The 65,801-nt window shown below is 44.3% G+C and overlaps 2 protein-coding genes across 10 annotated transcripts; one reads left to right on the top strand and one right to left on the bottom strand.

The window, feature by feature from the left end:
- The first annotated feature begins 6,445 nt into the window (after positions 1–6,445).
- Positions 6,446–28,682, top strand: C4H10orf71 (chromosome 4 C10orf71 homolog). 9 transcript variants are annotated; one of them, XR_012650121.1, is made up of 6 exons: positions 6,446–6,733; positions 10,947–11,009; positions 17,609–17,778; positions 19,690–25,230; positions 27,106–27,196; positions 28,287–28,682. XR_012650121.1 is itself a non-coding variant. In XM_075025994.1 (5 exons), the coding sequence occupies exon 5, from the start codon at positions 19,869–19,871 to the stop codon at positions 24,516–24,518; it is 4,650 nt and encodes a 1,549-aa protein (XP_074882095.1). In that variant the 5' UTR covers positions 6,446–6,733; positions 10,947–11,009; positions 17,609–17,778; positions 18,657–19,289; positions 19,690–19,868; the 3' UTR covers positions 24,519–28,682. The 9 variants fall into 9 exon arrangements, 6 of the variants coding, with proteins under 6 accessions (XP_074882095.1, XP_074882094.1, XP_074882096.1 ...); XR_012650119.1 differs by having other exon boundaries at positions 27,106–28,682; XR_012650120.1 differs by lacking the exon at positions 27,106–27,196.
- Positions 28,683–41,023: 12,341 nt separating this feature from the next.
- On the bottom strand, positions 41,024–58,804 carry DRGX (dorsal root ganglia homeobox). Its single transcript, XM_075026925.1, has 6 exons — positions 58,771–58,804; positions 55,775–55,872; positions 55,411–55,512; positions 52,601–52,773; positions 52,150–52,262; positions 41,024–41,289 (listed from the first exon to the last, which is right to left on the bottom strand). Exons 1-6 carry the CDS (start codon positions 58,802–58,804, stop codon positions 41,024–41,026), a joined length of 786 nt encoding a protein of 261 aa, XP_074883026.1.
- Between the last annotated feature and the right edge of the window lie 6,997 nt (positions 58,805–65,801).

Below are 65,801 nucleotides of genomic sequence, written 5' to 3' on the forward strand. Positions count from 1 at the left end.
AATATAATACTAACAATAATGACAATAAAATATTATAATAATAATTTTAATGAAAAGGAATATAACAAAAAAAAAAGAAGAAAAAAAAAAAGCCCAAGAAAAGACAAGTGATGCACAGTGCAATTGCTCACCACCCGCTGACTGATGCCCAAGCAGCGATCCACCCGTCCCAGGCAACCCCCTGCCAGTTTATATACTGAGCATGATGTTCTATGGTATGGAATATCCCTTTGGCTAGTTCGGGTCAGCTGTGCTGGCTGTGCTCCCTCCCAGCTTCTTGTACACCTGCTTGCTGGCGGAGCACAAGAAACTGAAAAAGCCTTAACTTAGGATAAGCGCTACTTAGAAACACCTAAAACATCAGTGTGTTATCAACATTATTCTCACACTAAATCCAAACCACACTGCACCAGCTATTAAGAATAAAATTAATCCTGTCCCAGCCAAAACCAGGACAGTACCCCAGTATTTTCTGAACACAATCTGCAGTGCTATGAGTTTTTGAGAGAATGCAGGTATGTTTTGAAACTTCAGTGACTGCCGAGGAATAAAATTCTTGTATTTTCTTCTGCTGTGCTTCACTTTTTCCTCTTCTTGGCCCACAGCAAGTGTGTTCTGCAAACCACAAAATAAAAACTGATGTAATTCAGGTAAACTCATTAGCCTATAGCAAGTTTTAATGTTTTACCTTTTCACTCCTCTCCACCCAGAGATAAGCCTACATTTGAACCGCAGCTACCTCTGCAGTACCAGCTGTACTGCAGCATAACACAATTTCCCTTTGTAAAACATTGGTATTCCCCAACATCTGTGGGGACTCAGCCCTGCAAACCTATCTCTCAGTTGCAAAGGAACCTGGCACAGGACAGGGCCAGTGGTTCTGTGGAAACTTCCATGGAAGTTCGCCCAATGTGTTGTGTAAAATGCAAAGGATTGCATGAAATCTGGATGGAGGTGTAGGAGGCTGGAACAAAAATCATACTGGCTAGTTCACCTTGTCTGTGGTGGGGCAATAGACCGCAAAGGACTCCAAGAGCAGCCATGTGACACCTCTGGGTTGACTAGACTTCTAGCTGCTTGGGTTCTCATATGATCCCCTAAAAATAGCACCTTATGCTTTCCATCGTTGCTGTCCAGCTATTTTAATTAGCCTATGGTCTCCGTTTTTTGCTTTGTGATTTGTAGATAGGAAATATTTACACTAGGCCAGTAACTCCACATTCCTCCAACCTCTTTTCTTAAATGAGATGGATAATAGCTATGTTTATAAAATACCTAATGCCTTTGTCCTAATATCTCTAAATGTCACTTGCTGCTACATAACGTTTTTAGAGAGAAGTAATTCTTACATCACTCAGACTATTTACAGGCATTTTTTTCCCTCATCTGATCTGTCACAAGTGTGCTTATTTCTTAACCTTTAGGTGAAAGACTGATTCATTGCATGTCCTCGGACAGGCTGAACGTCTCCTGCAAATTGCAAAGTGCTGTCAGTTCCTGCCTATTTCACTGATAATTCCTGATGGGAAGGGAAAGATATCCAAGGTAAATCAGTGCCCAGAGGGCAGATAGGTACCTAACGTGTTTTTTGGCTATTTTAGATAGTGCAATCAAACCCTTTCGAAAATTGGCCTGGGTAGAACAGTGCTTTGCAGGATTAAACCTTTACTTGCAAAAATAATTTAGCCACCTTCTGGTGTTTAGCATTTCCTGTAGTAAGTTTCTTTTCTGCCACATCTGTCTTCCACTCTTGGCAGAGTGTTTAAGAGTGAAACAGTTATACAAAAGCATCTTTTTGCGGTTTTGCAGATATGATCAATGCATGTGAGGCGGCTGTCTTACTGGCAAAAGCAAGAATTTGCTCCTGTCTGAAGAGTCAGTTTGATTTGGGGGAAATAAGTAGGATGTGGTTATGACTGACATCCTTGCCAAAACTGTCACTGAGGCTGTGTCTTTAGGGTCCTTCTAGCCTACGTTCTGTCCCCAAAAGCCATAAGAGGGCTGCTGAGCCCCAATCTGGTGCCACAGCTGGGCACCTCCCAGAGATTTAGGATGAGTGTTTGGGGTGGGAATCCAGACGAGTCATCTCTTGAGTCAGCTGAGCCTGGGTGGTATTGATGGGGCAGCAACAGGGAGAGCAGTTCAAGCTGTAGAAATTCTTTTAAAATTAAATTTAAGGTCATATTCACAAATGAACAAAAAGATGGTGGAACCAATGTCTGCCAGTGATCACAAATGCAGTCAAAGCTGAAATGTAGCGAAGTTTGTTGGTTTCATGAGAAATCAGATTTTAGAGGACAATCATAGCATTTTGTTTGTTGGAAAATAATATCTTTTACTATTTTCTGAGGGCAGGATGAAAATAATTTTGATATTGTATTGTATTAAACACCATACTGTAAAATTCTGAAAGGTGAGATCAAGGAAATATTTCTTTTTGATTGAACCATGCTGAAATTTCTTCCAGAGCTTCCTTTTGCAGAGGATTTTTACTTCTCCAGGCTTCATTCAAAGCTGTAATAAGGACAAATAGAGAAAGCTCCAGGCCCTTCAAAAATTAGAAATTTTCTCCTTGTCAGAGCTCTGGGAGTCCCTGGATTTGGGACCAATAAACTCCAGCTACTGACAAGGTTTGAGCCCTAAGGAGTAGCCCTGGAGAGAGGCTGTGGATGAGTCCTGCACCTGCCTCATTGCACGAATTCTGCACTAGGGGTGGATAAGCAGCTCTTCCAGCAAGGTGGAGAAGTGGTTCCATGGGAAGAGGCCGCAGCACTGGTACTGGTTCTCAGGTGCTGGGGACCCTTCTCTCCTCACCTACATCTGCGCAAGCCGGGTTTTTCAGTACAGAGCTTGGTTCAAACGTAGATGTGTAAGGGGCTGAACTCAGAAGAGGCTACAGGCAGAACGGAATATGATAGAGATCTACTTGTCATTTCCCCTGGTACCAGGTGCAGCACAGCCTGCGTTGCCTAACAGGAGGTGCTGAGCAAAAATTGCAGCCTTGATCTTGTTCCCCTTTGGGTGAGAAAATACCTATAGCAATAACTGAGACATCTTCCTCCCTTAGGACCCTCAGGTCTCTGCTGCCTCCTGGAGACAGGAAACGGGGGGGGGGGGGGGGGGGGACGACGGTCTGACCAGAGTTTTGCACAAAATCTAGCTGCAGGAGGAAGCAGTGATGCTTTCACATTTAGTAGAAAATGTGCAGATCCTCAGGGAAGTCCAACACCTCCTAGAGGAGAATGCAAAACTGGAGACCTCAACTCATTTTCAGTCATTCTCTTTCCTTCAGCTAGGTGTGAAATGTGAAGATTGCAAGAGGAGGAACAAGTGGAGCACCTCCTCCCCAGAAGCTGGGAGCATTTCCATCATCAAAGGAAGTGTGCCTTCAGATCATTTTGAGCATGGAAGAAAGGGGTTTGGGTCCAGGTTGCTGACATGCTGCAGGAATGGGATAGAACTGGTGGCCACCTCCCCATCCAGACAGGTCTCATGGAGGCGGAGCCCCCTTGCTGGAAAACAAGCTGGGGGGGCTTGGGTTGTCCCAAGGAGGCAGGTAGAGCAGCATCTGGTTTGCACCATGACTCCTTGCTTAGCATGATATTGCTGCTGCACTCCTGGGCACATCCAGAAGCAGACATGCAGGTGCTATAAACAGAGAAATGCAGGTCTTGCAAGACTTCAGGTGGGGCACAGCAATATCTCCCTGCAAGTGTGGGGCTCAACATGCAAAGCAGATGAAGGTGTTGTCCTGCTGTGGGACATGTTCTAGTCCTTGGTTCACTGCTTTTGTTCAGCTGATATGACCCTGGGGCTGCTCTGTCCAGCCGATGCTCTGTACCCATCTGTCTGGTGTCCAGAGATCAAGTTATTGCACTCACCGTGATAAGTCAACAAATCATTCAGTCTGTGGCTGCCAGGTAAGAACTGAACCTGTGTTGCTCTGCTGGACAAAAAGTGCTGTAAACAAACAATTGAAAACTCAATATAGTCATATTGCTCTCATGGGTTATTAAATAGACCCCTTGCTCATTAATGCCAAGAGAATTATAAACCATTTACTTTCTACAACCAAAGCAGTTTGATGCTTCCATTTTCCTAGTCTAGAGTGGCATGTTTTCATTTCTGTTTATCATCAGTTCCACTTTTTGGTTTCCATGTACCAGGGACTTTTTGCATGTGATTGGTCCATTGACCCCTCGGGGTCTGCACACTGCTTCTCTGGGATTTGCGGCTAAGGTAACAAAGGAAAAAACTGTCTCTCTCAGTAGGGCAGAACTCCATTTATTTCCCTGGAGAAAGTGTTAAGGGATGGGATACAAGTTGGAAAAGGCTGAAACTACTGCTCTTGCATAAGGGTCTCATGTCTGTATTCTCAGCCTTGCCAAGCACACAAAGTTTCAAGTGTGTGTATGAAATATGGAATTCATTATACATACATTCATTTTCCATTGACATATTTGTGCAAATTGCATACTCTTTTCATATAGATTTAGAATTTTGGTCCAAATTGCTGTCTACAAAATTTCAGTGTGATCTGTTATTGCTCTACGCTCTCTGAAAGGAAGCAGCAGGAATTTTTGCTCTTTAAATTTCCTGGGAGCAGGATAACAACATCTAAATGCCACTGGGTTGTGTTTGCTGTGCATTATTCAGTAATTTTCCCCAGAAGTGGTTTTATTTTAATGACAGGCCATCTGATCCCAGAGTCTCATCTGAGCACTGAATTTGCAAATATATGTATTTATTATCATCATATTTGAATAAGCATAATGCCTATACCAAGATTTGAGTCCTTTCAAAGCTGTAGTCTGTAAAGCACATTCATCATGATGAATAGCGTTAACCCCAGCTTCTTTCATGTGAGAGGCCTGTTTTGGATTTTCCAAGCAATCAGCCACCCTTCCTGCACTAGCAGTTACAGTTCCATGGGGGTCTTTCTCGTTGCAATTCAGCCTCTAAGCAGTTCACAAGTTCATGGGCTTACAGAAAGCAGGGCTATACCTGCCTCTTTTCATTGACAGCAGGGATGGATTTATTTTTAGCACAAGTATTCCAGAAATACATTCCACCCCTCTTTAGAAATATGTGGGAGAGACAGACACACATATACAGACAGTTTTGCCTACATTAGTGGCAGTGGGTGCCTGAAAACTACTTTTCCACTGTCTGTCATCCCAAACTTTTTTTTTTTTTCAGTGTGCACCAGTTCTCTCCGATGTCTCAGTTCGTAGGTGCCATGACTCATGATGCACCAGATCTTTGTGCATAAGTGCTCTTATGGGTGCAGAGTGTGGGTAGCTGTCGGAAGTGTGTAGTTTGGGGCCAGAACTTAGCAGAAGCACCCTGATGTTTGGCAAGACCAACATTCAGGTTGGGATGAGTTAGGAGGAGCACCTGAGCACCAAAAGCCCAGACCAGGATTTTAGGAGAGTGGGCTTTGCAAAATCTTCCTGCTGGGATCTAAGGTGAATGATATACCTCTCCCAGGTAGGGAATTCAAAGCTGAAGGTTGCTTTGGAGAAGGCAGGTCACTGTCTCTCCAAGGACTGGTAAACTTAGGCCTCTCTTGGATCGCAGGGAGGATTAGTTCATCACAAGCCTCCTGGTGCTTGAAGATTCTCAGGCAGCAGATACCACATGGTTGTTGCCTTGCTTATGCTGTAGCAATGTAATTAGCAACTCTTTTTAACATGCAAGTGAATACTGGGCTCACGTGGAGCCCTGCTCTTCCATGGAAGCAGGAGTTGGGCTGTAATTGCAGGAGATTCTGCTCTTCCTTTTGCTGCAGGCTGTGGCTCAAGTCCAGCGTGATGCTGAGCCCCAAGAGTGCCCCATGACTTCAGTAAGGAGCTCTGTGCACTCAGCATGGCACAGGATGCAATCCATTGTTTACATCTGCAACACAGAAACTTAGCTTGTTGACTTCATGGCATATTTCCCCTATTATTCAACATCCTATTGCAGTTCGCCAAATGAAATCCAATGCTGGCATGTGCCTCCCAGGAGGGCGGCTGGTCTTGTTTGCTTTGGAAGGACGGTGGAATGGGGTCCTTACTCCAAGAACACTGGATACATTTGTCCAGCCTTGATGATGAAATGAGCTATTTATGAAAAAGCACCATAGGACAGTAATGTGTCACTCATGCGCATACTTCTTACACAGTATTTTTAATGGTGACCTTAATAAACATTTTGACTCCCACCTGTAGATACAAAAATGCAGTGCTTTACAGTTTGAATCACTGGCAGTAGGGAGCCAATCACACAGCATTACTTTCTGTATTAGTTATCTCTGAAGAATTACCAATGGCGAATCTGAATGTAAAAATAGCTGATGACTGTTTGTTTCATCTGTCTGTTACTTGACACCGCATGGTTATTCCAATACGTATGTTTGCCTCTTCCCCACCATGATCTCCGTTTGGTTTCCCCTTGCCTGATAACTATTTAAATACATTTTACTAACTTTGGATTCCTTGCTCACTTCACTTCACCTGGCTGGGCAGGTCTGCGAGGGCTCAAGGGTTAGCTCCTCCACTTTTACTATTTTATTTATTTTTCAGTGCTTGTTTCTGTTAAGATAACCATGTTCAGAAGGAGAGTCTGAAACACATAAATAATGGGACGTGCTAATAGTAAGCAGGCTGCTGTAAAATGTGCTGGGGCTTTTACTTAAGGGAAGAAAGCGCAGCACTGCACTGTCCCTGATCAGGAAGCTGGAGCACAGAAGGTAAGGGGGAAGTGTATGGGTGTTTTTAAAGCAGGGAAATGAAGAATGGTGGTGTCTGAGTGTGTGAATGTGCATGCACTCAAGGATCAGTTGTGTACTTGATCAGATAAGAGATTTTAAACAGCATTTATATCTTTTTTTTTCAGTGATTAGAGGTGGAAAGTCCTTTCATGTTGTCCAGCTTTTTTCTGCTCTGAAAAATGCAGGATTGTCTCTGAAAGTCTGTGTGTGGAAAGAGACATACATATAGATTTGTATGCAGTGATTACTTTTTATGACACATAATTGTTTGGTAAAGCATTATGATGTTTTTAAAAGACCACTAAATTGCTACAAAGGTCCATTTAATTGTCCTCTGCACTGTGCTGTAAGAAACTTTAAGCAAATATACATTGATTTTATTTTCCAGATGATTTCCTGCCTACAGATAAGATACTCTTAAAAATTTTAGTGATTTGTATAGGGGTTTGAAGGCATTTTTATTTCCTTTTTTTGGAACAAATAGGAAGAGAATATTTTAAATATTTTATAGAGTAATTAGTATGCTACGGAGCCTGAAAAAGTAAAATAGTTCAAATACCTAGGCAGTGCTAAGAGGCCACTATAAATGACTGTGACTATGACTTGTATCCAATTTTAATCAGTGGAAAATTTCTTAAATGGCATAAGCTTTTCTGAGTCCAGTTGTTGCAGAACTTCTTAATCTGCCATCCCAAGGAACTGCATTTTATTAGCCTAGCTGCAGAACTCAGCAGCAAAGTAAGAACAGAAATAATTAAAATTGAGCTTGAGAAGCAAAACTGCTTGTGCTTTTTTAAATGGCCTGTGAACAGGCAATCTGATTAAATCTGAATAGGGAAAAGTGTTCCAGCAGTGAACCAAAGTGACTGGTTCACACTGACTTTGTACAGTATCAGCTAGAGGGTTCCTCACTAGTCCTCTACCATTGCTGGGAGGGAGACTGTGGAGAAGGAAAAGTGAGAAGAGATAAGAAGGAGAAATAAGCTTTCTGGACACAACCAAAGCCCATGGATCTTTTCCTTCACTTATGCAAGGAAATGACCATGTAAAAAGCAAATACCCTCAGTTAAATGCTTGAAGGATAAGGCCTGTGGAAAATACTAACAAATAAAAGATTCCCAGTATATTGGAGCCCCAAAAGAACTGAATTTCTCCATCCTTCCATGCTTGTCACTAGGACGGTATTTATGTACCTATTCACAACTTAGTTATCAAAACAGTTGTAACAGGCATTCACCAGTGAACTTGAAGGTCACAGCTGGGTAGAGGTATGCAGGTATAATTGCATCCCTGCACCGCAAACCAAAAGCACATGGAAATTTCACTCTGTAGCCTCTTATTCCTACCTGCCTCTCTGAATGTTTGTCTTGTTTGTGCTTGCATTACTAAACCTGTGCAAAAGGCCCATGAAAATGTAAATCCCTCGAACACCAGGAAACAAGCCAACTACCCTATGAGCCAGGTTGGGAGAAAATACCACTCATCTGTATCAGTTTTTCCTTTCTTTAGTCTAGCTGAGTTTACACACACAGAAAGTTGCTGGCAGAGGCAAATTCTGCAAGTGGTTTTTTAGCTGCAGGCGTTTTGCTGTACTGGCTTGCCTGCAGCCGGGGTGCCAGGTCACACAGAGCTTTGTCTACTATAAGCGATTGGGTGAGTCCATGCTTTTAGAGCTAGCCTATGTTGCTTGAGGTAGTGTCACATTTTGGGACCAGCAGTTTTCGAGCCAGCTGACAGGTGTGTGGGGAAAGGGAACATAGTGGGGGCTGCATGTGTGATAGGGGAACTTTACCCTTGAGGAAAGGTTGTCAATCTTCAATCAAGCCTGCATATGGTTTTGGGTGAGTCAGTAATTGCTTATACATACATATCTATAGGTGTCTATATACATTTGTGTGTGTATTAAGCTTGGTGTTTTGTGACTATGTTGCTGCTCGCCAGGTTTTTATGGCTTTCAAGTGTGTATGGTCAGATAGACTGCCACTGAGACCCCTGTCCCTTGGCAGCCACAGAGAGAGAAACTGAGGCAGCGTTGAAGCCATAAGAGGACAATGCTTTGCCAGAAATAAGGTTTCCCTCTCTCTTGGGTTGCCCTGCCAAATGATCCTATTTGGACAGGCTTAGAAAGCAAATATTTAATTATAGTCCTAAGTTTCTTTATCATCCATCTCCTGTGCTTGCAAATAATGATATATAACAAGGCATTAGCTAGTAATGATTAATCTAAATCATCTGGTAACAGTCAGACCAATCTTCTTATGAGTCAAGCAGGTCAAATAGTGATGCATCTTTATTTTCAGTCTCTCACACAGCTACATCCCAGTAGTTTCAGGGATGCTTTCCATGTTACTTACACACTATGTCTAAGGCTGTTTTGGGAACTGTGATAGGGCTATGACAGTCAGGTACATGAAGGCCACCTAGCTCATAATTTCCACTTGGAAAAGATAGAGATGAAAATCCCTGCAATTTTTTGAAAAGTCTCTAAAAGAGATGCATGTTGTTACCATTTGGCTACACCTTAACAAGCAGAGTCAGCAAATAGCAGTATCTCGCAGTTTACAGCTACTGTAGATCCTCAGTCTCAGATGTGCCTCTATCACCTTTACCTGCATCAGACATAAACTGTCATACCTTAAGGCCAGCTTGGCTTGCCCTGTCAGCTTTATTATAGACCCTTGTACAATCCTGCACACTTCTGATGGCTTCTGTTCTGTTGAGATGTATTTCAGGTGTGTTCCTGTCCCCATCTTTTGTACGTATCAAAGCACAGGGCTCCATTGTGCGGAAGTTGGAGCAAATGTCCAGGACTGTCTGGGATGTTGGTGAAGAAGCAGCAACATACTTAGAGGGAACTGGGCCATGCAAGCCACATCCAGAGTTTGTGCTGGGACAGTGGGGCAGCATTCCTGATCATGATGTTGCTGTTCACTGAGACTCTTTGTTTTGACTGATCTGCTTTGAAGTAGTGACATTAGGACTTAGTCTGTTTCTCCAAAACTGAGAAATTATTCTTTCACCAGGCTTCTGAATTGAATGAAGCCATAGACAAGTAGCTAGAATCATCACTTGGGGTGTAGGGGAGAATTGAGGAAGAGGCCTGGGGGAAGAAGTGGTCGGTGACAGCACTGGGCTGTGGGTGATGCTATTGCTTGCCTCCAGGGTTCTTCAGAGGGTCTAGGTGGTCTGGAAAAGCACTGTGATGACAGCATCACTGAGGTTGCTGAGGGACTGATTCAGCCAGAGTCACCAGTCTATCTCTTAGGGAACAGGTGTGGATTCTGCTTAAAACTCTTGTTATTTTCCTTTCTGTCTTTTGCATGTATTCTTTACAGAATAATCACAAGAAATGCTTTAGCATGTGCATTACCTGTAAAAGAATGAGGAATTGCCTTGGGGATACGTCATTAAATCATAACAATGAATCAATCTCTGCATAGGAAGAGGGAGTCTGCATTTCCCAGGGGGTGGGGGTGGGGGGAACCTCCTGTTGCACAATGAAGAGAGAAAAACAACTCCTGTTGCACAATGAAGAGAGAACTGGAAGGAGCTTCCATCTTGCTCAGGACAAGACCACTGTCTGGCTTTTGCCTCTCAAAAGGAGGAAAATACTATGGCCTCCAGAGAGAATACCTGGGGGCAAGGGTGGGTGGGCTCTCCCCTGCCCTCTCCAAGTCCTCCCATAGGTGGATAGCTCTCCCATGGCCATCTTCCAGACAGCAGGCAGGAGTAAGGCAAGACACAGATTTTGTCCTCAGCTGGAATGGCTCTGTTATAATCACAAATGGTTGAGGAGCAGTTTGTCATCAGAGGAAAGATGTTATATGAATGGATGGCTGTGTGCTTGAGTCGTATGCTCTGGTATGTATATAAGTGTGTATTTCCCTCCCCACCATACTGCTGGCTCAAGAACTGAGCTCCGTTGACTGCACTTGAAAGCTATAGCAAGTTGTAAGTGAGAAATAGCTCTAGTCCTGCAGTCTGAGCCAGAAAACTTTGAAAACCAAAGCCTCTACCTTCTCTTCCTCCCTCTGGTACATATACCTATTTGTCTTTGGAGACATAAGACAAGTGTTTCAGGATATTGCATGTCCCTAAATCCCATGGAATTCATTGGGTGAGAAAACAACTTAGAACTTGAAACAATTTTGAATCTAGCACGTACAAATGGCTTGAATTCTTTTCTTTATAGAAAACAGATTCAGCAAAATCCTTGTCCAAACCTTGGAAATATCCAGAAGATATTAAGGAGCAGGTGAGACTACCAGTAAAAGAATAATACTTCTTTTCTGCAAACTTGTTATTTCCTGAGACTGTATCCTGTGTGAGTGGGTGTGGGTCAAATTCTCCTTGTCAAGAAACATAAATGGTCTAAGTGTAAACTTGACAGTGCAGATGATATCGGTGTGCTGGGGCTGATGAGGAGCACAGTGTAAGTAAGTGGGGGATGGTTTCAGATTCCCAAGCTGGAAAGAGAAGTGAGGCATGGCTGGTTGACAGTTGCAGATTTCCTTGTGTAGGTCACAGAGGAGAATACACCTGCTTCCCTCTTGTGTCTAACATATACTTGCTGTTACCATTATAATTTTTCCATGACAGGGGCTGGGGACTGTCTGGCATGCTCCTTTACAAGGCATCCAAGCCATTACATTTGCTTTCTTGACCATGTATTTTTCTTCCCTTCCCCCTTTGTCATCTCCTGGCTCTAGGCATTGTGATGCTGTGGTACTCTACAACTTTCCCTCTACTGTGGGAAAATCTCCTTTCTCCCACTCAGGAAATGAAAAGTCAGAAGCTTTCATCCTCTAAGCCTTGCTTGAGACTAAATGAAAGGAGATGAATACCTGTCTCATCAGCCAAAATCCTGTCAGTGCTCAATGAGGGGGCTGCACCAATGCAACATCAGTTGTCACCTTGAACTAGTGAGGAAGGCTTGAGTGTTCATGATCTCAGAGGGATATAGGTATCAAGCACCTGAGGCAGAGCTAAGATCTTTGCAGTAAGTCCATCACCTGCAAATCTGGATGGATTTCACTATACAATATTATGCCAAGCTACAGCAGCATACTTAGTTGAAGGGTTTTTTTTTTTGCAGACGCTCATTGTAAAGTACCATGTCTATGAAGGGCAGTGGGAAGGTACATTTTTGCCTTAACTGACAAAGGTTAAGCTCTTATTGTGTGATTCAGAAAACAAAGATTTGGTTCCCTGCCCTGCCACAGATGCCCTGTTTGTTCTTGGGCAAATCAGTCAGTTGAAGCTGGGCCTTAGCTACTGACCTGTAAATGAGACAGAAATCCTGCTTGCAGTGGGAGAGTTTGTAAGGATAAATAGCCACGAGGTGTTCATGTACCATATTACTGGGGAGCTGTATAAATATCTCAGTGTATAATGACTGACCTAGTTACAGACAGTGGCCTTTTCCAGTCAGACATTTAATGCCAAGAAATGCACTGTTTGGGTTCAGTTGCTTAAATGTCACTTGTCTGTGATGACTTCAGGTCATGAGAAGAGCACCATCCCTTTGCCTTGTGATTCTTGTAGACTTGTGCTGTTTGTCCAGTGCTGCACCTGCCCTTTGCCTGTGTTAGTCATGTGCCTTTGACTTCCTCCATCGTGTCTGCTTGTTATTGACTCTTCAAAGGCAGTGGATAGGGCTCAGGTAATGAAAGGACTGAACAAGAGTTGCAAGAAAGCCTCAGCCCAGATAAAACCCTTTCCGAGAGACATCTCGTTCTTCCAGACTTGACAGGCCTCTTGGCAGGACGGGGCATTTGGAGGACATTGGGAAAGGCAGTCCGGAGACCAGCTGGAAATAACTGTTGGGTCTTTGCCATTGAACGAGAAAGGGAAAGGTTGAGAGACTTGCCATGATTCTCCATAGCTGTTGCAAGCAGTCTCTATTCCTCCCATTTTTTTTCACATGAGGTCTTCATCTCCCAGTGCTTGAAGCTTTGTGGTCTGACCTGAAGAGGTAAGCGTTCCAGCTGGGGCCTGGAAGAGGTTCACATCCTTTGGGGAAAGGACACAGAGCAGGATATATAACACACAGTCATTAGCTAGACACACTCCTTCCTTGCATTCATGCTTCCACCAGGTTGTACTGACCTTCCTTGAGCTGTGAGTCTGATGAGTCTCCAGTTCCAGCTCCCATGGCAACAGATGCACTAGCTTCAGTAGAGCTCACTGGGAGAAAAAGACTTCAGCTGTCTTTTCTGGAAAAAAAAAAAAAGTTTGATTAAACAAATAAAATCACAATCATATTCATTTTAATGACATTTCCCCTAGAAAGACAATTGGAAATTAATTTTTTTTTTATCATTTGGAATATTTACTTAGGGAAATTTCAAAACAAGATCACACTCTCTGTTGCAATACCATCAGAGTATTGTTTGATGTGGAAAATAAAATGAAAAGTTTCACTTACTATTAAATAGCATACACCCTCTCTGACTTAAGGACAGTAAGAATATACTATTTTAACTATTATGGTATATACTACATGCTGCTTCTCATGGCCTATAGTGTAAAAATAGCGAAATAATCTGAAATGAAAATATTTTTTAAAAAATTCTGAATGAAACTTTGAAATTTCTAATTTAATTTTTCTCCAGAATCTTTATTCCATGTGAAATTTCAAAAACAATCTAAATGAGAACATCCTCCCATCACACACACACACACACAAACACATTTCCAAAAGATGATATTGTCCACAGGATGGCAATTCAGATTGGCAGACAGCTCTGCTGGTCCGGTCTGGGACTGCACAACATCTACCACACCACTCTTAGGTCTAGGTATTCTAGTTAATATTGCAGAAAAGAGAAAAATTACTTTATTCCAAATGCACTGCTATTCTCAGTGGTGAGTGATACAGGTTAGAAAATCAGAATTGTCCAGAGGACATGATTTGGTGGCATAGCAATGTGGTATTGGTTCCAAATCCTTTTCCTTCACATGTTGGTCTGAATGCCACGTGGGGGTGAGGTTTGGCTCTTCAGAGATGTTGGATTTCACTTTACTGTGGTTACAGTTACTTATGTAGCCTTCTGGATAACGCACCAGTGTTAGCTTAGGAGTAGATGTATTTAAAGTCACCAATTCTGTTCTCAGTTATTCTACTGACGTCAGTAAAATTACTCTAGATTTATATCAGTGTAACTGAGAACAGAAGTTGGCCCAAAGTCAAGAACAGTCTCTCCTCTGGCCCAGGACAAGCTGTTCGAGACACAATTGCTGGGCCAAATCCTCAAGAAGAATGGACCCAGTCTACACTGGTTTGGTGCAGACACATGGTTCCTTCACCTTGCTTTCCAGTGCAATGATCAAAGATCTGATGTTGGAATAGCTGAGGTCACCTTGTTCTACGCTAGTCAGTTCTGTCAATATTTGGGATCTTCACCCTAAGCTGGACAGATCCAGTTCTCCACCCTCCAGCAGCTGGAGCACGTATTTGTATTTGAGCGAAGTGGTTCCCCTTTCCCCAAGCAGGAGAATTCACTTTGGCTGCCCTTTATGACCACAAAGTATAGATGAAAGAGATCTTGCTGGATGAGGGAAATGGGGGCTTGTGCTAATAGCTCTTGTCTTAAGAGCATCTTAATCCAGAAGTTGCCTTTCTTGACAGTTCAGAGAAATGTGGCTGGAGCACCGCTGTCTCTCTTGCCAGGTTGTGATCCTCCCCCCAGTCCATGTGCCCCAAGGGCTGCTCAGAGATGCAGTGTGGCTGGAGCAGCCCAGGCAGCAGGACAGATCAGAGAGAGCATTTGGCTCCCATGCAGCCCCATATGACCAGCCCACACACCCTTGGCAGTCCAAGCAGCCCAGTACAAGGGATGTTTGGGTATTCTACACCAGACTACAGGGATTCTTCATTTCTCCCAGACATCCTTCTGGCTCCTTGTCTCTGACAGGGACTCACAGGGTGACCTTTAACTCCCTGACACCCTTTTGTCTATTTTCCTAAATACGCAATGAAGACAGCAGTACTGTGATCATTGACCAACAGCAGTACACTCAGTAGTCTTTCACAAACTGATCACTGCTGCCATGCAGTATTTTCTGGCGATATCCAAGAGAGCTCACTGAGCCAGCCCCGCTCAGGCTAGCGACAAGCTACCATCAGCTAGGAGCGTTGTCTTAGCCTGATGACACATAGCTGAACAGGCCTGTTCCCATCCAGCCCTCTCATCTGACTATGAGCAACAGTGTGTGCCATGAACAAACATGCACCTGTACAAAAAAGTCATCAATTCATTAGGGATTCTCCTATTTCCCATGGTAAGAAGGACTAACTATTCATTGTCATGATGACCCCTTGGAAGCCCAAAGCAGTGGCATGTGTGCAAGTAGAGCATGCCACTGCATAAACCTCAGCCAGCAGTCACCATAGGGCTCTGAGTTTTGAGCTGGAGCTCTGGATGGATACCATATAGAGAGCACCACATGAAGAAACCAGCTTACAAAGATTAAAAAAATAAATAAATAAACCTTCCCTCCGTCTCCCTTCTCTTCCCATCCTCAAGGGGAATGCAGTGCTGCTGACTTCAAACTGCTATGCAGCTCCCAAGGGCTCTGCCAAAATGCCACTGCAATGTCTCATGGCACAACATTTCAGCCCAATACCAGCCCAAGGGGAGTGGGGGAACCAACTGGCCCTTTATGTATTGCAGCAGCAGTGATGTCACACACTCCCGCGAAGTTTGCTTGTTTGCCCAGCTCCTGTCTAGTGAAAAAAGTTGACATTCAGTCTGTGCCAGCCCAGGAATAGTCTCTGTAATTTAACCTCCTCATCACAACTTGTTAGGCACTTAAGAGAGCCACTGAAAAAAGCCTCCTATTTAAAAGAAAGGGGAGGTTGGTCTCTGATTAAGCTCCCTGAAATCTGTACATTCATGCAAGCTTTTCCAGTAGCTAGTATCAGATGATGCCTACTGCAAACACCTCACATGTTTCTCAGCATTTCCCAGGCAGTTCCAGATGCGCAGCATTGCTTTCCTCTGTCTTGAAAATAGACTAAATTCAGACATCCTTAAATGTTTGAACCAGCTGAAACCTGACCTCAGCTCAAACACTGCACCTTGCTTGCTGGCTGCCATGTTTGTCCAAAAAGGTAAAGAAATGGGACTTTACCATGTTATTAAACCAGCCATGAACAGCTGCTTTGTCCAAGTTCAGAAGTTGTCATCATATCTATACAAGGGATAGCTAGATCAGTACAGTGCTGCTGTTTCCATCCAGTCCCAGTAGTGATCTGCAGTTTGAACACTTGGTGTAGATACAGCTTTTCCAGCTTGAAACATTACACTGCCCAAGTACCAGTATTATGGCCAGGTAAGAAAAGGATCTTCACAAGGGTTTCAGAGACAGTAACAGTGGCTATTCTTTTTTTTAATCAGTGGTGCTGGGTTGTTTTTGTAACAGTGACACCATCTAGGAAAATAATTGCTGAGATTACATCATGATCTCCATGTTTATTGTTACCCTACTCACTTTTCAGCAAATGTTCTCAGTTTACAAGGGACAAGATGTTTCTGCAGACCACTGTCCATGAGATCTGAAAGCCAAGCTTCCTCCTGGTTCAGGCACCACCACCAATAAATAGTGATAAACATTGTGCTGCTGGAATTTAGTCAACAGCCCCATTGATGAATGAGCCAGAACAAAATCACAATCTCCCACGGCTGTGTTGGCTTTGCAGAGTTAAGACTATCACAGAAGCAGTAAAATTGTAATTTAACCTCTGAGCAAAGAGATAACTGAGTACACATCTCTGCAAAGAGGATGCTCTTTTACATTTAGATGCAACCAGACATAGCATTGGGGTTTTTTTCTTTGCTTTTACTTTTTTTTTAATCAGACATCTTAAATGGACCACAAAAAGCTCTGATTGGTACAGGCTTGTCCCTAAGCTAACACTGATAGCTGTCCTTCCTCAGGTAAGGTTTAGGAGATCATCCCAGCGGCTGAGCCCTTGTTGCCACTTTTGCCAATGTGTTTTGAATACCGCAGGCTGTCACAAAAGTTTCCTTAGAGCAGACCCTTGCTTCAGGAAATCTGCTGTATCTACACCTATGTGCATTACCTCAGGGCCAGGCAGTTCTTGTAGGAAATGGATATATTCTTGCAAAGATTAAGCAAACTAGCCTGAACCTTGAGGGTCTCTACAGCAAAAGGACAGCAGCAATGCATGTTCACAATAGCTGAGCTTTCCTTTAGCATCTCCTGACTCTGGTTCGTGCATGGAAGCAAAAAGTTATTTTGTTTACTGTCCTTCACCATGCCAGCTGTCCACCCTTCTTCTCCTTTACAAGAGGGGTAGTGAAAAGGCTGGACTTTTAAACCTCAGCTGCATTAGTTCCCAGTCCATCAGATTGGCATCTGTCTATACTTGTTGGCAGTAGGAAGTCATATACAGGGGGAGTGGAGGCACACATTTTCCTCTGCAGTCCCTGTGAAAGGGTGGCACAGCAGGGAGATAGTCAGCAGCAGGGAAGAAGTCATCTGGCACAACCCCTCATTTTAACCTGGAGATGTCACCCAGCCTTTGCAATGGGCAGACTGCCAGGAAACCATTGCTCACTCAGCTGTTAGTCCCTGCTGAGACTGCCAGAGAGTGCTGGAGTCTGTGATAGTTGTTTGCTAGAAACCTGACTGCACTCCGCAAGCTACCAAATCCTAAAGGTATCTGGTTATTATCACTCTGGGATGGATACCTGTCTCTTTTGGTAAGAAATCCTGTAAATGACTCCTAAAATGGTTCTAAAATGTGAAGGAACAAATAAATGAATGAATACAGCATGAGACAACCTTCAGATCATGCAAACAAATGTCTTTGTTTTCATATTGCAGAGTTCACTTAAGATCAAAAAATGCTGAAGGTCAGAAACATCCAGCGACACTACTTCGGTGGAATCTACATTACTGGACTATTTCTACCTCCTCACTAAAGATGGTCAGAAATGAAGCCAATACAAGCATGAGAGGGAGTTCTAAAGATGAGAAGCAAAATTACATGGCAGGTATGTACCTGTACTTCCCGCTCATATAACTGTTAAGAATCAAACCCGAGTGGGATGGCCTTTCATTTGTCTTCTCTTTTTTTCTTGCTGCATTATACACAGAAATGTATGTGCAGTGGGGGGAGTGAGACTCACTTTTGAAAAACCTTTGTACAAAGCAAAATGGAGAAGCTCTATTAAGCTCATTTTATTTCTGGTGTAAATCTATTGTAGTTCTGCATAAGTCATTGGAATTGTATGGCTGGAAGGACAGAATCGAGATTCACTATGATACTTTGAGTCTAGAAATAGGTTGGCTGAGGGTTTTTTTAAAATAGAGAAGGAAGATGAAGAGTCTTTTCATTTGAAGAAACAACTGAGCCTGAGTAATCCAGCTGATTAAGCCCAGTTCCTCTGACTTTTCATACTTTGACCAGCACTGAGTCACCATAGGGAAAAAACGTGCCCTTTCCAAGAGTATCACTGAGATGGGCCAAAGTGGAATCATGGATTTGGACAGCTGGAGGGGCTGAAATCTGGATTTCATTGCTCAGTTCTACAGTGGATCCAACCTTGAGATGGAGGCAGCTTCCACTTGTACAGAAGCTAGAAGCTGCTGTAGATGTGAACTGTGGTGTTTCAGCTCATCACAAGTTCATGATGCCCTTGCACTAGGAAATGGAGAGACAGATGAGACTTTCCTTAAGGAGTAGGTTTTAGTTGACTCTTGAATATGCTTTTAAACTGAGTGTCCCTGCAGTTTAGTCAATACCCTGCTCAAGCCCTTGAATGTGAGAATAAGTAGCTAAAGAGTTTACAGAGTAAACTTTAAAGAGTTTTAGTGTATAGATTTCAAGTACAGCTGAAAGGTCTGTTTTGCTTTTATTTGTTTCATCCAGAGATTCCCCCATCCTGTCTTCAGACTGATGTGGAGATAAACAAAAAGCACAACGCTGTGGGCCCTGACTGTGCATCGTAATCAGGGATAAATGGAAGGCTGTGATATTTTATAAGTGTGTTGAATGGGTTACCTTTTGCTCTCAGCGCTTCTGGAACTGAAGCCAAATGCTCCCTGTGCTCCTTTAGTGGCTCTGCTGGAGTCCCCTAGGCACTCCTGCCTTCTGCTGGCTAAGCCGATATTAGCAGCCTCTTCAGTTTCAACACCAATCCAACGGCATCTGGATACGGGTGGCTAAAGGATTTTACCCCACCAATATATGCTTGGAACATGCTAATGCACAGTAAATCCTCTTTACCTGTGGTGCCATTCTGCTTTCATAAACAATGGTTCTGCTCAGGGTAATTGTCACAGCGAAGCTCCAGCCTGATACAACCGGGCTCATCTCTATAGACTTCATTTTCTGCAGTCATGAGCTAACACATGAGTGAGAATAGAATCTTCTGTAATAACTTTATTTTTCACAAAATATTTTAACTTATAGTTATGATGTCTTGCCAAGTAAGTTTTATGAACCTTTCTTTCATTTTGAACATAGTGTCCAATGATGTACCCAGCGACATTCTTTTTTTAAGTAAGTTTTGTCCCTTTTTATTACCAATTCTTTCTGGCAAAAAAATGGCTAACCTTCTTAGCTAAATACATGCACAGCACTTGGAAGTGTTTATGGTTGGAGGTATGGAAAGGGAAGTACTTGAAATTTGGCTTTTATATCCTTGTTTAAGAGCCCAAGTAAAGAATCTGAGGTGAAACCACTTTTTTTAATGGCACTTTCCAGAAATCAAACTATCTACCATGAACTACTTGAATTGACCAAAATAACAATTATTTTTCATGTTGTTTATTGTGTTGCTAGCATCTTGTTTAGAATACATATAGGAACAAATTAGGCAGTGACGGATATATCTGGAAAATGCTCTCTGTCTGATGGTGTTAATATAGAAAAATGATAATTTATAATTTTGGCTTTGCAGAGAAGAAGGTTTCCTTCAGCTATTCCATAAGATGAATCCATGTGCAGCAGCACCTTCTGGAGGAATCACTTTGTGCTTGTGAATTGCAAACAGCTGGAACCACCCCACACAGTCATCTGCCTATTTGACGCTTGAAATAATTAATCCTTTGGATAATTCATTCATGACTCCCATGAACAATGCAGGGAAATAAGAAACATACAGAAGGACATAGTGACTCCTCAAGTATTGGGAGTCTCCTGGATGACACAGACAGAGAGGTGAGCAGCCTCACAGACCGGGCTTTCAAAAGTTTGTGTGTGGCAGAACTTGAAGACTCTTACAATGAACCAGATCTTGCCATTTCACCTGACTTTGCCCTCCAGTTCTCTGCTAAATTTCACCCAGCGACTTTAAACCATGCCATCAAGAAAAGCAACGTCTGTAACAATCTAACAACAAGAAACAATGAACATACAATATGGGCTTCCACATTCCAGCAGTTACCAAATTGTGCTCCGGAGGAGAAAAGGATTGCTAAAAATAACTCCTTTGCCACAGAAAGGAAAAAGCTGAATTTGCCAGTCCCTGGTCCAAGGAGCAATAAACATGTTTCAAAAGTGTCCTCGTTGATTAAGACATTTGATAAGACTGCAGACCAAGGGTCAGGAGGTTCCCTGATAGCCATTAAGCAGCCCATTAAGAATAGCTTTCAAAAATGTAAATTAAATCATGGAAATGATATGGCTTGCTGGGATGACACAGACATTTTAAGCATCCACAAGGAACTTTCTGAATTTTCTGAGGCTGGTCAAAGTAGCCACTGTCTCAGTGGCAAACACGAGCCACAGAAAAGACCTAATAAAATAGACCTGAGTTATTGCGGCTCTGCTGGTTATTATCCTGTGCTGATTGAGATGTCAAAAGTAGCCAAGTCAAATTTTTCCCGTTCTTCTAAGAAGGCTTTAAAAAACAGAAGTATGAAAGTTAATGAGCCAGCAAAAAAAGGTAATTTTCTTCACAGTGAGAACAGTGCTTTTGAATCATGGAATGTTCATCATAAAAAACTGACTGAAAAGGAGGAATTTGTTGATATAAAAATGAAAAAGGAAGGTCTTACATATCTGGAAGAAGCACCATTTATTAAAGGATCCCACACACGTGAACATAAATTGCCACCTGTCAAGACCACTGTAGCCAAGAAGCAGGAGAAAGATTTTCAGATTAAGCCACCTCCACCAGAAGCTGCTTTCAACATCCCTCTCTCAGCTGTGTATGTACCTGAGGGCCCTCTCCCTTCAGAAACTGATCTTCCTGCTGCTCTTCCCCCCACACCCCTCCCCAGGATCCATGCACAGCAGGGTCCCCCTCGGCCACCCCCTGTCCCGCAAGCGCTTCCTCTTCCAACCCCCACCCAGCAGGGCCATCCCCCAACACCCCCTGCCCCTGAAGCCCCTCCTGTGCCACCACCCCCAGAGCCGGCTCGACTTTCCCCCCCTGCCTTGTCCCAAGCCTCCACCTCACCCCAGTCCACGACCTACAGGATGTTTTCACCCTCACCCATGTCTCTGGCACCCAGCCCGCCTCCACCGAGACCCCTGGCCACCTTAACTGAAGAGGAGGCCCTCAGTCCCCAACTGGGCAATACCTGTCCACCCTGGAGGAGACAGAGGGCTACAAAAGGGGCAGCGGAGAGGAGACACACCTCAAAGGAGAAGTTCACAGCCAGTGATGAGACGTGCTCATTGTCCGAAAAGGCGACTGGTGCTGAACCTGGTCTGGACGTGACTCCTCTGACTACACAGGTAAACTCCCCTGGATCGATCAGTCCCTCTTTCAACATCACCGAACTCTTAACACCCATCATACCACCAAAACAGGAGGTGGACGCTGCTGAAAGCGAGCTGATACCGCTGACACCTCCTCCCACTGAGAGCACGCCATTGAGAGACCACGAGGGGAGCACATTTGGTGATTACAGGTCTCGGGATAGTTACAAATCAAAAGCGTCGAGTCTGTTATTCAACTTGAAGGATGTGCGTAAACGTGTTAAAAGCATTTATACCCCTTCTCCCCTGTTAAGGGCTTTGGAGGAGAAAAATAAAACTAGGGAAAATACACAGGAGAGTACAAAAATTAATCCCTCACTCTTGACTTTACAAGAAAAAAGTAACAAAAATATTGCAGAGAAAGATGAATCAAGTGATATGACCTCTGTGTTGTCCGGCAGTGTTCACGAAAAGGACAATAAAACTGATGTAACTGGACACTTTACAGACACTTACCTGACTTTGAATTCACCCCAGACAACAGCGGACCTTTTATTTTACCGAACTGGAGACAACTTGCAGCAAGACGATTCAAAACTTGAAGATTTAGTTCAAACCACAAGGGATGAAAACTTCCCCTTGTTCAGACATGAATCAAATGAACCTGATTTAAGAAAACACCTGCAGTATCCAGCACTGAAACCATTCAGCAGAGACAATGCAGATGCGACAGCTGGGCAGCCCATGAAAAATCCCAGTGTCCAGGGTGAGGAAAATGAGAGACAGGCTGCTATTCAGAATGAAAATTTTGCCTTCAAAATTCTCCCAAACCAACTCTCACCAACAGAGGATGTGCCTTACAGTGCCACCCAAACCAATATGGTGGTACCTGGCCATGAAGCAGAAGGCAAAAGAAGCACTAGTTCTTCGGAGCAATCTTTTGTTTCCACAGTAGAGCAGCCACTTCAGGAGGAGCCGTTTCCACCAGTGCCCCTGATGCAGAAGGCATGCTCTCAAGAAAGCCAGAGGACTAAGAGTGAAATGGGTGCAGACAGTAAGAAAAGCCACAAGGAGAGAGGGAAAGAGGTTGGGAAAGATGAACTGCAATATTATGCTTGTATCAGCTCTGGTACCGGTGCAGCAGAGAAGAGAGAGGGGAAGGTTACTGGGAATGAACAGAGGAGTGTGATGAAAGAGAAACTAAGGAGAGAGAAAAGGGAAGAGGCCAACAGCACGGATTCTGCTTCCAACAGTATAAGGGACACGTCCATCCCCAGGTCTGAGGAACCACAAACACCACCATCTTCAAGCTCAACCAAACCCAGTTTGTTTATGATTAAAGATAACACATTCAGGTCACCTCAGGTAATAAGGGCTGTCAAGCTGCCCCTGTTCAGGTCCTTTTCCCTGGATGATACAGTGAGCAGCAGTTATAAGGAAATAGAAAGTAGGTTTATGCCCCCAGCAGAGCACATCAAGCAGCACGGAAACATGTTGCATGCCCAGGAGGTAGGCTGGTCAGCATCGAGGCACAGAGGGCAGCAGAATGTGAAGGATGGAGAAAATGACAGCGGGAAAGAGGCCAGGGAGCCTGGATCTACTTCAGCAACACTGGATCCCAGCCTTCTGGAAGATACAGAGAGCTTTTCATTAGGGAAGCTGATGGAAGAAGATGAAGAGACTTGTGCTTTGTCAAATAAACTTGGGAAAATGAATGAGGAATGCGTGTGCAGAAGGAAAGAGAAGCCCCAGACTAGGAAGGCAAGGCACAGCTTAACACAGCCAAATTTAGGTCTGGAAAATGAGCAAGCACAAAACAACCCCAGCTATCCTGCAGAAAGAAAGATTAATTACTTCAAGAATCATCATTTATCTAATCGCAGAGGTGGCTCTTGTGCAAAAAAAATAATCACTAGGGAGACAATTTCCCCTGTGACTGGCTCCATATCAGAGGACCACATGTATTCTCCTGTACCCCATGAAGCTTTAGAGGATGTCTTACATACAGAAGGTGCACCGGTTTTGTTAGACAGTCTTGCATGCTCTGCTGTTACAAGCCCCAGGTCAGGCAGCACAATGCACTCTCTTGCTGCCAGTTCATCGTCAGACAAACCAACAATTTCTGGCCTTAGAGAGACAGAGGATGTTATAAACCCTGCCTTGCTGAACATGGCACTAAAAAGCCAAGCTGATATGTCTGCAGAACAGATACTTGATTCAGCACGGAGGAATCTGCTTTCCAATTCTGCAGGGGAAGCTGAGAGACTGGAGCCCAGAGGACTTGGGGAGAGAGCAGCAGGCAAGCCTCCTGCTGTGCCACCAAAAACAGAAAAGGCTCTGCGGCGGGCCAAAAAGCTGGCAAGCAGGAGAAAGAAAATGCAAGAGCAGCAGAAAAAACATCAGACTGAGTATACAGATGCTGTAGGGAGAAAGCCTTCTCATTCTGGACAGACACTAGCATCTCCTTCACCCTTGGGATATTCTCCTCTCCATCCTGCTCCTCACTCAACTTTTACTCCCACAGAAACCAGTACAGGAAGACCCAATGGTGCATCAGCAGTAAGCCCTTCGCCCTCTTCAACCCAGCGTAAACTCCTCCAAGACCCTGACTCTGGACAATACTATGTAGTTGATTTACCAGCTGAAGTTAATTTAAAGACATTTTATGACCCAGAAACTGGCAAATATGTTCAAGTCTCAGTCCCTTCCTCAGAAGGAAAATTATACCAAACCCCCTCTTCAGAAATTATGAATTCTCCCTATGCCTCCTATCCTAGAGTGGTGCCTTTACCAGCTTCATCTGTAGCAGTGCTGAAGTCACCTTCTCAGGTCTCTGAACCTACCTGGTTAATGCCAGCTGTACCAGGAGAACCAGCTGAACTACCTGAAGATGGCCAGCAGGATTACAGATACAGCGAAGCTGTGGATACTCAGGCCTATATTGAACCAGCCTCTTACTCCTACAGTCAAGACACTGAAGAAACTCAAGTTCGCTTAGGAAAGGACACGAGCCCAACCCCAAATACTGACATAGTGTCTCGCACTGAGTTAGATGATTTTGCTGCTGAAGGAGTATCTTGAAAGCTGAAGTAACAAAATATGCCAGCTAGTGTTTTTAAGAACTGTTTGGACAGACACATGCACACAAAAGCACATGCAGATTTGATGTTTGTACAACACTTTATGTCTGAATCTCATTGTGGTTTGAGTGGGAAGGAAAACGAAAGCTGACCATGAAAGATGCAAGGTGATGATCACTCTGAAGAAGAGTGAAATTGAGCAAGCACCAAATTATCAGTGAGATGAAGGGGCAATGCCAGCTAAACAAATAAATACGACAGTATGAAGCCACTGCTTGCTGCTGCTGCTGCTTTGCCATTATGGTGGCTGGGGTTGCCAAAGCAAGTTTCCTTTTGCACAGATGTGTTGCATGATATACGATATGAAGTAAAACCTATGACACCATCCTGTCCATCCTATGAGACCTAGGACAGATGCCGCATCTACTAAACTTTCCTCACTCACTGCCTTTGAACTATATCGACAGGTAGAAAGCATATGGCTACAAATATGCCATAAACCCAAGATTCATTTTTTGCACACATTGATCGCCCAGATGTTATTGACAAGAAGATTGTATACTGGATGAACAATACAACAGCTGCGTCAAAAAACATTTAAACAACCAGAATACAGTTGCAGCTGCTCCAAATAAGTTCCCCTAGAATCAGGGGTTATTTACAATGCAGCTTAAAACTTCAACTTATCTTGATGCTTGGCCTGAGATATTTTGGTAAGGAGCAAGTTCGAATGAAATCTCATAACAGTATTTAATTTTTTGTTAGGATGAGAAGATCTTTGCTTATTATAATTGAAATGCTTTTAATTTTGTTTTGTTTTCAGACTCCCACTGAAATACAGTGCTACCTTTTAAACCCTGAAAAACATACCTGATTTTGGTCTTGTGAATTCTTTGATTTAAAAAAAAAAAAAAGAAGAGAGAGAAAAAACATCCAAAGTGTTAAATTTCTAGAAAAGTGTTTCTTTGGATTATCACTTTTCTTTGAAAGATCTGTATCAAAATATCACTCATCCTTGCATAAGCTCTTTTTTATCATCATAGATAATGAGGGAACCTTAGTGAAAAGATGGAAAAATTGAATGTAATATGCCTGCTTATAAATATCTGTATTTGGAGTGTTGGTTTACTTTGTCTCATTTTCATACTGTTCTCCCCAATTAAAATTGAAGTGCAGGAGATCTAAGGAAGAAATATATCTGACTTTCAGCCTGATTCACACCTTAGGCTATTTTTACAGGATTGTTTTCAGTGAAGTGACTCGATTTCCTGAAAAGAAAGGGAAGAACCAGACCTTTTGTTAATAAATATGACATGGAGATGGGACACAGGCACTGCTTCACTCTCCCAGTTTTAATATCTATGATAGAGGTTTTCTTCAGTAAATTCTTAATTTCCCAGCACCAAGGCTGCTCAGGACACAGACCAACGCTTGGTGGTTTGACTCTTTCCCTAACTTGAACTTGGCTCCCAGCCTTCCTCCATCCCTGACAAGAGCCATCATTCAGGACCTGTCCTGATCCCACCAGACACCTCCTTTCATCAATGCTATTTGCTAAAACATTTCCCTTAGAGGGGCTAGACACACACTAAAGACATCTCTTCATTGATTTCAGTGGGGTTTGGATTTGGTCTGTAATGGTTTCCTAAGGTTCATTTCACCTGTTATGCAGAGTTGTGTCAGATTTGCCATTTTGTGATTTGGCAGGGATGGTTGCAGCAGAGGTGTGGGGTGGAAATGGAGAAGCTTGTGCTGTTTTGGGTTGGGTTTTGAGCACATTCAGCCAAATGTTCATATCTGAATAAACAATTATTGTTCAGTCTCTACCCTTGAAAGTTTTCAACACCTGGCTGGATAAAGCCCTGAACAACCTGGGCTGGCCTAGAGCTGACCCTCCTTGAGCAGGAGGTTCATGCAGAGACCTCGTGAGATCTCTTGCAGCCTGAATTATCCTATGATCCTATTCTGCAAACATTAAAATTTTTAAACCAACTGTGACTTGGAACTCAGAAAATGCAGTCTCCCCTGGGAAAGGGCTCATTTAGAAAGAAAAAGAATTTGAAAATCAAGAGTGTTTCAGGAAAAGGAATAAATTTTCAAGTTGTTAAATTAAGGGAAATGGCCCCCTTTATGAATATTTTTTCCTTTTTTTGGTCACAAATATTTTGCTAAACTGACACGGTGCCATTCATGTTGCACTTCTCTGTTGCTGTCACTGTGTACAGCATAATGTCTATCCAGTATAGAGCAGAATGTCATCTACATGTTAAAATACAGATAAATAGATCTATTAAAGTTTTTCATGGTACATTTAGACAGAACCTATGTATCCTGAAAGTCTAGCAGAGCGTACAAGCCATTTTTTTTGGTTTGATATTACAAATTTAAATGCCCTTAACAGCCACAAGTCAAGAAGTCAGCAGGCTCTCAGAGGACAGGATAAAAGCTTACTTTCCAAGGGGAGACTGTGGTTACAAATTATCTGGGCACAGATACAAAATAAATGGTAATTTGATAAGCAAAATATACAACTGCATTAAAAAAAAAAACACCTCTTTTTCCTTGGTTAACTGTAATTTGTTTTGTAGATGTGCACACTTCTCTATCTGCACCCTTTTTTTAAGGGCCTTCTTAAACTCTTACTGTGGAGAATGGGATCATCCAATATACTACTTCCAGGTATGCAAGGAAAGCAGGTTACATTTTTGCTCTACTGTGAAGGTAAACTGTAATGTGGGCATCTGAAAAGGAGCCAGTCCTAACTTGGATACCAAATACATTTCAAGTAGGACTTCTTTATTTTGGCCAATCCTTTCTGCTAGCTTAAGGGAGCTGCATTTGCAGTGAACTGTGTCTCTAAACATGCACATGTCCCAGAGGGAGTTTGACCTAGGGAATTTGTAGCTAAATGAAACAAACAGAACTGGGGAGTTTTCCAAACAAATATGAAAGTGGTTCTCATCATGTATCCAGAGCTTTCCCTAGCACACTTTGCCACAGGGAGTGAATGATATTGTAAAAGTGTTGCTCCGAGTCCCAGCCTGGTACTGACTTCATTTGAGTATGAACCCACCAGGAAACCTGTCTCTGGTCTAGATCACACTTTTGGCCAACTTCTAGCTAGGCCATGGCAATATGCACACATGCACACATATAAACAACTCTATATAGAGATATATAAAAATATATTTTGAATATATATAATATACCTATAAAACTGCCGTTTGCATATCAGTATAAGACAGCAGTAATGCCTGTGATGGTGAACACAAAATGTTTGCATGTTAAAAGGAAGCCAAATGACATCTTTTTACATAACAAATATTCTTCTTTCCTTACCCTTTTCTGCTCATGTTTGCTGTGGGTTTTTTCCATTGCTGCTGTGGGAAACTATGATGGAAGAGGTCATTACTAGGCTAAATGACAGCTGTGAATTGACCTCTTTCTTTGGGGGGGGTGCTACGGGAAATGTGCAATAGTCATGAAAGCAGGTATAGGAAAGTACTGTTTTGTGATGCAAACGACAGTGACATTAAATCATAGGTTAAAGAGGTGTTGAGGCAAACTAAGCTGAATTCTGCCTTGCCAGCAGCCGGTGGTTAGGACTAAGGAGCACAGCAGGCTCTTTGCATGCACAGAAGCACAGCAGGCTGAATGGAAGAGAGGGCCATTGCTTTCACTGCTCCCCTCTCCTGCACGTGGTCTTTTTTGCATGTTGCATTTCTTGGTGCCCTGAGGCTTGTTTACAGTGGTGCTTCTTTCTTGGCAGATGTGACTGAGGCCAAACCTGGCTTACCTGGTCTTTGGCTCGAGGGTCAGAACTGCCTCCCTTCAAACCTCCTTCTCTTTCTGGGGCAACTGCAATACCTTCCAGTCCAGTTGGCAAATGGCAGCCTTGGACTGCCATCCTGCAGCCATGGCTCTGTCCCAAGAGCTCAAATTTCCTCCTGCAAAATGCTGGATTTGTTTTAAAGGGTGCAGTTTAATTGAAATGGCCTACATGCATGGATTTTTATGAGCTCCTCCTCGGGTATTCAGTGCCTTCCTAAGTCATTTGTCCAAGAAAATGTGTGTTATTGGCACGTTCCATTGATGTAACTGTATCTGCGAATAAGTAATTATTTATTAATTAATAAACAAAATAAATGAGACTTGTTTTACAATACTGAAATGACTTCTAGACAGCTTTTTCATTTTAATTTTACCTCCAGTTATGCCAGCAGAAAAAGTCAACAACATGGAAGTGTGTGTTTGTGTGTGCATGCGTGTGGCACACAATTAAAAGCTCTAGGAGATGACTGGATGCAGGGCTTCGTCCCCCTTCCTCCCTCTCCTAAAGAGAGGGAGCAGGAGCTGGCCAGAAACACCTTTAGCCCAGGACTCCTGCGATCATTCCCACCCCTCCCTGCTGTGTGAGGGCAGTGGTCTGGCCAGAGGACCCTGGGGATGTGGTGCCAGCACCCAGTCCAGCAGCACTGGAAGAGGATCACCTTCTTGCCACCACTCAGAGGACATCAGAACTTTTGCATTCCCTGTGCCCCATTCACCTGGGGGAAGTTACCAGGTGTGTAACTTGGTGTAACTTGTCCTTTTCATTACTAGCCGGTCCTGCAGACCATATGTCGTCTCCAGTCTTGTCAGTGATGGTTTCACATTTTTTCTCAGTTTCTCTTCTTGTCTGTTGCATTATGAAACACAGTGGAGACTCTTCTCAAAGTGACTTTGGCTGAGTCCTTGTCCAGACTGGCAATTTTATTTAGATCTGTTCTGCTTTGATCCCTGACTAACCAAGCAGTCCTTGCTGACAGCGAAAGTGTTACTGTGGTTTGAATATAAGACAGCATAAACAGAAAAGTTGGCTAGTTATGTTTTTACCAGAAATATATTAACAGATTTTCATATCTGTATTTGGGAGATATACTTTGTTTCCCTTCTGAGTAAATAAAGAACTCTAAGTTTGATCCTCTGTCTCACTGAAAAGCAGCATCAGAAGCTGGTGATATTGTACATGATGGGTTACATGGGCTCTAGTGAACACATACAAATGTGTAATTTGGAGCAACTGGTGTACATCAGTCATTTTTATTAAAGAAATTCTGCTTCAGAGCCTTATAGGAGATAGAAAGAACATGAAACACTTGAGTAAATTGAACTTCAATGTGGTGGGGGTTTTTTGTGAAATGCTCATTAGAACAACAGAGGTCAATGATTAATTTATCTTTAGGAAGATTATTCTGGTCTTATGATGATTTTACATTTACCACTGCCCCCTGATATTAAAGATAATATTGTAATTATGGTGTTTAAAAGGGTAGGGAATGGCTGAAAATGACCTGTGGTCTTCCCTTGCTTCTTTTTGATATTCTCAAAGTTTTTGTGATGTTGATTTTTTTACATTAGATAGTCAGGTCTTCAGTAGTCTATGGCCAATTAGAGACTTGTTTCTAATATGCTACTGAATATACTTAGAAAGCAGCATTTCAATAGTGCAGAAGAGAAATCATTTATGTCCCAATTGCCTAAAGCTCTGTGTTTTTATTAAAGCAAATTTAACTCAAGCCTTTGGGGAAGCAACTTGCAGTGCTAAAAGATAAGCACTTTCCCATGTCAAAGTCCATATTGAATAAATCAAGACCAGGGCTATTCTGAAAGAAGGAGAGGGGGAAGACTCTGTGAGAAGCAGGGACAATCTTTTAAATCCTTCTAGCAATGGAAAGAAGTTGAACTCCAGCAAAAAGTAAAAAATGTTCAAAGCTGGAGATATATTTTAAAAAGCCAGGGCTTGTCAAAGTCAAGCTGCCTGATGCGGGCTTGGAGCTCCCTGGTGTGTTCACACTCCTGCCCACTGGCATTCAGTGTCAGAGCCTCATCTTCTCACAACTGACCCTCCAGTTGCTTAAAGCTGGCGTAGGAGAATGGCAGTATTCAGAGCACACAAAAATGGCCCCCCTGCTTATTGCCATGGCAGAAATGCCAGTGTTGTCACCAACAACGTGAAGCATTTCAGGTGAGCTAAGGTGGCCTTCTTCAGGATCTTCCTTACATTGACAGGCCGCAGATGGCAGACAGGCTGAGATAAATAGCAATCCTTCTTTCTATTCCCAGCACGGATAAGCTGCAGAGGATGTGAAATGGATCTGGCCCAAGAGAGACCCTTTCTTCGATTGCACTGAGATTGCTGAAAGTCTGTTGGCAGAATCGGTTTCTGCTGGCATGCGCTGCCTGCCTGCCTGGATCAGGTCTCCCGAGACTGTGTCCCTGCCCAAGGAATGTGGATGAAAACATTTCAGAATATTCCATGCCAAAACCGTCTGTGGCTTTGTGAACTTTCCCAAAGGAAAAGTCAGAAAGAAATGAAAGAAGAATGTCATATTGCATTATAAGACAATGTTATTGTTGATAATACATCCATACATGGATGTATCTAGGTATGTCTACATGTCTGTATATAATTATAGATATAGTATTCATGTTCTACTGAAGCGTTTGGATGTGATCTAAACAGTGCCCTTGAACTGTCCTTTGCATCTCCCACCTGTCAGTCCGCGTGTTCTGTTACTTGCAGGGTCTGCCCCAAGGAAGCTCCATTTTCCCCTAGGCTTCCCATGGTCCACTGCCCTGGGGAGGTGAATGTTTGCCTCTTTCTGTACTCTTGCCAGGACTAGGGGGGTGCATGTGGGATGCCCCCATACCTCCATCTCTTCTGCTGGAGGAGCTAGTGGTCGCCCTCACAGATTCCCCTTGCTAAAGGTGGTACAGCTGGTGAGTCCTGAGCAGTCCCCCAGGCTGAGCCACACGGGACTGTAAAGGGAGATGGAGAAGCCCTTTTGCTTAATACTCCCCCTTCACGAAACCACTGCATTATCAACGGGAGACAACAAACACTTCTCCTGGCAACAGGATCAGCCCCAACCATCCAACCCAGCAGCATAACTGGCCCTAGCACTGATCCTACTAACAGTAAACTTCCTACCTTAGCAACCAGATGAGCCCTAACATAAACCGAGCAGGATCAAATACCAGCTGGAGTACTGGCCCAAAAACCTACTGACACAGCCAAGTCACACCACCGCACCTTAGCAGGAATTTTCCAATAAAAGAGCTTCTCTGCTGAAAAAAAACCCCGCTGCTTTGACAACACTGAAATTGCTGGTAAAAAAAGCACATTTGGGGTGGTTTTTTTCAAACGCTGTCTTCTGAGCTGGGAAATTTGCTGAAAAATTTTTGAGAAGTCCCCATTTGTTTACATATATGTATAAGTAAACAGTCCTAGACCTTTTCTTTTGGATTGAAACAACTTTCTAAAGAAATCATTCATTTAAAAACATGTATTAAGAAGCTGAAACTAAAGCAAAAGTTTTCAAATATCTCAGAATGTTTCCAGTAGTCCAAGTTGGTTTATTACTTTGTGGTTTGTTGAGGTGAATATTGTTTTGGCTTTTTTTCCCCAGTGGTTGTGTTTTGGGGTTGGTTTTTTTTGTTTGTTTGTTTGTTTTTTTCCCAGTTTGGAATGAGGAAGAGACATCACCATCAGCAAAATGGCTATGTGAGAGAAAAACAGTTTCTGGTCCAGTCACAGACAACTGCTCCTAGTGTCGGCTCCCACCGATGAGCCACTGTGGAGCTCCCTCTTGTGCTGGACTGTCCGTATCTCTGGATACAGCTGCCATCCGCCCAGCTCCGTGCTGACGGTCTTGTTATTAACACTGAGGGGGGGCTCTTCCTGCTGCTAACTGTGTTTTCAAGTGGTAGAGGAACCTGGTTGTAGTTTTATATCCTTCTGGGCATCCAAGACATGTTTAATGGTGTGCATTATCTGCATCCCTGGAGTATACTAAGAGAGGTTATCTGATCGTGCTCAGTAGGACACGAACCACGTGGTTTACACTTGTCAATTTTTACGCTTCTCATCTGAAAAACCCAAACAACAGCCTGGTCCTTGAAAAGCTTCCAGCCACATTCCTGCTGTGAGAGTGGCACTAATGTAAAAGCAATGGTATATTCCTACTGTGCTTGAAGCACTCCTTCAGGGAGCACAGCTTTGTCAGTAAAACTGAGCTTTGTACCATGGCAGTAAGACCACCCTGTAAATAAATCGGACCCAAGTGGTAAAACAAAGGTTTTGTACATGTGACTGCATCTGTACTATCAGCTTTTGCTGGAACAACATTGTCAGTCAAGGTCGCATATGCTTGATACGGCTGAGCAGGAGGAAGCCCGTGATCCTCAGAGGCCATAGGTAAAACCACATGGATCCCAACGTGTGCTTTTTATTCTGGCTAATCTTAAATTCAGCCTGAATCAAACTAAACCCTCGCTCATTCCTAATTCCTCCAAATTAATGCTCACATTGCTGTGTATACACCGTTAACTAATGCAGCACACAGCAGACATCATCTTCCATACCATGCTGGGCTGTTTGAAGACTTTTCTCCCCCTCGCTGCTTATTGCTGTCTCTGCCAGGAGAAGCACTTCACAAGGGCTTCCCGGTCCGCCTGCAGCGAGCCCAAAATGCTCCCTCCTGCTGATAGAACAGTGAGATCCTGAGCTCAGGAAGAGGGAGGGTCCCAGGCAGAGGGCAGGGGGAGAGGGTGAAGGGAAGAGCAATGTACTTAAAAGGTGTCATCATTTACAAAAGTAACATCTGGCCAATGCAAGCCCATTTTGTGGCACATGCTAAGGTTTGCTCTCCAACAGGCCTTGTTAAACTGTGGCCCAGATATATCCATCCTGACATGCAGGAGCTATGAAATCAAGGCTAAATCACCTGCCCATGCGGTGGCAGTAGGAACAAGGTGTCTTCAGTACCTTGGCTCCTCCTTTCCTGGCTCATTAATGTAATTCTAAAATCTAATTAATAACATGACTCTCATTTATTCACTCCTTTCTGATTTTCACAGTGTCTGGCAAATGGTGTATTACAGAACAGAAAAGTGCCAATGTCACTAAAGTAATTTTAATATGTACCTGATTCATCGAGCTGGTGCAAAGGCATAGCTCTTAACTCACTGGATTATTGTTTAAAAAGTTTTATTTGATCCGAACTGGGCAGAAATTGGAAGATTTCCAGAGTTTCCCATAAACGAGGCTTCCCAGCCTCAGCAGCTCTCCAGACACTTGACATTTGTACAGAGCAGCAGACCTATGGCATTTTAACAAAACAAATTGAATCCAACCAACACTACCTCAAAAGAAAATTTCAGTGCAGATCTAGTGATCCCTTTGTGTGGGGCAAAGAGTGTCACTTGTATCTTCAGCTGTACTGCTCCTAATCTCTGGTGATGATGTGATGCAGCCGAGTCAGTGTGGCATTGAGCAGCAGGGTGACCCAGAGGTACTGAGGGGTCCCAGATGGCTCATGAGCCCTCACTGAGGGGACAGCAAGTCTCCCAAGCTATGGAGGCTGGTTTGGTTACTAAAAAAGGGGACCCCTTAGTAAGAAATACCTCCCTTTGGTACATCTGCACTGAAAAAAAGTTACGTAGGGCTCAGAATGGCTGGGCACAGTGCAAAGGGATAACTAGTAAGAAAGCACTGAGTAAGAAACCTTCCTTCTTTTCCTTCCAGCTTGGACCCAGGTTGTGAGCTCCATCCCACAGCCTCATAGTGGAGGTAGGGATAAAACATGCGGCAAGTCCTGAGCTTCACTGACAGAGAAACAGCTCTGTGGGGAGCATGAAGCTGACTCACCTAAACGCAGGTCCTGAGTCCCATGGAGGGAAACCCCACCAAAAAGAGATGAAGCTGCAGTTTGTGCATGCACACACACACGAATGTCTGGCTGCTTGTCTGTGTTATTTGTCTGAACAGCAAGCTGCAACATCGATCTGGATTACTCCCAGGTTCAGCCCCACAGGAGAAGTATTCAGGTATTTCGCTTTCTGAGTGGGATTTTGAAACCTTCCTTTCTGATCCCTGTCGAAAGGTGATTGTGAAATCCTCCCTGGAGAACCTCTGCCTCAATCTTAGTTAGGTTTATCTCTAAACACAAGTAATGGTTCAGAAGATAGATAGGACTAGCTTTTTTCTTCTGTACATCTTCCTTCCCTGCCAGCAGCCAATTTCTTGTGCACTGCTATAGAAATATTTCTAATAAAAACAAACAACTCCCAGGGACACTCCTATCCCTTGCTGTGCCAAGGACTGGTGATCACATCAGCGTCTTGGTTCTCAAGCATCTGCCAAAACCTAATGGCTTCAGCCAGCACGACGGAGCAAGGGTGAGCCAGCTGTGACTTAACAGGCAGAATTTAGGTTCCTGGGGAGTCTTCTTTGCAGAGATGGGCTTCTTCATTTAATGGGCTTTGGATCTTATTTAACACATCAGCTCATGTACAGTGCGGGTGTAAAGAAGCTGTGTGCATATAATAAAAAACCTCAGCCTATTCAATACCTAGGGGAGTTCTAATAAATTTGCCACTATAGCAAGTGTTAGTCTCTAGGGCCAATACTGAATGCTGGAGTTTAACAAACAAAAATTCTGAAGCAGGAGAACTGAAAGGTAAACCGGCTCATCTGACAAAGCAAGCACAATTTAATTAGAAATTAAAAGTTTCTCCTGGCCTTGACCAGTCCCAAGGTCCAGTGTCTCAGACTGGTTGTGTCTGGGCCGCCTTCTGATGGCTGCTCTCAGGGTGCATTTTCTGATCATACTATCAGAGGTCTCTGAACCTGGGCTGAAGGGCACCGATCAGAGTACGCAGGAACTTGCATCCCAGAATAGACCTTGGCAGCTACTGAACCATATATGTCGAGGCCATCCATGGGGCAGAAGATTGGTAAATCGTGAAGGATGACATACTTCCAGGTGTCCACCTGTGTATGGCATTAATGTCACAGTACTCTGGCTTGTGCAGGGGCTTAGAAAGCAGGGCAGTAACAACCACCCTGCCATTAGACCAGCCCAGAGAAGTGGGTATTATTTCCTCTGTACAAAAACAGAGATGTCGCAGTCTGAGGTGCTCCATGAGACAGTAGGGCAATTTAGATAAACTGTCAACTGTCCAAGACCAGAAGCAGCTTCAATGTTGCTGTCATCTTTTATGAGAAAATACAGATGCAAGGTAACTTGGAGGCCCATCAGAACAGATGTGTGGTGGACATTAGATCTGAAAGTGATTCAGCCTACAGAAAAAGAGCTGCCTTTTGTTGCTCTTCTTGGCTAAAATGACACAGTTGTTGGTGGTTTTTTCCTTCTCTGTCTCATGTTGTGGATGTTACAGCAGTGTTGAAAAAGCACTGACTACAGAAGAAACCATCAAGATTAAATACTCGAAGAGTTATTCAGGCCAATACTTTAAATCCTGGTGAGTTTTAACAAATACAAGTTTACTACAGGAGATACGTCACAGCTCCAAAAAATGGTGCTCAGACTTCTGAGATAGCAGACCAGCACCTACTTGTCTTGTGACAGAGAGCTTAGGGCTGGCAACAAGGACGTTGTGGTTGGATTATTAAAATATTGTTGACACATGACTGTCAAATAAGGCTGGATTTGCTACATACCAATGAAATTCTCATTCTCACAGGCCAGATCTATGTAAAGGCTTCTTTGGTTGGTATCAGGAAAAGATCATATTTTGTGGTAATATGGTCACCTGAAGTCAATATTTTACTACAGTGCAAAGGAAGTTTTTAACTGGAAATAATAAAGCATGTTTATTGTACTCTCCTGCTCTTTTATTTATGGCAGGAGTGTCAAACTCTTCAATGGAGAGGTCTGAATTATGTACTCGGAGCTCGGGTATCAATTCAGGGCTTCTCACTTCCCCTGCTTCACACACTGCTTCTACCACACAAACAGCCAGGCACAACAGGATCTTTATTGAATAACAGCTCTTTTAGAGGGAGAATGTGCCATAGCAGCACACCACAAGCATTTCATCTCCATCCCCTGCTCCCTCGTGGTCCACCCGGCAGCAAACAACTTCCTCCCACACTGTGCTGGCTTCTTTCTGCTGCAGGGAAGCAGAAAGCTTAAGCGCGCTGCAGAAGTGCAAACTTCCCAGAGATGCAGCCCTACCAGCAGGCTTTTCTCCCTGGCCCTGGCACAGGATGGGGGAGTCCTCTGGGAGGTGCAGAGAAGTTCAGCCCAAACTCACCAAGGGCAGCAACCTGTGGCGAACACAGAGGAGAGGGCGCCGACTGCAAGAAGGAAGAGTTTAATGGTATACCAAGACCTTTTTCTGCATGCACATGGCCTTCAGCATCATTGTAAATAACACTCTTAATAAAGAGCCAATTAGCCTAACAATCTCATTACTCTCCAGCATAGAGTGTAGGAAGGACTAGCCTATGGCATAACTGAGCGAAGGTGCATTCTCGGCTCCACGTTTCCTGCTATAGCGTATGTAGGCATAAGGAGGCCTAAATAGATGTGCAAAAGATAAAAAGCATGGAGAGCTGAGAGAATGGCATGCAACCTTATAAAGAAGGTCCCATGGCCTGGCGCTTCGCATCAACCCCCATTAACAGAACCCAGACCAACACGCTGCAGTAACCCCACACACAGGTCCTGAGCATCGACTCCCCAGCTGGCTCTGCCGTAGCCTCCCCCGTGCCAGGCTCAGCGCTGGGGCAGGGGTCTGCGCAGGGCAGGAGGGACTGTGGCGTGGGGACGGCACAGGCTGACAGTCAGCACCAGTGCTGGAGGCAGGACTGCAGGCTTTCCGCAGAGCGGTGAGTGAGGATGTCGGGAAATGGTCTGAGCCGGGAAGGTGGGGGATGAGGGGAAATCTGGACATTGTGGATGTCCATGATTTCTTGAGAAAAGAGCTCAGGACTGGAGACGCTTTGCCAAAATCGCGCAAGTGGCATTTGCACAGAGACTGCTCATGCTATGTGTAGCTCATGCTAGTATGGAAATTCACAGAGAATTACTGCAAGGCATCTAGTGACAATGCAGTAAGCAGTTGTTAAACAAAACATCTTTGTCTTACATCCGTCTCTCAAACCTTGGGCTTCCATTTTTCCTTCACAGAACTGAAAAAAATATCACGCAGGCTGATTTTGGAATAGCTCGCATGTAAATCATCCCCTTGTGCTTGGGCATCTCATGCTGGGGTTCAGCCTGAGTGACTTTTTATAGCTGAGTTATAAACTTTTAAATGCCAGACTTAATCAGAGCTACTGAGATGGCCATTACAGGAGTGGTTTAAGTGGCAGAGCCCTGATATATGATAGCACAGAAAGAAGGTAGGTGGCTCATCCGTGGTGGGCAGTCCATCTGGAAGGGAGCAGGGTCTGGTGTCTAGAAGCAGGCACAACTGAGACACAGATCTCTTGAGTTTGCTCTTGCCCTTGTGCTACTGCTCAGTGACCTCCAGCAAGTTCCCTTGGGCTATGCTGCCCTGAGCAGACAGGTTTCAGACCAAAACTTGAAAGGAAAATGTGGGTCATGGTGCCCTGGTTTCCCCAACATGCTAACGAGAATGCAAATATGTATCTGCCTCCCCTAGGGAAGTCACAAGAATTCTTGGCAAATTGGCCTAGGGTTAAACACAGTGTTGTGCAGATTCAAAACATGCAAATCCGAAAACTTCATTTATGGCTGACTTCTTAGAGCAACTACCCACAAAATCATACTGAATAATTATAATCACAGACACAGCAGACACTGAAAAGTCTAAAAGACTTTAGGATCAGGCTTAAGGGGGACTAATGCCACTTTGCTCTTAAAAGGAGGCTCTGCAAAACTTTGAGCCCCCTAATTTTGCAAGTTCTGAGACACCCAGCAGGTTCCAGCTGTGAATCTGAGAGCCTCCCCCACTCTGCAACATCTTTGTGGTCTAAGCAGAACTGGGCAGTCATCAATGTGAGAGCAGATGCTTGGACAGAGAAATTGATCTGAATGAAAACAGTACAGAACTTTTGGGGGTCTTCTTTCTAAATTTATTCAAGTATTAAACGAACAGAAACTACAGCATGCATCAGATACTTTTCTTTATTGTACAACAAAACTATGGACTTGTTTGTATTTGCAGCATTTCCAGCAACATCAGGCAGACTTGTCGATGTTATCCAGTTTTGCACAGTCACTAGAGTGTCGCATCATGAATTATTAAATCAGTGCTTCGTGGTAATACATAATTTCTTATCAATTATTCATGCTAATGTGCGTGTAGTTTACTTAATTGTGTTATTGACGATCAAAAGTAATTTCCTGAAAATCCTCAAGGACAGAAAATTTAATCAGCGTAACTACTTTTCAGATGCAATGCTGTTAAGTATTCTTAATTTGCTCAACAATTCACTTATTTATGTACCTTTCTGGAGGAAATACGAGTTTAATCAAACAATTAGATTGAAGAGTTAGTGTACAGAAGGGCTGAAGTTCAACTGAATGCAAGGTAATTATGTTGAAATGAAGTTGGGCCTGCCTCTTCGGAGTGGAATTTTTTTTTTAGTCTTTTTTTTGGAGACGGGGGCACAAAAAAATTATGATTGGGAAGATCACTAAGAAAACTGATTCTGTCTTCTCCAACCGCTCCCCACAACAAAGCACACAGCAATTTTTGTTTTATTTTGGTGGAAGAAAAAGGTTGTTGCTGTTGTTTAAACTAAGCCATGATTTGCAGCCAAAGAAGCCACCTCCACCTGCATTTCAGCAGAGCAGCTCGTGAAGCTGGAACACAAAGGCAGATCACAGACTACTGCATGTTCCCCCCTGCAATTATGACAGTTCAGGATTACCAAAAGAAACACAGTGTGGCAAAAGTAAGGCAAAATGACTCCATTTGATGAATGTGGGCCCTGTCAGACTTTTCTTTGTACTTGGATCCAAGGACAGACCCAGCAATGTCCCCTCTGATGGCTTGTGTCCAGAAGACACAAACCCCACCCTGGGGGAATGCCTGGCACCCTTCACTCCAGGAGCAATGAAGGTGCTTGGTGCTGCCAAGCCACCCCCTGAAGACCAGGGCTTCCACCCTTTGAATGGGTGCTGACACCAAGCCCTGCCTCCAGGAAAAGAAGCTGTGCACCAGCGGGTATGGGAGGGTCCTGCAGAGAAGTCCCAGGTTCTGTGAAATTCGTGGGCTGAGATCACTTAGGTGGGGGAGAGAAATTTTTGCTGCCAACCTTAGTCGGGACTGCCTTTCCAAGCACATCCCCAAGCTCAGATCCTGTGAGAAGCCGGCCACAACCCCCTGTAAAAGCATGTGCTCAGCACACTGCAGGAGGTCCTCAGCACAACGTGCAGGATCAGAGCTGACAGGAATCCTTCTACTAGCCTCCACATTACCTGGTCAAGTCTCAAAGCAGTGGTTTCACCCTGTTGTCCAGGGACATCTGTGGACAAGCCTAAGGAGTCTGCAAAAGGCACCTGAGAAAAGCAAGTCCTTGTCACTAAGTTTAAATCTGCATATGCATTTCCCATGGAAAAAATGTGGGGCACCCCAGATTAAAATGCCTGCTTTAGAGCATCAGATCTTAGTCTGCTTTGCTTTGGGGCATTTGGGGTCAGAGATAAGACTATATTTCCTGAGGCATCAATTTCTCCTTTGCACTGTGCCCATTCTGTAATAATTAAGACATTTTCATATCTAGATTCATTACGACAAGCCTCCAGTGAATGGAATAGTCTGATTTTGGATGGCATAAAGGTATATCCTTCCAAGCTTTATTTCCTCTTTATTAAAAACAAAACATGCAAGGACATATTTGCAGCATTGCAATGCAGGAATATTTTGGTTTCCAGTCTTTCTTTCCAAGAGAATGACACTAAAATACCCCCAGCTTTGTGCAGATCTAGACTCAACTGCACCCTCCATTAAATACCAGCATTACCATTTGAAGCCATGAATGCTGCTCTGGAGTCATGTGTCTTTTATGTCTAACTCAGGGAATGGCAAGAGTAACAGACTAATGTCCACATAGAGACTAGTGCAAGGATTTTATTCACGGCTTAACTGATCTCAGCAATTTCCCAGTAATCTACTCCATGGAAAGTTTCACTTTCGGGCAAAAGTAGGGAGAAGGGGAAAATTAAGAAGAGTTTCATTCTGGTTTCTGCTTTTCTTACACCTGGCTTGCCCGGGATAGATTTGCTTGAAGTCAAATCAGAAGACAGCAGGACAAATTGGTATATACCTGCATATTCCTTTACCTCTGCTGTGTGCGGCGGGGTAAATGATGCCTGGATGCCTCTCCTGCCCCGGACCTCGCATCTGGAAGTGCTGCCCTGCTGCCAGCCCTCCATCTCATGTGGGATGGGAAGCTGAGATGAGCAGGAGCAAGCCAGGATCGTTTCAGTGTCCCTGGGGTGTGAAGGGGGGCTAAAAACAGTTTCACGAACGTTTCCAAACACAGCTAGTGCCAATAAATCAGGGGAATGAACCTACAGTGGCGCAAGAAAAGCAAGGGTGTGTGAAAGGCAGCCAAAGAGGCCACTCAGATTTGCCAGGTCCCTGGTGGCCCCATGACATCCTGCTGGGGCACGGCCATGCTGCAGTTCACCCCAGCGGTGGGTCCCCGCGCTGAGCTGAGGGGCCGGCGCCGGTCCGGTCTCATACGCTCTTCTCCCCTTCCATGTGCTCCTTGGACGGAGAGGGCTGCTTGTCCTGGCTGCCCTCGGCGCCGGGTTTGGTGGGAGGAGTGGGGCTGCTGCTGGTGGCGGGCAGGAGGTTGGCAGACTGGAGCACAGCCTCCGAGTGCTCCCGGGCCTTCATGCGCAGCGCGGCCACGCTGGCGGTGCGGTTGCTTTGGCAGCCGTAGGTGGGCAGGAAGGAGAGGCCCATGGGGTCTGGAACGCAGCACGAGCACAGCGGGCTCCCTGGGGAGGAAGGACACAAGGCACCATCACTGATGGGGAAGGTGATGGGGACTGTCTGACTGTTGCCTCCATGGTCAGTCTGGAGAGGGCAGAGATGGGGTTGGACTCTCGAATGGCAACAAATCCCTCCCCTATTGACCTTTAGTGGGTACATAGATGTTCTCTGGATCAGGGCTAGAAAAGCCAGATCCTGTTCTGCTGCGGCCCACTGTGCAGGATCTTACACTGCGAGTCATCCAGGGTGACAAACAAAGTGAGGGAGGGCCAGCAGTCAGAAGCAAGCAGTGAAGTTTAGATCACACATGACATTTCCCCACAAGTGAGGCTGAGCTCATCCCCTGCATCTTATACCAAGCTGCTGCTCTGTGGCTACTGTCAGCCCCATGCTGGAGGTGTCCCCTGTCCTCCACCTGCACACTGAAGCTTGATCAATTTGGGCAGCTGCATTTGGTGGGGGTCCCATCATTTATCTACACCTGAAAGATGACTGCAGAGAGAAAGGTGAAAATATTCTTTCTGGTTATTATGCAAGAATTAATGACCCTCTCCTATCTCACTGTAAGATGAGATAGGCTTTTCCTTGGCCAGGCCCATGCCAACTATTGGCATCATGCCTACCTGCAAGGGTCTGTTCTGCCCTCACCCACCCAATGTCTGTGTTGCTTAAGGATGCCACCTCGAAGAGAATGGCCCCCAGAAGAGAGCCAAGGCCACCTAAAGCTGCTGCTGCTGACACAGCTTAAGAGTCCCATCAGGAGAGACAGGCCAGACCATCTCTACCCTGTCATCTGAGACACATGGGCTGTTCCCAGCAGGCAATAAAACACTGGAGAAAGGGTGAAATGGGTATTCCTCTCCCTTTTAAGCCAAAAGGCTCCCCTGCAACCCACTCCAGAGGCAGTCCTGACTCCACCAGCTGCTTCCTGAGCTGGACCACTGCAGGCTCTTCCTCTAGCTTATCTTCGATAATGCTGGGACTTGGACTAGTCCCCAAACAAGCACACCTGGAAGTGTAGGTTGACCACTGGGCAGGACATGTAATCCATCCAAAAAGCCACCCTGGTACCTAGCTTAGATGCATCTATTGAATGAAGGAGAATGTGTCAGAGGAGTAGGGAGGGGAGGCAGGGTGGAATGGTTGAGCTACTACTTTAATTTGCTCTCTGGTGAGAAACATTGGGTGACACCATTTTTCCACAGGTCTCAGAAGCCACGCAAACTCCACATCCTCTTCTACGTCCCTGGCAAAAGTCTGTCCTGTGCTGATATGCTACCTCCCAACAAGAAATAGCCCAGCTGCACACATCTTGACATGATGCAATGTCTTCCTCTGATCTTTCCAAGCCAAGGACTTGCTTTAATTTCTGCAGTTAATATTTGAGTTAAATGGCTCATGACTAAGTGATGGAACTAATAACCTGCAGGGAGCAGGTAGTCTTTCTTTTACACTTCTGCTCTCAGTAGCAACGGGTCAGCACCCATCTGCTAGGGATGAAGGCAGACAGTTGTTTGTTTTTAGGATGTTGGCAAGACTTCTACACAGCAATTGTCAGAGATTAGCAGCTTGCAGGTAACATTCAGGAAAAAGTACTCTTTGCATTTTAAAAAACAGAATCTACAAGGGACAAGTTATTAATGTACCTGGAAAGTCTTCTCTTGTAATACTCCTCTGCTAGAGCATATGATCAGCAAACCAACATTTCCATGGGTCCAGGCATTCAAATGAATTGCACGAGCAAGTTTCAACACTTGACTAAAATCCTCCATTTTTTGCTTTTAGCACTAGGAAGCTCAATCTTGAATTCTGTGGCTGCTTTGAGCAGGTCAGAGGAGGGTTTATAAAAAAATCCACTCAGTAACACAACCAACCAGTGCTACCACTATCCATGCTCATAAAATCATTTTTTGCCCTCTTGAATCACAGCCACTTCAGGGGTCCTAGATGGCCACTGTTTTAACAAGAGGGAGGAGAGGAAGATTGGCACTTCAGAGTCCCTACAGTTTGCAGCAGGTCTTTAGCTGCAGAAGCCACACAGAAGTCTGCTTTTTCACTACTATTAAGCCCCACTATCTTAAGGTTCAGCTCTGAAATGGCGGAGCATGGAGGCCTGCCTCTGCATCGGCTTTGCACTGCTGCTTTCTAATGCAACCTGAGTGAGACTTTCAAACGCGGCTGTTCAGCTCCCAGGCTGAGGGGAGGGCTAGCCCGTCTGCGGTACCTAATGCAAAACTGAGCACAGACATTGTCTGCTTAGTGGGAGGTGGGGGAAAGTGGAAAAGAGTCTTCCCCTTTTCAAAAGAGCAGGAATCAGCTCCATCCCCTAAGAATAATTTTCATTCCATTGTTAGAGAGGGATAAAATATTTATCAGTCTTCAGTACCAATCTAAGCTTTCTTAATAATTAGACCTGATATTACCTAGTGGCTCTGCAACCTGAGGGTGCAGTTACCTGTGGTGGAAACTAGGCTACCTCTAGCAATAATTCACCCATAAACCATTCCTTTAATCTTCACTGAGGTTAAAACACTTGCAAAGAACAGCCAACGCCCCCCAAAAAAGTAAAGTAACATGTCATTTGCTCCAGGGTCCAGCTAGAATACAGGAAAGTAGAATTTAGCTCCGTTTCTTTTTAATGTAGGTTGTAAGGAAGGTTGAATCTACTTTGCAATTGCTTCTGTCTGCAGGTAGTAGGTCCAGTGAAATCTGTCGGACTTTGCTGACACAAAAACCATGACAAACAATGGGAGACTCAGGAGCCAAAGGTCTCCACCTGCCCGTCAGTCAGCCCACGATGGACAGGGATGTGACTTTCACTGAGAAAGAGGCAGACATCAGTGTTTTTTTACATCATATTGCAGTAACCCTGAGTCCACAGTGGGAAAGGAAGGAATCGTTCCTAGTTATTTCAGATCCTCAGAGGAGTTTAGGCACCTAGCTCCCATCAAAATCAGTGAGGGTTAAGCTATTAGCCCTAGATCTTGATCCAGCTTCCACTAACGTCTATGACAGTCTGATATTACTTTAATGCCATTTGGATCAAGTTGCTACAATACGGACAGGGTACCATTTTCTTTCTTTCAGGAACTTACTGCCTCCTGTACACAAAATTAAAATACACAATTAGATTTCCATTAACTTAGAGCAAATTCTGCTGAATTGATCTGAACCTCCTTGTATTCCTATATGAGATCATACTTTAAATGCTCAGCCTGAACATAAATACTTAATGTAATAAATACAGTCTGAAATATTTGATCCACTTGGCAGTTTAATTGATCTACTACAGAGACTGACAGGAAAAATTAAATTAGTTCTGTCTTGTCTCTGCCAACATCACATTTCAATTGTAACAATATTTGATCTACATTTTTGGTTGTGGACTCTTCTGTGCAGTTCCAAGGTTCAGTTTCAGCTGAGAAGAGTGGGGTGGGAGCGGGGCCCTTATTGATACATAAGTATCAATATAATATATAAATAAATATATATTTACTATAAATATATAAAAATAAATATATATTTTAATATACATTTTGTATTTCAACTCAACAATTTAAAAATTTAATAGATGGCTTTTCCAAAGGCAAAACCCCAACTCCTTCCCTCTTTCAGTATTTGTGCATATCAGCATTTGATATGGACAGCTGAACAGCAACTTGACACAGATGGAAGCAAGGAAAACTTCCCATTTAAAATCCTCACCTGTCAATGCATGCTGTTTAGTTTACAGAGGAAATATTATGCTTGATTTAAGCATTGTTTTCTTCTGATAGTAGTCACATTGGTTTGCTTGAGCTCTAAAGCCTCATAAACTCTGAAATCACTTTCACAAGGGTTAGAAGGTCAACAACTTCAAGTTCATAGTGTCATTTACCCATGAAAGGTGATTCAAAAAGGGAGCTCCCTCTTGCTCTTCATATATGATGCCAACACTCTGTCTATTAAAGCCTGAGGCAAAAGCAGGAAAAACAAAAGTGTCTTTATCCAAACCTTCTTGAGCTCTGAATCAGGAAGGTCAGAAGAACAACAAAGGCATGAACTTAAAGCCTGAAATGGAGAGGCACCAGATGCTCCCAGTATAATTTAGGGTAGCCTGAAGGCTGCTAAGTTGTGGTAGATAGTTCCTCCTTCTAGTGCCTAAGCTGGTTAACTGTGGAAGGCACTCTGTGCTGCCCAGAGGCTGGAAGAGCACTCCAGAGCTGACAGCAGAGTCCAAATGTTACAATTTCACATCTCCTTGGCTTGTGAACCCTATATGTCCAATGAAAAGCTGGTGATCTGACTCAGTTGCTCTAGCAGGAGCCTTTTATGTAAATAACTCAACACTGGAACTGGAGGATTTCATCCTCCTTTATTCGTGCCATTAGTACTGTTCCAAAAAAATAATTCAGAAGCCAGGACCTTTCCTGTTTGGACAAGAAAATTGGCAGCAAAGCCCACAAGACCTGGGAGAACAGAACTAGTCCTTTGAATACTGTCAGCTCAGCAACCATTTACCACTCTTCCGTTCCACATCAAAAACATGATCTGACCCTAAATCCTGCTGACGTGTCACTCCAAGAGGGGTCAATAGAAACGCCTGCCCAGCTAAGGTCCACTAACCTAATCAAGGTTTGTCCTGGAGGAACAAGCCAGCACCCATTTCCTTCCCATGGCTCTTAGGGCTCCTAGTATCTGCATATTCCCTAATATTTGTGATAAAGAATAAAAAAATCTACCTGCAAGGTAGGACAATGCTAGAGTCAGGGACCTCTGATATGGAAATCAAAGTAATTTGCTTAAGGTCTGTGCATCTGCAGCAAACTAAAGAAATATTTTAGATTCTCTAAAGTCACAGTGACAGGTAAACTACGGAAAATGTCAAATAGAACCCACTTGATATATTTGCTATATTACATGAGAAAAGTCAGTAAGTCCATAATCGAGAATGACAGAGAAAATAAAGGACCTCTAGAGTTTTGAGTCCTGTTCCCCAGTCTTACAGTAAGCAGTGGTGCTTCAATTCAGTAAACACCAGTTCAAGGGTAAAAGTTACGTCCTTGAACACTTATTTCTCAGCCTTGGCAATGGGAATTGCCCACTGTAATTGAGTGAATTCTCTTCATCTTTCCGTAATAGAAATTGAAAAGGAATGGGTGGGCAGTTCTAGTTGTTGCGGTTTTTTTCCTGGATACTGCAATTAAGCCTCCCTAATATGAACAACAGCAACCACAGCAGCAACAAACCATAAAAGACCCTAATCAATGGTGCCCTGGAATATCCACTTTGATGTGCATAATGCAATCCTGCTTCTCTATCAGTGGTGTGGAGGTGCCGTGAAAACCAACTGAGCTATAACTTGCGCAGAACAGAGCTGTGGGTGAATTATGAAAGTAATTCCCTGGCAAGTGTAATTATTCCTCTCCTCATACACTGCACTCATCACAGGGTCTGGGGAAATTTCAACGGAATGTAACAGACACACTCTTGCCCTCAGCCACCGGAATGGTAGAACACTTCCGCTAAAAAACGGGGATTTTTGTTTACACACATTAATAACATCTTCTACATTAATGAATTGCATTCATGCTGTCATCCATTAAGAAGGTACTTTGAGGTCTCTCTCTGCACAGAACACTAGCTTCTCCTGATGACTCTATTGTTATACAGCCCATAAATAAAACAAGTATTTTCCCTTCATATTTGAGGTCTGCAATTAAATCTGCTAAATGGACTGCAGATGCATGGTTTACAGTAAGTGATTCATCTTGGAAGATCATGGAAATGTCGAAGTCACCACAATGAAGTAGCATAGTTGTCAAATTAGGACAATTTCAGAGAGTAACAAACACCAGAAATTTCATCTATGTGAGCCAACCTGTTTCCTGACTATGGCCAGTGGTGAAGAACTAAAACCCTGAAGTAGGAAACCCTGTATACCATAGAAATTATGATCTTATGTTAACTTTTCAAATGAGAAATTGTATTTCCTGAAAGAATAGTACATAGTGAGGTGATAAGGTAGCTAACAGATGCTTGCTCCTAAGTACAGCCTCTGATGTGCTGAACTTCACAGAGGGAGAAGATTCAGCTAAGGAAGGAAAATGTCTGTTGTATTACTGAATAGAGAATATTTGATAGAAACACAGAAAAACTGTCCAGTGGTAATACACTCTTCTCTGGAACACTCTGTGCTCTGATTTACAGTTCTGATTGTTATTGTATAGCCAGCCTGCTTTCTTCAGTGTCCTGTGGTGGTAATACCATCCCTTTGAGGACAAAAAAAGAAATCTCAATTTCAGAGACAGCAGAGTTCATGGGACATAGTGCTTAGGGAGAATAGCTTTCTTTTCATTCATCAGAGCAGATCTGGTCTCATGTTCCAACAATACACCCCATTTTCCTAGAAGTGGCACATGTGGGGTTCAGATGAGCGCTGCCTGTTGAAGAGTTGCAGAGCCACACAAAGCATGAGGCAAGCCTACAGTGCACCACACAGTCTTTCCAAAAGCAAAGTTGCAGGCTCAGTCCTTGCCCCATGCTAGGCTGTCCTGAGATTTCTTGTCTCTACTAGACCAACTTCATCATCAACTATTATATCCTTATACTACAAATTAGATCCAGGAACCACATGCCCTAGACACTTTATGCAGCCTTGGAAATCTGGGTCTGGAGCGAAGCAATCAAAGTCAGAGAAGGAGAAAGAGAGGTATTAGTTTCTTTACAGAAGACAGAGAACTCTCAGCTGGCAGAATGAAAATGGTCCCTGAGAGCATAAAATAATTATTAATTAGTTACATCGCCATCATCACTTGTTATTCACTGTATTGATTTTAATTGTCTCCTACTAAAGCATCAGTCAGATATTACTCACTGACACCAACGAAGTGTTGGCTCACAAGCCCAACAAAGCACATCTTGTCTCTTCAAAAGAATAAGAAAACAACCTAGACTTCCCAGTAGTATCTGATGTGCTGAGAGTGCCCATTTGTCTGCAGGCAGGTTTTACAGCCTTACTGAAGAATATGATTCCCTTTACTGGCCAGGATTGTTCTCCCAATGGTTGGAATACATATCTATTTATAGGATCCATATAGAGGAGCTGCATTTAATTTGACATTTGCATAGAAGAAAGCAGGGACATGCACTAATTGGTAGTGAAATGGTGCTTTGATTCTGGACAACTATTTTGCTTTTAAAAGCACAAAGAATTCCTGATTGTCCTGGTTTCGGGTGGGATAGAGTTAATTTTCTTTCTAGTAGCTGGTATAGTGTTATGTATGTTTTGCATTCAGTATGAGAAGAATGTTGATAACGCACTGATGTTTTCAGTTGTTGCTAAGTAGTGTTTAGACTAAGTCAAGGATTTTTCAGCTTCTCATGCCCAGCCAGCAAGAAGGCTGGAGGGGCACAAGAAGTTGGGAGGGGACACAGCCAGGGCACCTGACCCAAACTGGCCAAAGGGGTATTCCATACCATGTGACGTCATGCCCAGTATATAAACCGGGGGGAGCTGGCTAGGCTGGATCACTGCTTGGGAACTAAGTGGGCATCAGTTGGTGAGCGGTGAGCAATTGCATTGTGCATCACTTGTTTTGTATATTCCAATTCTTTTATTATTGTCATTATTATTATTATCATCATCATCATCATCATTGTAATTAGTAGTTTCTCCTTTTCTGTCCTATTAAACTGTCTTTATCTCAACCCACGACTTTTACTTTTTTTTTCTGATTCTCTCCCCCATCCGACTGGGTGGGAGGGAAGTGAGTGAGCAGCTGCATGGTGCTTATTCGCTGTCTAGGGTTAAAGCATGACTCTGGTAGTTTCAAAGCATGGTTGGCACAAGAGAGATACCAGGAAGAGCTCTTGATCATTTCACTCTTCAATGAAACTTGAAAAATCTTGGAAAACTTTACTACTTGCTGAATTTCTCCTTATCCAAGCAATCAAAAAACCGAACAGCTCAGAATTTTATGCCCTGTGCTGAATTTGATGGGATTCTGTGTGGCATACAGTCCTATGCCATCAGAATCACTGTGGCAGAGTCCTGTCGGCATTTCTGCTGCAAAATGTGACTAGATTCTCAAGGGAGAATCTTAGGTCACTTCATTAAGACACATAAGGACACAGACTAATGCCCGCCTAAATGTAGGGTTAGTTGTCCTTCGTCAGGCCTGAAGTGTACAAATCAGCTCCTAGCTCAAAGGAGGAAATGAGAAGGGACAAACAAACTGAATTCAGCAAGACAAAGAAGGTCATATAAAGGATTTGTGAATGCTGTGTCTCTCCCTGTCCTTTCCTTCCTTCCCACAACCATTAACTCTTCCTCCAGACTGACATGTGAGCTTGCTTGTGCTCTCAAATACATTGATTTAGGTGAACCATCATTCACCTGGTTGTTGCCATACCAAAGGAAAACAAAATGTGAATCAGGCCTGTGATAAATTTGGTCCACTCAGAACCTCTAGAGTTCATCCTGTTCATCATTGTCAATTAACGAGACTGAAGCTCAAGGTCTGCTGTGCACAGCCCCTACCCCAGCCCAAGTGAATTGCTCTTGGAGAAACAGGGAAAGAGGAACTTGTAGAGATGAGCCAAGGAAAGAGGAGAAAATACTCTGTATATAAATACCACAAGAAATGTGCTACAATTGTTCTTTGCCACCTTATGGAACAACAAATTCTTCCTCCTTAACCTCAAAGCCAAAATTTGACATTACTGAGGCCTAGCTGCTGAAGAAAAACATCGCTCCTCAAAGCAGCAGCTCAGTCTACCAGTTCCTTGCAAGTATAACAATATGCTGACAGGCATAGGCAGCTCCACAAAGTTCCTGGTAGGTGGATATGCAGTTGCAGATGCAAAAAAAGGTGGATATACGGATACAAATCTGTAACTAGATTTCTTAAAATCAAAATATACCACGTTATCACATGCCCTTGCATGTATCTGGAGATTTCTAGTGCCAGGCAGGAAATATAAACTGGTCATCTCAGCAAGGAACTGCATATGTAGCTGACACCATTCATCAAGAGAATACACATGCATCTGATAACTGACCATCCCTATACAAATTATAAAAAAATCTATATTAACATTTGGGACCAATTTTTCAGGGACACTGCCTCTTAGCCTGGGCAACTGACTATCTAATAACTTTCTCTACAAGAGATTCAGGAGTAGGATTTTTCCTGCCCCTAGGTTGTAAAACTGCTATCAAGCAAAAAGGAGCAAATTATTAATTTCTCAATTTAGTGGCTGAGCTGTAAAATAACAGAAAAGAATATCTGGAAATCTTCCAAATAAATAAAACTAAAAAAAACCTTATGACAATTTTTTTCATTCATTTTTATTTCATTTTGCTTGTTTCTTTTTTTTTTTATTTGGGTTATTTTTCTTAAAATTTAGCTACATTTAAACATGAAACACGTGAGAACAATGTATTGATGCATTTAATTTTCAAAATGCTTAAATGGAAATTTTAAGAAAAAAAAAACCAACACCTTACTTCCATCCAAAATTATTCACTGAACACAACCCCATTTCCACAACTTTCAACCTGCCCGGGACTATGTTTATCAATGACCTTTTTGCCTGAAGAATTTCACCCATATCTACTCCAGAGAGGCTGTTCCTGCCCAGTGAAGGAAGCCAAATGTCTCTGCCTTAAAACTTTGCAGTCACAGAGCAGACACGAAGAGGACTCATGCAGTCCAACAGCCACTGCCCATTTACAGGGTTTAGGTTGACAGTCATCCTTTAAGTTTTAGGGTTCAGGTCACACCTGTGTGTGACTTCTTGATTCAAAATCACAGGTCCTACACCTATCAAAATACCAGTAGCTGTATGGTGTGTCTGGCTTCAGCTTTTTTGAAAAGACAGGAGGGAAGGGGGAACAGGGAGCAGGACACTGGACTTAATGCAAAACTCAGCAGTTCCAAGCATTTACTTCAGGAATATACCTTGGTAATGCTGATCTAACTGGAAATAATCACGAAGAGCATGAGGTATGCCAGAGAACATAGTGAGAGGTATCAGAGGACATTTGTGTTCATAGTGGAGGGTCTTAAACTGGGAAAGTTTCCTCACAGATTACTGCACCACATTGGGGCACAGAGTAAATGTATGTGCCACTTTGTGCTTGGCAGTGCTATGAGGCTTTACATCCTATAAATCTATAAATTGAATTCATCCTGCTTACACCCTTAGTCTTATAAATTGTTAGACTAGGAACAGCTAATGGATCAGCTGGTGATTTATTTTTAAAAGATGCATACTGCTGCTTTTTGGGAACTGAAAGGATATGGATATACCCTGGATATACCCTTCCTGAAGCCTGGGTCCCAGGTAATAAGGATTTACTTTCTATCCTCCCCTGTCTCCATGCTCACACTTTATTGAAGTTCTCAAAGCGGACATACTGTTCAAGAAGAGAAAGGTCTGGCATTGTGCAGAGATGTACTGCAAAGGAAACCACATGCAAAGAGCAGATGAGGCATCAGTAACAGTGCCAGGTAATGTATAATGCAAAAGGATATGTATAAGTAATTTATTAGTATAAATTTGACTCTTAAAAGAAAGCATATGCAAGGAAAACTCTAAGGAGAAAACCCTACCTGCCTTGCTTCTTGAGACAAACCCTGACCTCACTAAAACTAACCAAGTAAAATGAAGGAGCTTCACCACAAATACTGCTACAAGTTACAACAGGAGACTCACTCCTGTACCTGCAGCATCAGTCAGTGCAATTACTGCCAATCATAACAGAAAGAAGGATCCATCATTTCCCAAAGACTTCCCTGCTGCCTCAAGTGGGACCATGCTGCTTAGCTTGAAAGAGCCACTCTTTGAGCTTATCCCTGAAGTTAAACCAAGTCACTTACCTTTTAGAGAGGCGACATGGGATAAAGCTTGTGCATAGGTGGCTGTGTTGAGAAGAGTCCCCGGCAGGCAGGAGGGGAAGAAAGGTCCTGTAGGACCTACTGCTCGGCTCAGGCTGATGGAGAAGAGAAAACAAGTTCCTTACAAAACTACAGAACTAGTTGGTTCCAAAGACAGCATTTGTGCATGCACACAAACACATTGGTGTCTCAGCATCCAACTAGATGGGACCAAGCCTGGATAACATTAGCCTCCCAAGGCCACCAGCTTTCAGCGTCTCCACAGGGAGCAGTGAGTTGCAAGAGAGACAGCTCATCTTCTAATGATTTGGGCTCTACCTGAAGATGACACTGTGTAGGTCAAGGCTTAGCAGCAGGCAAGTCTGTATATATACATATGTATGATGCATGCTTGCCCCAAAGAGACGCAGTTGATAACATGTATTACTCTTACCTCTGCTGGATCTCCAGACCCTCTTTTTTATTCCTGGTTTGATCTGCTGGAGAAGGGGAATTTAAATTCCTTGCAGGAGGAGCCACCTCAGCCATTGTTTCCTTAGAGCCCTCTTGGTCAGAAGCACCCCTCTCTGTTTTCCTCCATTTAGCTCGTCGATTTTGGAACCACACCTGGAGCAGGAGAGCAATCCAGGCTGAATACCATGTTTAGCCAAATGCAAAACAAGGAAATTGTAAATTGTTACTTTGGTGAAATCAGTCATTTGGAAGCTTGGCTAAAAATTTCTCTTATTTTGTGTCCCCACTGTTATTCTAGTTGAGCCTTAGGATTACATTTGTATGTGGAATATTTCTGTGTCTGGAAAACAAGACAGGAATGTCTAAAGACATTCAAAAGGCATGTTAAAAATGAAAAAAAAAACCATAAAAAAAAGAATTTTGATGTTACTGTGCCAGTTAGCAAAACACTTAAACGTGTACTTACCTTTATGCACACATTTAATTCTCACTGATTTCTATCTTTTAACACATTTAAAAGCCTTTTGTATAGGGATGGACTTAAATATGTATCTAAGCACTCTAGCAAAACCATATATAAGTCTTTAAATGAGCTGCTGCTAGAATCAGAGAGGTCAGAAATGAAAAGGTATGTATTAGGCCATCTTATCCAGCCCATTTCCTGGAGAGGACTGATATTTGCTGTTATTCCTCTGATGTATTTGTCCAGTCTGCATTTAGACGACTCAAAAGGTGGTAGATACTAATTTTGGAAGATCATTCTGCAGTTTAATATACACCATTTCCAAAACTTACTTTTTCCCTGTAGCGCAATACAAATATTCATGTTCTTGATTTTATCCCTTGACTTTGAGTCCAAACACTTTTTTTTTTCCATTTACCTTGGAGCTTATGCCCTGAAAGCACTTTATTTGAGGTGGAAAATGCCAAGCCTCTCTTGAGGTCAGGAAATCCACATTTTAATACATGACTTCAAGTATAGGCGAGATTGTTATTATTATTCTCCTCCTCCAACTCCATTTTAGTTAGCTGCCTTTTAATTGCATGTATCAGCAAACGTTGAATAATGATTTTATCTATATTCTAAATTTAGAGCAGTTAAATGCAAAGCAAAATGCAGACACTTTCTTGTGTCTTAATTGAATGAAGGTCACAGCTATAACAACATTTAATTGAGCTATTTTTCATTATCATATTTTAATGACTTTGCACTGACAGTTCGCCTGCTTCTGAGGAAAGAGCATGATGAAGTCGTTTATTTCCCTATTTAGTTATTGTTTGACAACATCATCTTCGATTAAGACTCTGCTTTATAGCACATTAATCATATTTGAATGAGCAAGGGGTATAAATGTAAACATATCTCCCATCCTCTGTGTTTCCCCATGTCCCTGCATGAAAGCAGGCTAAACAAATGCTTGCATCTATTGTCTGTTTGCATAATAGCCAACAACAAGGCTAAACACCAGTCCTCAGCAATCTAATTGTCACCACCCCTATCTCACCCTTGCACCTTTCAGGAAGAAGTTATGATCTTCCACTTCTGAATGCTCAATAATTGTCCCATTTATCTCAATTTGCAGTTCAGTCTTTAGGCACCAATAGCCAAAATGGCATTTTTTATTATTTTTTTTTAAGCCAGTACCTACAATGCAGTGGCAAAAGGAGATTTTCATTTCCAAATAATAATCAGTTTAATTTGCCCGCATATGACCAATGATTCATGTTCAGATTTAATAATCAGGATCGCATAATCTGATTATAGGAGAAATAATTTGTTTACAATCCCCAATTTACTGTGGTGAATTCCATTATCTCTCTTCAGCCATTGGGTTTTAAGAGATACTAACATGACCCTAGGGAACAAAAGGCAAGCTATTATATTTCCTACAATTAGATCTTTGCATAGTCTTAACCCCGAGCACCTAAATAAAAATAAAAAAAAATACAAAAACAGCGTGCAGAAAAGCCCCATAAATAAAATGAATACATAATTGTGTTCAAAAAACGGTTTGCAACTCTGTGGTAGATGCCTGCGGAGTTACAGGGATCCATCTCTGACAACTGCAGGACTGCTGTTCTTAGCAGAGCTTGTAGACACACAAAGTTAATCCCTGGATATGGAAAAGCAAACATCTGGATCAAAAAAAAAAAAAAAAGTGGGGAGAAGGAAGGAAGGAAGGAAGGAAGGGAGGAAGGAAGGAAGGAAGGAAGGAAGGAAGGAAGGAAGGAAGGGGTGGAAAAGAGTGGGACTGAAAGAGAGTAATCGTGGCCAATGGTATTTATTGGATCATATTAACAGTGAGGGAATTGCTTTGCAGGCTCTTTAGCTGTTTTAATTAAGTGCTTAGAAAGAAGGAGAAAGAGAGAAAAGTTGAAGAGGTGCAGAAGATTTCTTCCTGGCAGTTGGGCTCCCTGCAGTTGACTAACCCCATCGCTCGACAGTGGTCATAGTTGCTTTGGAGAATCACGTCTCAGCTCTTTTCTCCACACACACACCCCCTCCAAAAGCAAGGAAATGGATGTGCATTGATGTAATTTAGTACCTTGGAGACGCGGACAAATTAGTGTAGAACATTATCACTAGTTAATTATGAATGACCGATTAATCAACCTAATCTAATATTCCACATTATGTTGATGTTATTAAAGTGCATCATGAAAATGACAGATCGTCTTCATTTGCGTTCTTTGGCCAAATGTGCACTCTGCAGTCATGATGTCAAAAAAAAAAAAAAAAGTTTGCCAGTTCGAATACCCAAGAGTTAAATAATTCCCCAGAACGTTTACCTGCACCCTGGCTTCCGTGAGGTTGATTTTCATAGCCAGCTCTTCCCTAGTGAACACATCGGGGTAGTGGGTTTGGGCAAAAACGGCTTCCAGTGCCTCGAGCTGGTGGAGGGGAGAAGAGCAAACACATCTGTCTGTCAGGGGCAGGGCACGGCTTGGGGCGCGGTGCGGCCCGGGGAGCTGCCGGCCCGGGAGGCGTCCGTCCAGCTGCCCCACGGGGGTTTCTGCGAGGGATGGGGACGCGGGGCCGCCCGAGGCAGCGGGCCGGGCAGGGAGCCGGCGGGGGGGGGGGCGGCGGGCAGGCAGGGAGCAGGCAGGGGGCAATCGGGGCGCAGGTCGGGGGCAGAGAGGAGCAGGCTCCTACCTGCTGCAGGGTGAAGGTGGTGCGGTTGCGGCGCTGCTTCCTACGCAGGAACCCGTCGTCGAAGTCGCCGGCGGAGTGACCTCCGAAGGGGGCAGCTCCTGCGGGCGGAAAGCCGCGTTAGGGGCCGCGGAGACGCAGCCCGCCCCGCCGCGCCCCGGGGGCGAGGGGGGGCAAAGAGCCGGGAGCCGGGGCCGCCCTCGCGGGGCCGGCGGCTCGGAGCCGTTCGGGAGCGGGCGGGGAGCGCCGCCCCATCTCCGCGGGACGCGGAGCCCCGAGCACCCGGGCCGGCCTCGGAAGCACCGCGGGATCCCCCCGGGCAGAGGCTGCCCGACCGGGCCGGCCTCGGAAGCACCGCGGGATCCCCCCGGGCAGAGGCTGCCCGACCGGGCCGGGGGGTCCTGCCGGCGCCTGGGGGTCCTGCCGACCTGACCTCACCCCGCCGCGGGTGAGGGGCAGCCCGCCCCGGGAAAGGGTCCTTTTCGGGACATTTGTGTTTTAAAAGGACGAAGAGACGAGGCTTTGACCTAGGCGGCAGCTCGAGCTCCTAAAAGCCCTGTCCGTCTGCCGGGAGAGCAAGGGGAAGCCCCCCGGGAGTGGAACGGGCAGGACCGGGGCCGTTGGCCGTTTTCTGCCCTCACTCCCACACGCCCTCCGAGCCGCCCCCGCTGTGCTCGCCCGCCTGCAGGGAGGCCAACCGCCAACACGGGCACGGGGCTTCGTCCTGCGCCGAGCACCGGGGGCGGCGGGAGCGCTCGAGGGGCTCGGCCACGGCTGAACCTCCGGGAGCCGGCAGCGGGGCTGAGGGAGAGCCCCTGCCCTTCCCCGACCGGGGGGGGGCGGGTTGGGGCGCGTGTCAAGGGGCCCAAGGGAGATATTGGGGCACTGTGAGTTTGTCCCTGGTCGGAGGCCGGGAGAGGGCAGACGGCCCGCCGGGATGCAAACCACTTTCCGTGGAGCAGCCTCCGGCCTTCGTGGCTCCCCCAGTTACACATCACGGGTGCCCCGGCTGAAATGCTGCCCTCCCTTTCTGTCCGCTGACAAAACAAGGTTAAAAAACCAAACCCAGCAAAAAACCAAAACCAAACCAACAAAAAAACACAGAACAGAAAAATACCCAAGCCCACAGAAGTGTTGCTGACTGTCTGCAGGACCCTACTCGCAGACTTGCCCGGTGGAACACCCCGGGCCGGGCCGGCCCCGCCTAGGGGCACAGGGGCTGGAGATTGCTGCTCATCTTGCAGCATCATTTGGAAAATAAACACGACCCCCAGCCCTCTCCTCGCACAGAGGGAGGGCTTGCTGCGGCCCTGGGAGACGCTCGTCAGAGAACAAAATACTGTTGCGGTGACCTCCAAAGCCCAGTCACTTCCCTCCAGCACCGCCGGGCCTCCCTGGGTGCCCGCACCCACCGAAAACGCTGGCCGAAAAGGGCTTTTCTGTTACCGCTTCTTCGATTTGGCGATGGGTGCATGTTTGGGGCTTTTTTTGGACGGGGGGATCTATTTTTTTTTTTTTTTTTTACTTGGGATGCTCTACGCTGCTTTCACCCGTTAGCAGGGCAGACAGACCACCCCCCCGCCCCGCTGCCGCCCACGCCGGGAGAGCGAAGGTCCAGCCCCGGCCCGCTGCCCACAGCCCCCGTCGCCGGGAGAGGCTGCAGCCTGTGGGGACCTCTCCCCGGCTCGGGCCGCCAAAACCAGGCACCAGCCCCAAACTGCCACCGGAGAAACAAACAAGCAAGCAAAAAACAACCAAACAAGAGCACGTTTCCAAAGCTGTCTGCCAAAAACTAACGAACAAAGCCGTGCCGGCGCTCAGTGGCACAGGCAGGGGCGGCAGGGCGGGCTGGCCGGGGGCGGAGGGACCCCCGGCACTGCCTAGCCCAGCCCGGCTCCCCCGGCCGGGCCGGAGACAACTTTGCGGAGCGCATTTTCCAGTCGGCGATGCGCAGACCGGCCTGGGTCCGCCGGCAGCCGTGTTGAAAAGAGGGATGACCCTTCCCCGGAGGAGGATGAAACCTCTGGACCACCTCTTCCTGGCAGCGCTACAGAGAGGAAAGCCCCTTGCTCGCCGGGTGATGCCCATGCAAGGAGCGGGGTGGGCGGGCAGGGGGATTTTCCGGGGACGGGCCCCTTCCCCCGCCGTGCAGCCGCGGCGAGCACCGGCAGTACCCGGGCACGGCAGGACAGCCCGCCCGGAGCTGAAGTTGCGCGGCCGAGGCTCCGGGGATGCTCCCCGCACTACGAGCGCTGGTCGGAGGGAGCGGATGCAGAGGCCACATAAGCGGGGGTGACACGGGGAAATCCCGAAGGTTGATATATTTTTAAAAGAGGAAACAAATAAACAAACAAAAAAAACCACCCCAAACAAAACCCTCTGATCAATAACACAAGGAAAAAATCCTCCCAAATATTTATTTTCTGCTTTTTTTTTTTCCAGTCGTGCCGCATCTTTCCCTATCCTCCCGCAGAATGTTTGTAAAATAGCATTAAAGATTTATGCGGTCCCTTTGGCTGGAGGGAGGAGGCGTGACCACGTCCTGAAAGTGTCCCGATTACAGCCATGACACCAACATCTGCGCTGGGAGGGGAGAAAAGCATCTCTTTCGTAGCCTGAGGCTCAACTGTGGGATCGCTATCCACAGAGGGGAGGCAGGTGGCAAAATGACGGGGGTGGGGTGTAAAAACAAGGCCTTTCCAACAGGAATCAAATTAAAAAAAAAACCCATGCAATCCTTCTTTCTCCATCCTGTGACAAGAGGGGAAAGCTGGGCGCGGGGAGGGGGGTTAGTGCTGTTTTTTCTCAAGGAAAAAGACGATGCACTTTTATATTGAGCTGTATCTATAGAGCTGCGTCTTATCTCAGCACATATCTGTAGCCGGACAGTCTTGGAGCAAGTCAGACCACAGTTTCTCTCTCCATCCCCCAGCGCACCCCCATCACCCCCCCCGAAGTTCAGCTCTTGTACTTACACGTCTCTGTGCGACAACACTCACCCTCTAGCTGCGGGGGGCAGTGGAAGTAGAACATGGCCCTGCGGCCGGGTGGGCGCCCGCTGCCCGCCGCTGCGAGGCCGACGGCGGCCGGGGCCGGGGCCGGGGCCGGGGCCGGGGCCAGCCCGCGGGGCGCGGGGCTTCCGCGCACTCCCCGCACCGACACAGCGGCACCAGCTCCCCAGCCGGGCACCGCCACGCACAGCCGAGGTGTCTCCTGCCGACCTGAAGACAGAGAGAGGGAAAGAACAGAAAAGGTGAATAACCAGAAGAAAGCACCTAGAGAAACTCATTGAAAATCCTAGATCCCATCCCAGAGGAAGCAGAGAAAGTAGTGTCTAACCCTGTGCAACGCACTGAAAAAGCCAAAGGCAGAAAACTCCGTGGTAGGTGCACAGTAATCAGAATCAGTAAAACTTTGTTGCTTCTCTTTCTTTTTATTTCGCCCCCGCCTAGCAGATTATCTATCTCTTGTTCTTCCATTCATCCATGCTTCTATCTATCTACCCATCTGTACATTCATCCATCCATCCATCTATACATTCATCCATCTATTTATCTATCTATCTGTCTGTCTGTCTATCTATCTAACTATCTAATTATCTTAAATGTTGCTTTCCGGAGTAAATAATTACATGAAGAAAAAACAATGCTTATAGCTAAAAACGAACTGTTAAAAAAAAAACAAAACTAAATTATTCTGCCTAAATGAAACAGCAATAAAAGCTAAAAGCTGTCTTCTTTTTAAAGCATCCAACACACTGGGAGTTGTGTTCGGGTTGGAAACTAATGTCCTCGGCAAGAAAAAAAATCTATTCAAATTTATACGCAGTCATATAAAAAAAATCCAGAAGGCAAATAAAAATAGTAATCCATACCTAAACCGAACAGAAGTAAAAATCACCAGTAAGGTTTGGGGGTATTTTGCACTGGAATAAGGCGCTGTGAGTTGTTGGCTGCAGAGACAGAAGGGCTCTGTGGAGTTCTGGAAGTGGCCAGATGTCTTTATATCTGTCTACAGCATGCTCTGCCTCTCAGCACTTGCCTTTATAATCTCACGCATAATTGGCCTTAATCTGATTATTTCCAGCGCTGTCTACAGTGAGTAACTTGGATAGGTCTATTGGGCCCTACAAATGGCCCACGTGGTGTGCAGAGCAGGGGGAAAAAAAAAAAAAAAAAAAAAAAAAAGAAAGATGAAAAGAAAAACCCCATCATTTCTCAGCAAACACCAGGAATGTGAACAGCAGCAACAAAATCCCATTATTTTCTGAGCGTTGGCGCTCCGGGGCTCAGCGGCTCCCGGCGCCCCCCCCCCGCCCCGCACCCCCCCGCCCCGCTCGGGGTGCCCCGGGCTGCGGGGCCGGGGGCGGGCGTGCCGGGCCGTGCCGGGCCGGACCGTGCCGTGCCGTGCCGTGCCGGGCGAGCCCTGCCCCGCCGCCTGGACCCCGGCGCTGACAAAGCGCCGGCTAATTGCCGCCGGATGGGTTTTGGGGGGCCGCTCTGCACGCGCCTTGCCTTTCCAAGCGCTCGTACCACGGCAAAGTTTGATTTTGTTCACAGCGAGGGGTCCCTGGATTTATGCTCGCTTCCCGTCTGCAAATGATATGCGGCGGGACCCTTTGCAATTACTTTTAAAATGCATCCGAGACATAGGCTCAGCGGAGAGAGATGGCCCTTGCCTCAGCCCGGGTGAAAATTAGACTTTAAAGTACCCAGATGAAATTTTCAAGTCAGGGACGCGGGATTGGATCAAATCACATAAACTGCAAAAAAAGCAAGTATAATGGCGCATAATTGGTTCTGTAATAGCATTACACAAGGATAATAGCCTGTTATGGCCCCCTGCACATTAAGTGCTTCCCTGGCGTAAAGCCTTTATGATATTAAAGGGGGAATATAATGATATTTTGGTTATTAAATGCGTGTAATTAATTTATGCACCACTGAAAATAAAGTTGGTATTATGACCCACTCAAGATGCATCAGAAGATGTAAGTCAGACAACTGTTGATAAGTTCTGGTGTCTATGTTTCGTCTAGACTGCTGATTTTATTTTGGAACAATTGCTTCTCCGGCAGACTACACAAATTTAATATTTTATAAACATTGTAATGTTCTGTGCAGGAAGGGCGAGCAAATCTACACAGGCTCTCTCAGATCTGATGGGAGTTTGAGGACATAGCACGTTCATACCAGAGCAAAGGAGACGGATACAGACGATACAGGTGCAGAAATAGATAAGAGAATTTGAAGAGACAATGTCTTTGGAAAGTTATTCTGCATGTACGATCTCATTAAATAAACACTAATAAGCGTTAGAAATATCACCTGCTCTATCTGCCTTTCACAAGAGGCATAGACATGGAAATTCCCCTAATGTATATTCAAGCTGAAGTTATGTTTAGGTCCCGTAAAGCATTATTTTAGCAAAGCAAGGAAAAAAATAATTGTAGGCGAGATCTAAATTGATTTGATCTGATCTTACCTTATCCATTCACCTGCAAATTTAGCATACTAGCGATAGATTTAGAAAGCTGCATTCAAACATGTTTTATATATATGTATATATGCATATATATATTTACATGTATACACATACACAAACACTGTAAGGGATATCGCTGCTTGACAACAGAGATTGACTTACCATCCAGGCAAGCCTCTGAACAGCAAAGTATACTATGAATTGAGACGGCTTTTACAGCACAGTGCAAGACGCAAGACCAACGTTCTGAATCCCACTGCAATCCTTAAAATAGCAGCACAAGCTTTAGGTCAATTAACCTTAAAAAGAAGAACATAACCCAGAGGTACTGTCTGGATCTCCCCTGCCAGCCTCTCCATCCCGAGCTTTAAAATCCACGCAGGGCCAGTACTGAAGGATCCCTTTGCACAGAGGCAGATGTGCCTTTTCCTTTTCCACTGACGTCGGAAAGGGAGTGAGAGTGAGAGAGAGTGTTTTATCATAAGAACCCCTAATAAAATAATAATAACTTCATTATGGCGCTCTCAGGCCTTGCTCTAGTCAGGGGGCTGCATTGCCGTTTTGGCTCCAAGACTCACTTTCCCCAGCAGTTTGAAGCCTGCAAGTTCAGCGTATTGCAGGAGGCAGAGAGGGTGAAATGGAGCACGGGGAAGAGCTCCAAGTCGCTGCTTTTTAAATAGAAGCAGAAGGACCCCGAGCCGGGCGAGGCTCAACTTTCTCCCAAGGAGCAGCAGCTGCAAAAACAAGGAGATAACTAAGCAATATATAATCCCCCACCCCTTGCCAGTTCGGTGCCTGTTTAATTTTAATGCACGAAACGTGGGGCTGACATAATTAAAAGTTAGCGCTTCGGAGTCTTGGGTGCCGTTCTCGGGCGGCCGGAGCCCAGGGGCGGCGGCAGCGGCGCCGCGCGATTCAGCACCACGGACAGCGCCGGCCGCTCCGCGCCCCGCCGGCCCCGCACCGCACCGCACCGCACCGCCCGGCACGGCCCGCTGGGGTGTAGCGCGGGGTTAGTCCCTTCTCCGGGGGAAAGCTGTTGTCAGGGCTGTTTCTGGGTCTCTCCGTGTCACCATTCTGTAGGCGCTTTTCTGCGAAGCTGGGCTCACAGGAAAAAAAAAAACCAAACAAAACAACAAACCCCAGTAAACTGCTTTGGATCATGGCTAGTATTTCTCGGGTAGTTCCTCTCATCTAGCTACCAAAGGCAAGCACTAAAAACAAGCTGTGGCATGAAATAACATACAGAGGTGAGCTACAATATTGCAGAAAAAAAAAATCCCTTTTTATGCAAAGTCCTTGAAGTCTCTATTACATACGTGATGATGATGATGATTATTATTATTATTATTATTATTGTCATTATTATTGTCATTATTACTGTTGTTATTATTATTACATCAATATTAGTTACTAGTTTCTGCAAGGAAAAGTCCAAGTAAATACAGTTCTGGGTAGACGTTTTGCTGATTGTGTCTGTCTTAAAGCAGAACTGTTCCTGTGCTGCACACACAAACATACCTCTCCTCATTTTATTCCCATGACAATAAAACCTAGGACTGAACTGATGAGCAAAATCACTGAATGGACATTTTCCTTGAGAGCATTCAGCTTTGAGGGGATCATCTGTAAAACTCAAGAAAGTCTGAATGGCTCAGGCTTGATGAAATGGCTCTCTTGCCTTTCCATGTCCAAACACTTCCTTTCCCATGATTCTCAATACCTGACCACAAAAAAAGGCTAGCAGCTAAAAGGTTATTTTACCCTAATTCATGTGCAGTAAAATGTATTTTCCAATTAACCAAATTTGCCGATTTGTCCCGCTTGGACACTCTTATAATTTATAATGTAAAAGTGTTCTTTCTTTATCTAAAGACCAAGGTGACTGCTTTTAATTTTCTGTAACCTCTTTACACTTGATGTTCACCAGACTCATAATGTTAATTGGCTTCATATACGGATCATCAGTTTAATGAAGGAATAAATCCTATGTTGCTTTATGTCCCTCTGTTTTAACAATGATTGCTTTAATGAAGAATGTGACGTGTTTGAAATCAAAGCTGCAGGAGACATTAGAGGGTTTTTTTATGATGACTGAAATGCTTATTTGAAGCTAAAACCATGAGGTTTCCATATTTCAAAAGCTTTTCTTTAAATCATTTTCCACAGAAAAACTGACACATTCTTCAGCAAAGAACTTTTTCTTTGTAGTCACAAGCAGAGACTAACACAGTTTTGTAATACAAACATCCCAATTAGGTTATGAAAATATCTCTGAGCTGATTTTATACCACTGCAGTTTTCATTCAGTTTAAGTAAAACTCCTAGTGAGTTAAAAGGAGTTATGCCTGCCTAAATAAGGAGTATTTTCAGGTAACTAATACATTTCCTTGTCAACCTACTGCACTTTCATTGTTCACATGTAGATGGAGAAAATTATAGGGGAGAAAGAATTGTCAGTTCACACACAAAAGCTCTGGATCGCTGTAATCTATTTCTCCCCATGGGGATTTTAGGATTTCGGGAGCAAGGGTAAAATGTAATGAAACATGGGCTCATAGAGGTAGGTGACTGCAAATCAGAGCATCAATTAGGTCAAGCTGGAAAGCAGCAATTAGACCCAACTGCATGTGCCAGTTATACTAGCTACAGCAGGTTTAAAGTGTACAAAGCAAATGCATTCTGGTAATTGAACTTTTACGTTCCTGGTCCCACTTATAATGAAAGTAAGCTTTTTTTTTTTTTTTTTTTTTTTTAATCTCTAATGGGGACTGCATATACTGGATATATTTGTTTCTCAGTTGAGAGCTGCTGTCTGGACTGAAATTACATGATCCTTAGATAGGGGATCATGCAACATAGAAGTGGAAAGTCTCTAAAAAAAGCCTGGGCCAGGGCTGAGCAACCAATGGATTTGGAGAGAAACTTCATGACATGGCAGAGGAAGCACGTGAGAAGAGAAGAATATTAACTTAAATTACATACCACCAAGAAGTCATTCAGTGTGCCAGGCCTGATCCCATGACCTCTTGGGTCCCCACAAGGATTATACTCATTCAACCCAGGTCACACCAAGCTTCAAGTAGATACACCCACATCTTCTTCACTGTCCACCACATAGTGTCTAAAAGAATTATGTATTTCCTTTCAGAGCTGGTCAGGACTACAGTCCTATGGCCAGAACTGTACGAACATGCAGAATGCAGCCCATAAACCATACTTTGTCTTCCCTCTCCATGAAGAACAAGAAGGTACCTTGTGGCATCTCTAGTGTCACAGAGGATTAGTCTGCCAGGAGCCTTATTCAATAGCAACAGTTCTCTACCTGGAGCTATGCCTTTACCAGACCTATGCCTGGTCCCCATACTGCTTACCATCGGAAGTGACTGGGAGTTCAGGTTGGGACTATGCCAGGATTTGCTGAGGAAAAACAACACTAGTTTTCTGGGGGATTTTCTGGTTTTTTTTTAGTGAAGATGTCATATAAAGGTGTTTTTTCCCAGATGTGCTCTTTCCCACTAAAATGAGTCTTCTGACCAAGATTTGTGAGAAAAGACTTCCAAGGGAGCAGCTGTAAGAGTGAGAAAAAGTAGTAGCATTACTTGAAGGTAGGAAAATGAGATACAGAAAGACTAATCGATTTACTAAGTTGTCCATAATGGACAACTACTGCAGAAAAGAGCAGTAAACTCAGACTATGTGTCCTGGTTTTGGCTGGGATAGAGTTAATTGTCTTCCTAGTAACTGGTATAGTGCTATCTTTTAGGTTCAGTATGAAAAGAATATTGATAACACACTGATGTTTTCAGTTGTTGCTAAGTAGTGCTTAGACTAAGTCAAGGATTTTTCAGCTTCTCATGCCCAGCCAGCAAGAAGGCTGAAGGGGCACAAGAACTTGGGAGAGGACACAGCCCCGTTGGCCACTTTGGGTCAGCTGCCCTGGCTGTGTCCCCTCCCAACTTCTTGTGCCCCTCCAGCCTTCTTGCTGGCTGGGCATGAGAAGCTGAATGATCCTTGACTTTAGACTAAATATTACTTAGCAACAACTGAAAACATCAGTGTTATCAACATTGTTCTCATACCAAACTCAAAACCATAGCACTATACCTGCTACTAGGAAGACAATTCTCTACCCCAGCTGAAACCAGGACACTAGGACTAGGCCTTTCTCCATCCAAATCCCTCTGGAGTTATTTCCAAGGACCTGGATGCTCTGTGCTAATGAAAGGCATTGCTGAAACTCTGATAATGGTGCTCACTGACATTCAGAAATTTGTTGATTCAGAAAGTGAGATGGAACCATTTAAACAAACTGAATATTACATGAATGAAGGAAAGGAGGCAATAGCAATTCATTCTTTGGGCTTAAGAACAAGGCAGTGCAAGGTCATGCAAAATTTAGAGGCAGGGTCCTAAAGCATTCTTAAAAAAATTCAACTTGAGAGAACATCCATATAGCCTTTCAACTCTGGCTTCATGAACATTATCTTTCCCAACATATTTTCTTAAACCAGGACCACAAAGCCCTTCCTCCACCCTTTCCTAT

This window comes from Buteo buteo, chromosome 4 (genome assembly GCF_964188355.1).
Source record: "Buteo buteo chromosome 4, bButBut1.hap1.1, whole genome shotgun sequence".
NCBI classification, from domain to species: domain Eukaryota; kingdom Metazoa; phylum Chordata; class Aves; order Accipitriformes; family Accipitridae; genus Buteo; species Buteo buteo.

Coding starts and splice junctions, on each gene's coding strand:
- DRGX (XM_075026925.1), bottom strand. CDS start 58,804: ATGTTCTACTTCCACTGCCCCCCGCAGCTAGAGG. Junction 55,513..55,774: donor CCACCTTCACCCTGCAGCAG/GTAGGAGCCTGC, acceptor CCCCTCCACCAG/CTCGAGGCACTGGAAGCCGT. Junction 41,290..52,149: donor CCATGTCGCCTCTCTAAAAG/GTAAGTGACTTG, acceptor CTTCCTCCCCAG/GGAGCCCGCTGTGCTCGTGC.
- C4H10orf71 (XM_075025994.1), top strand. CDS start 19,869: ATGCAGGGAAATAAGAAACATACAGAAGGACATAGTGACTCCTCAAGT.